At 38.2% G+C, this 60313-nt stretch overlaps 1 protein-coding gene across 1 annotated transcript; it reads left to right on the forward strand.

Moving 5' to 3' along the window:
• Positions 1 to 10967: 10967 nt before the first annotated feature.
• Positions 10968 to 44050, forward strand: LOC114477007 (inactive pancreatic lipase-related protein 1-like). Its single transcript, XM_028469032.1, has 12 exons — positions 10968 to 11078; positions 12055 to 12206; positions 16301 to 16417; positions 16975 to 17109; positions 31820 to 31928; positions 32372 to 32491; positions 33458 to 33574; positions 36116 to 36234; positions 41361 to 41493; positions 41561 to 41675; positions 42819 to 42986; positions 43933 to 44050. Exons 1-12 carry the CDS (start codon positions 10994 to 10996, stop codon positions 44000 to 44002), a joined length of 1440 nt encoding a protein of 479 aa, XP_028324833.1. The 5' UTR covers positions 10968 to 10993; the 3' UTR covers positions 44003 to 44050.
• The last annotated feature ends 16263 nt before the right edge of the window (positions 44051 to 60313 follow it).

The following is a 60313-nucleotide window of genomic DNA, read 5'->3' on the forward strand; positions in this document are numbered from 1 at the left end:
TGCTGTTTTAGTCTTGTTATATATATTTTTAAATTGTGATTTATGTTTGAATATTTTGTTAGACTGAAAAAAACAAATAAACAAACAAAAATAAATATACAAAACACCACAAAAATGATTCCAAAAAACAAAAACATAACAAAAATACCAAAATGACTAAAATACCAAAATGACTAACACCCAATTCAACAAAACGACAGAAAAACAGAAAAGCACAACCAACAATTCACAAACGCACTCCAAAAACACACAAGAGAACAAAAACAACCTGCAGAAAGAGACACAAAACAACAAAAACACAAACATTTAAAAATATAATCAGAAAACACACAAGACAAACCTTATAGATACACAATACATACACAATAATAACTTATTACACTCATTACAGAAAAACACACAAAAAAATACAGGAATTAACAACAGAAACATGCAAAATGACTTTAACACGTAATACAACAAAATTACACAAAAACACAACAGGGAAGCAAAAATGCACAAAAAATTTACTCCAAAAACACACATGACAACAGAAATATACAAAAACAAAAATTGACACAAACTACTCCCAAAACACAAAATGGTAAAAATTAAACAAAAGCAAAAATACACTGAATTAATCAGAAAACACACAAGGTAACTTCATGAATACATAAACAATTTACAAAACAACAGAAACACAAAAATGACTGAAAAAACTTAAAATGAAAACAAAAATACACACTCATGACTCATTACAATAATTACATAAAAAAAACACTAAAGGACAACAAAAATACACAAACTTATTTAAAAAGCACACATAACGACAAAAAAGCCCACAAACATGATTAAAAAAGCTAAAATAGTGAAAAGGATACAAAACGACATCACAGATACACAGAAAGGAAGTCTTTGATGTTTCCTGTGTTAACGTTCTGCTTTGATCAAACCCAACTCAGGGTTAAGTCCAGGTTTAACCTGAGGGAAACCGGGTTTCATCAAAGAGAAAACACCTTAGTTACCATAGTAACACAGTCTGAGCAGGTTTAATCTGCTGAGTCACTCATATAAAAACCACCTCATTAATTTGAAAGAAGTCATTTAGTGATGCTTTAAAACAAATATCTACAAAAGGAAAAAGACTTCTTTAATAACGCTTTAACATGGTATTTTAAAAGGAAATCAAACAGAATATTATGGTAAATGATTAAATAAGATTTTAAATCTATACAATGTGTACTGCGTTTTTATTGAGATGATCACAGTCTACATGTGTTTAAACCATCAGTAGTAATACATCTATACTGTAGAAGGATACGTGCGTATCCATTACCTCTGTTCACCACATGGTATATGATCCATTTATTGATCAGAGATTAATAATGAGAAAGCTGTGAATAAACAGAGGGGGAGGGGCTTCAGGGACAGTGACAGGGCAGAGTGGACAGGGGCGTAGCCCTACATTTAGGCCCTGGGTACAAACCATTTTGTTGGTCCCCCCCCACTGTAAGTTATGTAACTATACTAGTATTCTTTCATAATTATATAAGCTTTCTTTTTTCGTCTCATTAACCCAGAACTTTCCAACCTTTTTCAGGTTGTGACCACATTTTAATATCACATGTCCAGTGGGAGTGTGACGATATCTCGATATGGCAATATATCACAATATTTTTTGGCACGATCAATTATCGATATGCTCGCGCTAGTATAGATTTTAAAAAAAATAAAAAATAAATAAATACATATAATTATTTATTTATTTATTTATTTAAATGTATTTTTTTTTTTCAAATTCTTTTCTGTTTTTTCACTAAAATGTACGTCTTCACAGAAATGTTGTCACTGTTGAAGGAACCAATATATTGTTTACTGTAATATTTCACTATAATGATGTCACTGGTAATAAAAACCATATTTATTGTTTACATAAAGCACTATTAGAGATACTTATTAGTTTACATTGGTATGTTGACACTTATTTACAGAAATGTTGCACTAAAATAGTGTCACTGTTCATAGAACACTTTTTATATTATTGTCTTTCAGAGATATAAAATAAAAATTGTATTTTTTCACTTAATCTTTTTTTTTTGTTATGTCAGATTATCGTAGATTGATTTCTGACCAATATATCGATAATCGCAGTATCGTCATATCGTGAGCTTTGTATCGCGCATCGTATCGTATCGTGAGGAACCCTAGAATTAGTTTTTGATGACGTTTATTAAAGTGTGTTACAATAAATACAGTAGTTACAGGATTAGTGACAAAGTTACAAGTGCATCACCTCAGATATTTATACACTGCATTTTATTTGAACTAGATTTATATTTATGAAAGTTTAGGATAAAGTTATTTGATATTTATTGAGTTTGATGTGTATTTGAAATGTTATTTAAAAAATGTAATAAAACCCGAAATAATGATGCGACAAGATTCACATTTATGCAAACGCAGTTGTGTCTAATACTACTCTGTAAATTTAACCCATAAATCATTGACTCACTCTATGATGTAATAACATTAATGCCTGCCCCATAATGTCATAACAAATGCAAAGTTTGTGTATTTCAGGCTCAGCATCTTGTTACATTATTGAGCATTTATTACAGATTTTATTGCATTTCTTTCTGTAACGTGTCAGGTGACGTGTCAGGTGACGTACGGTGAACTCAGCCGTTAGAAATCTTAGAACCTTGTGTTTTTAATCATATAAACTATTACAGTAAACACACTCAATTATTTTGTCAAACTTGGAGAAAAAAATAATGACATAAACAATCCAGAACTGCTCACCTTTAACGTGATGTCATGTCTTATTGAATTCATATATTCCATCAAAAGTGGTTTTAAAATCTTCCTAAAACATTCAAAAATCCAATTAATCTCAGCATTTATTCCAAAACACAGTAAAACTGTTGTAAAATAACTAAAATGTAACGTCTTATTTACAAGAAAAAAGAAGCTCCGCCCTGATTTCTTCTTCTATTTTTTTTCTTTACATCTGTGAGGCTGAATCATGTTATTTAAAATCATTTTTAATTCTTACATTAATGTTGGAAATTCATGATAAAATCTTTCGCTTCATCATTTACATTGTGAAGAAGAGTCACATGACTCGGATTCCAAACAATAACTTGTATTTTTAAAAGAACAACAATGAATTCAAACATTCTTTGTACAGTCACTGTGTTTTATGGCACTTAAAGAATTTGTATATTAAAAAAGATAAACAATCATGAACCCAATTACTGTATATATTTTTATATTTATTGAAAAAGCATTATAATTTGTATTAAATCTAATGTAAATTAACCAACAGATCAATTTAAAAGATATTTCCACTTTTTTCTCCACTTTGGTTTGAAGGATATTCTGTTATTTTCCTCTTTGATTAAAATGTCTTTTCATCTATTGTAGCTTTTACAGCTAAAGAGTCAGAAGTTTGGCAGTTTTTTTAGTTTTTTGTTGCAAACAAAACGCCCAAACCCTCAGAGATGGTGTTTGCCATGTGCATGAGCAGGTGTTAGCACCCAAACAATGAAGCCTCGCCTGCAGCTCAAGGCCTTCAATGAAACACCTGCTGTGACCTGCTGTGGTGGAGGGAGTCGCCTAGTTTGAGGTTGAAACCCGTTTGATGTGTGACGCTGTGGCAGTGGTGATGTTTCCGGAGCGTTGGTGTCGTGTGTGTTTCCAATGGGAAGTTTTACAGCTGCTGCTAAACCTGGAGGTCAAAGGTCAGGGAGGAGCTTTAAGGTTTACCTTTACATTATCTATCTATACACCTCAGACATAGGCAGAAAATGCATTAAAATGACTCCAAAAACACAGAATGAGAGACAAATACACAGAATGATCTCTCTCTCTATAAAAGCAAAGAAGTTCTGCATGTGTTTGTTTCTCCCTGACGCCGTGTCGGTTTGACCACAGAGTGTGTGTGCATCTGTTATTTTGGAGTAATTTGGTGGAGCAAATGTTCATTTTAATTTTATTTTGAGATTACGACTCCTTCTTGGTATTGAGCGCGGTAAGTCCGGTTTTGGTTCATGACGTTCATGATGCTATCGTTAGCGTTTCAAACACGGAGCTCTCTGAATAGATCATTTGAAACCATCAGCCACTGGTGAGTCTTTTACAGACACGTTTCCCATTGTATAAACCATAGAACTGTCTGTGTAATTGTTCACTAACGCTGTTTCACTAGAGTTAGTATTGAACTCAACCCGTTCAATACTTCATCTGGAAAACTGCAGATTCTATGTGGTGCCGTGTATGGAAGCTAAACTCTGACCACTCGGTTTGAAGGTAAAACAATGATTTTTGTTTTAAAAAAAGACAGTGGAATATTAGATAATACTTTATTTTACTTATTCACTCATGTAGTTTGGAGCTTTACATTTTGTTTTAAGCAGTTTTGTTACTTTGCGCTACAATGGTTATGGAGTTTTCTTAGTATTGACATATTGATGAACACGTACGTATTGAATTAATTAATTTAGCGCAATTATTGAAACACTTGAGTCTTACTCTGGTTGAGTACTTTGAAGTTGAAAAGTTGCACTTTGACTTTGACTGTGAATATTAACATGGTACTGGTGTGTCTTGGTTACTATTGTAATTTTGATTTATTAAATAATGAATTAATGTTTTTGTATGTAGCATGTATGTTTATGCATACATTGATTTTCTTTTTTTACTGACTTGGTTATTTCAAACGCAATACTTATGTGTATTTGTGGATTTTTAGGTCTGTTTTTTTCTTTTTTTGACCAACTTTAAAGTTTCTTTTCATGGATTTTGCTCCATGCATCTCAACTCCCATGGTGAGCTGGTTGAACATAGTCTCACACCTACCACTGTGGACAAACCTTTCTTTGGATTAAAAGCATAGGAACTGAACGTTTACACTGAACTGAGCCTTTTAGTTATTGTGGGGAATTCATATGTTTTTTTCTGGAATAGAGTATTGTTTGTATTGGTTGTCCTTTTTGTAAACAATTCTGTTAATACACACACTCAAACTGCACTACTGCCTCATGTATTCATTGACAATCCTTTAAAGAACAGTCTTCTGGCTAGACACAATGTGTTACAACAGCATTATAAACGCTGATATTTTCACCATGTGTTTATAACCTAATGCACACCTTAGATGTACATACCGCACGCAAACGAAGCCGTTTAGAGAAATAGTTGCAACAACGGAAGTTCCAAATTGACTTAAATAGGAAGTTATTGTCGTGCAAGCGGCAGCGGCTGTGCACAAAGTGAACAGCGACACATGCACATTTCTCCTTAAACACGTCATTATAAACGCTGATATTTTCACCACGTGTTTATAACCTAATGCACACCTTAGATGTACATGATATGTTTGTGTGTAATTCATTTTCCCACTGAGTTTTTCCTTTCCAAAGGATCAAAGGACAGAGGATGCTCAAAACACAAAAAAAATGTAGTAAATAGAATTGCCATAGGTTTCAGACCTTTGTCTGAGACGCTCTAGTTGGCTGAGAGCAGTGAGCAGCGTGCACGAGAGCAGTGAGCAGCGTGCCGAAGGGTGAGCAAGCGTGCACGGAGGGTGAGAGCAGGTGCACGGAGGGTGAGCAGGCATGCACGGAGGGTGAGCAGCATGCACGGAGGGTGAGCAGCGCTGCACGAGAGGACTGTTTTCACATGGGGATTAACTCAGGATAACATCTAAACACAGAGATATAAAAAGCTGATTTATGACCAGAGTAATAAAAAACTACTGATATACAGTATCTGCTCAAATAAAAGTACTGTTACTGATTAAGTAAGTCATACATAAAATACTCAAGTAAAAAGTAGCTCAATTAAATATACTCAAAGTAAAAGTTACTAGTTACTTTCACCCCCACGTTTATGTTGGTAATAAATCTTGGTACGGGTCCCCTTACGTACAGTAAACATCTCATGTAAAAACTTAAAAAGGCAGAAACGTAATCTAGCACTATAAGCCTTTTCACACTCTGGAGCTGTGCATGGAGGTCAAAGGTCAGAGAGATATAAACATAAACAAGCTGGTTCACTCTGTTCATATTTCCAGTCTAACAGTGTTTCTAATGTTATTCCAGAGATCTTTCGTGTTTATATTATTATTATATTCAGACTGGAGGAGGGACCAGGCTTTTCCACTATGAAAAAAAGGCAGCCCTCTCGCTTCCACACAGGTGACCCCTGGTTGATGAATTCAGACTCTACCTGGGAATGATGCACATGTCTGAGCACTTTGTAGAACCAATGAGAGAAACAGTATCAAAGCCACAGACCTCTGTTAACTTATGTATTTTATTCTGTATTTACCTTTTTTATTGTTAGTTTATTTTTTGATTTGTGTAATAGTTTTAACAACTGTAAAGTGTCTTCAAATTTTTGAAAAGTGCTTATAAGTAAAATGTATTATTATTAATGTTGATGATGATAAAGCGATATTTCCGAGTCTGAAAAGCACAGTATGAGTTCTGACTTTGAAAAGGTAAATTTACTACAAATTCAGATACAAGTTCTAATTTTTGCCAGTTTTTTTAAATTTTTAATTGCCAAATACAGATTTGTCTTGTGAATACAAGTCTAGCCTAGTTTCTATTGTTTAAGATCAACTGTGTGTCCATGCATTCACATGTAAAACATCTCATTCATTCTTATCATAAAATTGTTGTGTACGTGTTTTAATTCCCATCAGATATTAATGTAACAGAACCAGATGATTGTTTGTGAGACACATCATCAGTGTGTGAATCTGCTGCTGCTCATAGTGAACAGAACATGATACAAAACAGTCAGAGTGTCAGACCAGTTTCTGTGAAATAACCATGAAATACACATGTAACAACCTGTCACTGAGAATGTTCATATACATAATATTTCATTTAAATGCACTATTACCTCATTATTATTATTATTATTATTATTATTATTATTATTATTATTATCTTATCTTATCTTGTTATTGTTATTTTATTTAGTTTTGCACATTATAGTCTAACTACTGTTTATATTTATGTTTATGTATATTTTTTATTATTTAATGTTTACACTATTAGAGAGAGCACAGTTCACCAAGTCAAATTCCTTGTGTGTATAACATACATTATATGATGAATAAAGTTGATTCTATTCTATTCAGAACATGATACAATGATGAAAACATCCTCTACCGCCCTCTACTGGTCACAAACAGCAACTTCTCCAGGATCTGGATTTGGTTTGAAACAACAATTTAAACGTGATTCTTGTATTTTTAGAAACATGGTTAGTTTACCTTTAGTCAGTCAGACAAAACTACAGACACATTGGTTTCTATTCATCTCTCGCTTTTCATATATCTGTATTTTTAACAATTCATCTAGTTAAAATAAAATTTGAGACATAATGAAACATAAAGCTGCTTTATTCTTGAAAATATCACCTGATGACACTGGGTATGAGTCATGGCATAGTTTGGTTTCATTAAAAAAAAAGTCTAAAATCATTGCAAAATTCTACAATAACGGTACAGAAAAGTGTTGGAGGATGTTGGTGTGAAGTGTGTCATACTACATATGAAAACTTGATATTAATGTAATTACTTATTATTGTAATGAAAAGCTAAAATGAATTCATTTTCAATTAGAGTATTTTAAAGACTAAATTGTAAGTTGCCTTAGAACACGCTCACTTTTAAAATGGCTGCTCTACCTCTGATTAGAGGCATGATCATAAATCAAATTTAAAAAAACAAAACCTATCTCCCCCTTCTTCTTTGTGGTGGGGGATAATAACAACATCATTTTATTCATTAATTAACAACTATTGTTACATGTTTATGAAATTGAAATGTGACTTTATAACTCTATATGAGCATTTCAAAGTTCAAACTGAATTAAAAAAAAATATGTCCTTGAATAGAGACCTTCCCTTTGGGAAAGTGGTACTGTTTTTACATATGGATGTTCCTGCATGTACTAATAATAGACAGTGTTGTACAGTGTAGCAAACTTAGCATATATTTAGTAACTTTTCACATCCTTTAGCAAAACGTTTTTTATTTTTATTTTATTTTTTAAAGAAGCAACTAGTGACTAACCAACTGTCTCTTTACTCTACTGTGAGCCTATGTCTGGTACTGCCCCCCCCCCCCCCTTTAGCGTATTCAACCACAGGCAGTCGCCCCGCCTTAAAGACCCATGACGTCATTTAGCGACTTCCTGGACCGTCAAAGACTGTTTTAATTTTGCTCCTATCTTAACGTAACAGGTCAGACATGAGCAAGGAAGTGCTCGTTACCCAAGTGGCAGTACCGGGGCCCCACCCACGAGCTAGGCCTGGAGTTGGGACTCGAAGGCAAGCGCATGGTGACCGGGTCTCTGTCAACATGACCCCGCCGAACAAAGCCGGAAAAGATGACGTGGGTCCGCCCTCCCGTAGACTCACCACACGAAGGGATCATGGACCGGTGCATTATGGATTGGACAATAGTCCAAGGTGGTAGCCAGGCAATCCGATCCCCAGCTACAGAAGCTAGCTTTAGGGAACATTACTTCTCTGGTGGGGTAGGAGCCCAAGCTGGTGGGTGAGGTTGAGAAGTTCCGACTATATACAGTGTAGTCGGCCTCATAGCAAGGGCTCTGGAACCAGTCTTCTCCAGAAGGGTTGGTCTCTCTCTAGACTTTGTCCTGGTCATGGAACTGTGGACCAGCTCTAAACCCTCAACAGGTCCTTAAGGGTTTAAGGGAGTTTGCCCAACTAGTGCACATGTGCTTTGTGGAATTATAAAATTCATTCGGGGAGTTCTGGGGGAGGTTCTCTAAATGTATGTGGTATCGGACTCCATTATTCGGGCTGTCCATTCCCTGTATGACCAGTCAGAGCTTGGTCCACTTCCAGCAGTAAGTCAAACTGGTTTCCAGTGAGGGTTGGACTTGTCCAGGGCTGCCCTTTGTTTTCATTCTGTTCATAACCTTTATGGACAGAATTTCTAGACACAGCTAGGACTGTGAGGGGGTCTAGTTTGGTGGCCACAGGAATAAATCACTGCTTTTTTGCAGATTATGTGGTCCTTGTTTGAGCACAAGCTCACAGGTGTGAAGAGGCCAGGATGAGAATTAACACCTCCACATCTGAGTCCGTGAATCTTGGGTTCTCCCTCACCACCCCGGAAGCCATGTGAGGTGTTCAGGGCACGTCCCACTGGTAGGAGACCCTAAGGAACACCCAGGACATGCTGGAGAGACTATGTCTCTCAGCTGGTCTGGAAAGACCTTATGATTCCATGGGAAGCTGGATAAAGTGACCAGAGAGAGGGAAGTTACTAAGGCTGCTCCCCCGTGACCCGACTATGGATACACATGTTACTGCCCCGTCCATAACTCCACATTCACACACCATTCCGTTCTCTGTACACAGAAGCTCCAGCTGTTGTAAAGGTTTGTATTTGCTTTGATTTGAGAAGTTACTACTAGTGATGCACTGAAATTTCTGCCACTGAAAATGACCCAAAAGTGCATTTTTGGCTGAAACACTTTTCTCATTGACCGAAAGAAAAAGATGGTCTGGAAAGGGGTCAGCTTGTCCGTAGATTCACAGAGCGTCTGTGTTTCAACACATGTGAACACTAAAGAGTTTTCTGAGTAGAGATGACAGGGCACGTCAGTGTGTTTTATGTTTCCGTCACCGTTGGTCAACACGCACCACATGCTGAGCATCAGCAGCAGAATCTGGTTCAGTCTGTGCACGTTTCACAGAAATCCTCTTTATTACATCACAACAGTAGTTGGTCTGCGTCATAAACATCATTACTGGGATGGATTCAAGCAGCGCACAATCAATAATGTAACATTTATTAATCATTGTAGTGAATGAAAGCACAGTAGCTCAGTCAGTTATAGGTCAGAGTGGGGAAACATTTTTTTATTTTATATTGTGCATTGTTGTGCATATTTTGCATAGATTTTTTTTGAAGCATTAATATTAATTTATACAATTGCAATGTTGTAATTTTAGTGGTTACAGGATTCTTACAACTTTAGTCAAATTCAATTCAACACTTTAAGACTTTTTATTGCCATTTGAATTTAAATTTAAGACCAACTTCACAGTAAACATATTTGGGAGGAAAAATGCACCATATCATTACATAGAGTTAGGGTACAGGTGCATTTGTTAGCCCCCAAAATAAACACACAAAAATACACAAAATGACAGACAAAAATAATCTAAATCACTCCAAAAACACAAATAGACTAAAAAAACAACAATACAAAAAATAAAAACCATTAAGAAAAACATTTGTTGGACAAGCAATTTTCACTATATTAACATTTTTCCATGTTGTTTATACATTAAAAAAATAATAATAATGTTACCATTTATTTTTAAATGTGAGACTAATTACAACCATAAAATCATAACTATTATGTGTTAAAATGTAAGACTTGAAACATTGATTTAAGACATTTTAATGACATTTAAGGCCTTTTTTTTAGATGTATGAATTTAACGCCTTTTAAGACTTTTTAAGGATCCGTGGGAACGCTGGGTTAGTAAATATTCAGAACCATAAATGCAACTGCATTAATCATTTGCATGTTCATTTATTTTGGTGTTTCTGTGTTCGGCCTTGGTTTTCTCATTTTTGGTTTTCCATTTCGTGCTTCCCTAGTTAAACAAAAAGCATCATGTACAGACGTTCCTATAGGAGTGGTGGAGTCAGGTGCAGTCCACCCCACGGCCCACTGTCACACTATGGAACATGTGCAGATACACAGGTCCATGATGTAAGACATGATATGATACACACTCTGAAACACACACTTTTACCAAACATGTTGCTGCTGATATCCTGCGTGTGACCTTCCTCTGAGTCCTGGGTCTAATCAGTGTGTGTCACCTGTACATTTACCCACTCCCACGTGGACAGACGTGGCCTATTTAGAGACGACTTGACTTCACGGCCCTTTGGTCCAAGGTGAGTACACGACCTCATGGTCACAATAATCTCTGCTTCATGTACATGGATTTTAACCACTTTCTACAGATGCAGGTGATGTGGAGCTTGGTTCTCTTCGGTTTCTTCTTTGGTTCATCATATGGTAAGATGACATTAATGTTGGATGATTTTTATTTCTTAACATCAGGAGTCTGTAAACATTCTGACATCCAGTAGTCACAGTGACCTCCACCCTGGGTTGCAAAAATTCTACGAATACTTAATCTGGGAATTACTCAAAACCATACATTTTTATGGATTTATTTATTGGAATTAATCAGAAAATGGGAGTCATTTTAAATGACTGCATTCTATTGAAATATAAATATTAGCATCCATACAAAATAATACAATAAAAAGGCATTATATTTTCATAGGGTTGTACAATACCAGAAATGTTCAAACTTTCCCTCAGAATTAACGTGAAAATTCAAAATTGACCTTAAATAGGGACGTTAAATAAATGTAGGATTTTTTTTAATGTTGGCACTATTACCCAGGGACAACAGTCAAGAATTAGCGCTGTAGCTAATGCCGACACATTTACAGACATGTTCATTAATGTGTACAGTCCCTGTCGAATAAAAAAACAATAATAATAAAGTTAGAATTTTTGTTTGTTTCTTTCTTTTTCAGCTTCTTTTTATTGAGGTTCCAACATTCAACGTCACAATTCAGATCAATATCAACAAACTACTTTTCCCTAAACAACAGAACAAGGCACAGCAGGGCAGACCATAAACACCATCATCTAAAATACCATCATTACTTAAAATTACTCCCAATAATTCCTGTGCACAGTTGATATTTTTCAACATCCCTTAATTTCCGGAGCTCAAAATCTTGTGGAAATTTCCTGGAACTGTTCTTTGTACTTTCACTTTAGTTTTCCTGATTCACACAAGATGTGAAACGAGGTTCAAACATTCACCAGAATATCTGAGCACAAACTTTCTTTTCACCTTTAACACAGAAATATCTGCATTTTCCATATTTCTGCTGAGAAAGAACATAAACGTACTGATTGAGAACAGACAGTGTACCTGAAGAAGTGTGTGTGTGTGTGTGTGTGTGTGTAGCACTGGAGGTGTGCTATGATGAGCTGGGCTGTTTTAATGACCTCCCCCCCTGGGGGGGCACCACCCAGAGACCAAGTCCGGCCCTGCCCTGGAACCCTAAGGAGTTGGGAACCCGTTTCCTCCTGTTCACTCAGAGCAACCGTTACTATCAGGTCAGATGGACTTTTATTTTCCCATGAGTTATGATATATTAATAAAGTGTGGTGTTTAACCCCCATCACAGAGATTATTATCTGATCTAAGAGTCATGTCAGTATTTAACACATCTAATATTTAAAGTTAGAATCTAACCAATTTGAACATTATTATTAGTAATTTATGTTGTTGTTTTGTGCTTTTGGAATCATGTAGTGTTTTTTTTTGCCATTCATCTTGTTTTTCTATTATTCATGTGGCTTTTTCTATTTAATTTGTGTATTCTTCTGTAATTTTGTGTATTTCTTCTGTCATCTGTGTGCTTTTCTTGACTGTTTGTATATTTGTTATTTCTGATTATATTTTCTGTTATGTTTGTGTATTTTTTCTAGTTATTTTGTGTGTACTTTGTCATTTTGTGTGATTTTGGAGTCATTTAATGTTTTTCTTGTCATTTGTGTTTTTTGGTCTGTCTATATACATTTCTGTAATTTTTTATATTCTATTGTCATTTTGTGTATTTTTTTTGTTTATTTTTATAATAATTTTGTGCATTACTTTTGGCATTTTGTGTCTTTTTGGAGTCATTTAGTGTGTTTTTCTCCTTATTTGTGTGTTTTTCTTATTCATTTGTATAATTTTCTATTTCTACTTAAAGTCAAAGTCAAAGTCAAAGTCAGCTTTATTGTCATTTCCTTTACATGCACAAACATACAAGGGAATTGAGAAGACGTTTCTCACTTCCCACAGTGAACAGATAAAGTGCTCAGGCACAACAGAAAAGACATTCCTATACTAAAGGTAGACATACAATTTTATAACAGATAAAACATTTACTAATACTAAATACTAAAACTAATACTAATATATAAATACTAAAACTAATACTAATATATAAATACTAAAACTAATACTAATATATAAATACTAAAACTAATACTAATATATAAATACTAAAACTAATACTAATATATAAATACTAAATACTAATACTAATATATAAATACTAAAACTAATACTAATATATAAATACTAAATACTAATACTAATATATAAATACTAAAACTAATACTAATATATAAATACTAAATACTAAAACTAATACTAATATATAAATACTAAATACTAAAACTAATACTAATATATAAATACTAAATACTAAAACTAATACTAATATATAAATACTAAAACTAATACTAATATATAAATACTAAATACTAAAACTAATACTAATATATAAATACTAAAACTAATACTAATATATAAATACTAAATACTAAAACTAATACTAATATATAAATACTAAATACTAAAACTAATACTAATATATAAATACTAAAACTAATACTAATATATAAATACTAAAACTAATATATAAATACTAAATACTAAAACTAATACTAATATATAAATACCAAATACTAAAACTAATACTAATATATAAATACTAAATACTAAAACTAATACTAATATATAAATACTAAAACTAATACTAATATATAAACTAATACTAAAACTAATACTAATATAAAATACAAATACTAAAACTAATACTAATATATAAATACTAAACTAATACTAATATATAAATACTAAATACTAAAACTAATACTAATATATAAATACTAAATACTAAAACTAATACTAATATATAAATACTAAAACTAATACATAAATACTAAAACTAATACTAATATATAAATACTAAATACTAATACTAATACTAATATATAAATACTAAATACTAAAACTAATACTAATATATAAATACTAAAACTAATACTAATATATAAACACTAAAACTAATACTAATATATAAACACTAAAACTAATACTAATATGTAAATACTAAAACTAATACTGATATGTAAATACTAAAACTAATACTAATATATAAATACTAAATACTAAAACTAATACTAATATATAAATACTAAACTAATCTAATATATAATACTAAATACTAAAAACTAATACTAATATATAAATACTAAATACTAAAACGAGACTAATATATAAATACTAAATACTAATAACTAATACTAATATATAAATACTAAATACTAAAACTAATACTAATATATAAATACTAAAACTAATACTAATATATAAATACTAAATACTAAAACTAATACTAATATATAAATACTAAAACTAATACTAATATATAAATACTAAAACTAATACTAATATGTAAATACTAAAACTAATACTAATATGTAAATACTAAAACTAATACTAATATAAATACTAAAACTAATACTAATATAAATACTAAAACTAATACTAATATATAAATACTAAATACTAAAACTAATACTAATTATAAATACTAAATACTAAACTAATACTAATATATAAATACTAAATACTAAACTAATACTAATATATAAATACTAAATACTAAAACTAAACTAATATCTAAATACTAAATACTAAAACTAATACTAATATAAATACTAAAACTAATACTAATATATAAATACTAAATACTAAAACTAATACTAATATATAAAACTAAATACTAAAACTAATACTAATATATAAATACTACTAATACAATAAATACTAAAACTAATACTAATAAAATACTAAATACTAATACTAATCTAATATATAAATACTAAAATACTAAAACTAATACTAATATATAAATACTAAATACTAAAACTAATACTAATATATAAATACTAAATACTAAAACTAATACTAATATAAATACTAAAACTAATACATAAATACTAAACTAATACTAATATACTAATACTAATACTAATACTAATATATAAATACTAAATACTAATACTAATATATAAATACTAAATACTAATACTAATACTAATATATAAATACTAAATACTAAAACTAATACTAATATATAAATACTAAATACTAAAACTAATACTAATATATAAATACTAAATACTAAAACTAATACATAAATACTAAAACTAATACTAATATATAAATACTAAATACTAATATATAAATACTAAAACTAATACTAATATATAAATACTAAATACTAAAACTAATACTAATATATAAATACTAAATACTAAAACTAATACTAATATATAAATACTAAATACTAATACTAATACTAATATATAAATACTAAAAACTAAAACTAATACTAATATATAAATACTAAATACTAAAACTAATACTAATATATAAATACTAAAACTAATACTAATATATAAATACTAAATACTAAAACTAATACTAATATATAAATACTAAATACTAAATACTAAAACTAATACTAATATATAAATACTAAATAATAATAAAATCATATTAAATGTCTGATGAAAACCTGAAAGGGTTCATTCACTGTTTTATATTATTTTTTAATTTATTTATGTCAGGATTGAGGTCAATTATAATTGTAATCGTGTAATTAATTATGACGTAATTTATTATGTATATTAAAACATCTGTTGCTGTTGTAATCATAATTTAATTGTAAGTGGTCTGGAAATACTATAAAAATCTATAATTTAATTAAACACAAAACTGGAGAACCATGTTACAGTTCTATGTTTTATACAGTTAAAAATCTATTTAATATGTTTCAGATCAACTTTTCCCACAGACTGTCACTTCTCGTCAGGATCATTTGATCATTTTTTAAAAATATAAATATAAATCAATGGATATAGTGACATAAAAAAGGCTCAGACACCCACACATAAATATTAATAGCAATATATTCAATGATTATGAAGCCTAACAAGGTAATCAATAGATGATCAACTAATTAGATGATAGATAATATTTATTAGTGTATTTTACAGCTGATTATAGACATGGGTCAAACTGAGCCGTTAGCATTAGAGATGCTAACAGAAAGCTAACACAAGAGGAAGGTTAGGTTATTTATTAAAGGATCAGTAATTGGGATTAATTGTAATTAAACTTTAATAATTGAGAATGTAATTGTAATTTACTTTTAGGGGAAAATAATAATTGTATTTTTAATTAATATTGAAAAAAATGTTTGTCATTGTAATCATAATTGAGTTGTAATGGAACATGGATAATTGAAGACATAATTGCAATTGAAAAATGTAATTGACCCAAACCCTGACTTATGTCAAATCAGGAAATCACGCCCGACTCATCCATCAAAGCATCCAACTACAAGAAGAGACGCACTCGCTTTGTCATTCCTGGTTATTTAGTGAATGGAGACGAGGACTGGCCTCAGGAAATGTGTAAGGTATGAGCACACACACACACACACACACACACACACACACACACACACACACACACACACACACACACACACACACACACACACACACACACACACACACACACACACACACACACACACACACACACACACACACACACACACACATACACATACACATACACATACACACACACACACACACACACACACACACACACACACACCAGATAGGATGTATAGCAGATCTGTTTCTATATTCTGAGAGAGTGGGTGGAGCTTATTACTATACCATATTTATCTTTCCCATGTGCTGGAGTTATTGACATATTGGAAGATGAACATGGAAGAAAAAAGCATTAATCAGATCAAACTGAACATTTACAGTGTGAATACTGAATAATTAAGAAATTCTGAATTTTTTGAGACGAAATGACCCTGGTTGTGAAACAAAGCTGAACATTATATAACTTATCAGGACTTTTTCCCTCTGGCTTGTTTGGAACATGTTCCGTCTGTTGATCACCAGGGCAGATGTGGAACCTCTGCTGATCTGAACTGATGAGTGTGAGTTACAGGTGATGGTTCGCTGGGAGAACGTGAACTGTGTCGCTGTGGAATGGAAGAAAGGAGTGAAGGCCCAGTACGCTCAGGCAGCCAATAACGTGCGAGTACTGGGGGCACAGGTGGCTCACATGGTCACATTTCTCATGGTGAGTTCAACACTCGTATACGTGATAGATTTCTGTCGTTATGGCAACAAGGTTTTAACATTCCAGCATCTGATGAACAAGGATGTGATACAGTAGCATTACTCACTGAGTAAAGTTACAGGGACACGACTATCTGCTCACTACTGAACCTCACATTTCACTTCCACACAATGTCACCTCAGATCAATAAACAATAATAATAAAAAGATGTAAAAGGTTGAAATTGCCACTTGAAAGTTAGTTTTCATCCCCAAAAACTGACAAAGTGACTTTACAAAAGAGAACAAACCAATCACTGTTTATTTCTGTGGCTTATTCTATTTATTTTGTGCATTCTTCTGTCCAGTTCTGTATTTCTTTTGTGATTATTTTTTTGGTAGTCATTTAGTGTTTTTCTTGTCATTTGTGTGTTTTTCATGTCTGTACATTTTTCTATGATTTCTGTGGATTTTGTTATTTCTGTGTGTTTCTTTTGTCATTTTGTTTGTGTTTGTAATCATTTATAATGTGTTCTTCTTGTATGTTTATTCATTTTTTAATTATTTCTGTGGATTTTTCCATTTATTTTGTGTATTCTTCTGTTATTTTGTACTTTTACTTTTGGGGACCAAACTACTCATGCTAACGTACTACTCAGATTAATGTACTACTCATGCTAACAAACTGATCATGCTAACTCGTATTAACGTACTACTCATACTAACATACTACTCATGCTAACAAAATACTCACACTAACGTACTACTCACACTAACGTACTACTCGTACAAACGTACTACTAATACAAACGTACTACTCACACTATCGTACTACTCACACTAACGTACTACTCGTACAAACGTACTACTAATACAAACGTACTACTCACACTATCGTACTACTCACACTAACGTACTACTCACACAAACGTACTAGTCATACTAACGTACTACTCACACTAACGTACTACTCAAACAAACGTACTACTCACACTAACGTACTACTCACACTAACGTACTACTCACACTAATATACTACTCACGCTAATGTACTACTCATACTAACGTCCTACTCATACTAACATGCTACTCGTACTAACGTATTAACGTACTAACGTAATAACGTACTACTCACACTAACGTACAACTCACACTCACGTAACACTCACACTGACGTACTACTCATCCGAACTTACTACTCATGCTAACATACTACTCACACGAACGTACTACTCATCCTAACGTACTACTCATCCTAACGTACTACTAATACAAACGTACTACTCATCCTAATGTACTACTAATACTAACATACTACTCATTCTAACGTACTGCTAATACTAACATACTACTCATGCTAACGTACAACTCACACTAACGTACTACTCACACTAACGTATTACTCATCCTAATGTACTACTATTACCAACGTACTACTTATACTAACATACTACTCACACTAACGTACTACTCACACATTAACGTACGACTCACATTAACGTACGACTCACACTAACGTACTACTAATACTAACGTACTACTCACACTAACGTACTACTCACACTAACGTACTACTCATGCTAACATACTACTCACGCTAACGTACTACTCACACGAACAAATTACTCACACGAACGTACTACTCACACGAACGTACTACTCACACGAACGTACTACTCACACGAACGTACTACTCATCCTAAAGTACTACTCATCCTAACGTACTACTAATACTAACGTACTGCTCATCCTAATGTACTACTAATACTAACATACTACTCATTCTAACGTACTGCTAATACTAACGTACTACTCATGCTAACGTACTACTCATGCTAACGTACTACTCATGCTAACGTACTACTCACACTAACGTACTACTCATCCTAATGTACTACTAATACCAACGTACTACTCGTACTAACGTATTAACGTACTACTCATGCAAACATGCTACTCAATCTAACGTACTACTCTTTATAATGTACTACTCATTCGAACGTACTACTAATACTAACGTATTAACATACTACTCATGCTAACAAACTACTAATACTGACGTACTACTAATACTAATGTAATACTCATACTAATATACTACTCATACTAAAGTGCTATTCATACTAACGTACTACTCATACTAACGTACTACTCACACTAATGTACTACTCACACTAACGTACTACTCGTACTAACGTACTACTAATACAAACGTACTACTCACACTATCGTACTACTCACACTAACGTACTACTCACACAAACGTACTAGTCATACTAACATACTACTCACACTAACGTATTACTCATCCTAATGTACTACTATTACCAACGTACTACTTATACTAACATACTACTCACACTAACGTACTACTCACACATTAACGTACGACTCACATTAACGTACGATTCACACTAACGTACTACTAATACTAACGTACTACTCACACTAACGCACTACTAATACTAACGTACTACTCACACTAACGTACTACTCACACTAACGTACTACTCACACTAACGTACTACTCACACTAACATACTACTCACACTAACATACTACTCACACTAACGTACCACTCATACTAACGTACTACTCACACTAACGTACTACTCACACTAACGTACTACTCACGCTAACATACTACTCATACTAACGTACTACTAATACTAACGTACTACTCGTATTAAAGTACTATTCACACTAACGTACTACTCATGCTAACATACTACTTGTATCAACGTACTACTTACACTTAAGTACTACTCATACTAACGTACTACTTACACTTAAGTACTACTCATACTAACGTACTACTAATACTGACGTACTACTCACACTAACGTACTACTCACACTAATGTACTGCTAATACTAACGTACTACTCATGCCAACGTACTACTAATACTAACATACTACTCACACTAACGTACTACTCACACTAACGTACTACTCACACATACGTACTTCTCACATTAACGTACGACTCACACTAACGTACTACTAATACTAACGTACTACTCACACTAACGTACTACTCACACGAACGTACTACTCACACTAACGTACTACTCACACTAACGTACTACTCATACTAACGTACTACTCATACTAACGTACTACTCACAATAACGTACTATTCATACTAACGTACTACTCATCTTAATGTACTACTAATACTAACGTACTACTCGTACTAACGTACTACTATTTCTAACGTACTACTCGCGCTAACATACTACTAATACTAACGTACTACTCGTATTAATGTACTATTCACACTAACGTACTACTCATGCTAACATACTACTCACGCAAACGTACTACTAATACTAACGTACTACTCGTATTAACGTACCATTCACACTAACGTACTACTAATACTAACGTACTACTCACGCGAACATACTACTCACACTAACGTACTACTCACAATAACGTACCATTCATACTAACGTACTACTCATCTTAATGTACTACTAATACTAACGTACTACTCGTACTAACGTACTACTCATACAAACGTACTACTCATACTAACATACTACTCGTAATAACGTATTAATGTATTAATGTACTACTCACACTCACGTAACACTCACACTGACGTACTACTCATCCTAACTTACTACTCATGCAAACATACTACTCATCTTAACGTACTAGTCATCCTAACGTACTACTCATCCTAACGTACTACTCATCCAAACATACTACTCATTCTAACATACTACTAATACTAACGTACTACTCACGCTAACATACTACTAATACTAACGTACTACTCATATGAACATACAACTCACACTAACGTACTACTCATGCTAACATACTACTCACGCTAATGTACTACTAAAACAAACACTACTTGTATTAACGTACTACTCACACTAACGTACAACTCATGATAACATACTACTTATACTAACGTACTACTCATGCTAAAGTACTACTCACGCTAACATACTACTAACACTAACGAACTACTCCTATTAACGTACTGCTCACACTAACGTACTACTCATGCTAACGTACTACTCATGCTAACATACTATTCATGCTAATGTACTACTAATACTAACATACTACACATGCTAACGTACTACTCATCCTAATGTACTACTAATACTAACCTACTACTCACATGAATGTACTACTCACACGAACGTACTACTCATCCTAACGTACTACTCATCCTAACATACTACTCAATCTAACGTACTTTTAATACTAACGTACTACTCATGCTAACGTACTACTCACACTAACGTACTACTCATCCTAATGTACTACTAATACCAACGTACTACTCGTACTAACGTATCAACGTACTACTCATGCTAACATGTTACTCAATCTAACGTACTACTCATACTAATGTACTACTCATCCTAACATACTACTCATGCTAACAAACTACTAATATTGACGTACTACTAATACTAATGTAATACTCATACTAATATACTACTCATACTAACGTGCTACTCATACTAACGTACTACTCATGCTAATGTACTATTCATGCTAATGTATTACTCATCCTAACATACTACTAATACTAACGAACTACTCATGCTAACGAACTACTCATGCAAACGTACTACTCATGCTAACATACTACTCATGCTAACGTACTACTCGCATTAATGTACTATTCACACTAACGTACTACTCATGCTAACATACTACTCACGCTAACGTACTACTAATACTAACGTACTACTCGTATTAACGTACGATTCACACTAACGTATTACTAATGCTAACATACTACTCACGCTAACGTAATACTAATACTAACGTACTACTCACGCTAACATACTACTCACACTAACGTACTACTCACAATCACGTACTATTCATACTAACGTACTACTCATCTTAATGTACTACTAATACTAACGTACTACTCGTACTAACGTACTACTCGTACTAACTTACTACTCATACTAACATACTACTCGTACTAACGTATTAATGTATTAATGTACTACTCACACTAACGTACTACTCACACTCACGTAACACTCACACTGACATACTACTCATCCTAACTTACTACTCATGCTAACATACTACTCAGGCTAACGTACTACTCACACGAACGTACTACTCACACGAACGTACTACTCATCCTAACGTACTAGTCATCCTAGCGTACTACTCATCCTAACGTACTACTCATCCTAATGTACTACTAATACTAACGTACTACTCACATGAATGTACTACTCACAAGAACGTACTACTCATCCTAACGTACTACTCATACTAACATACTACTCATTCTTACGTACTTTTAATACAAACGTACTACTCATGCTAACGTACTACTTACACTAACGTACTACTCATCCTAATGTACTACTAATACCAACTTACTACTCGTACTAACGTATTAACGTACTACTCATGCTAACATGTTACTCAATCTAACGTACTATTCATACTAATGTACTACTCATCCTAACATACTACTAATACTAACGTATTAACATACTACTCATGCTAACAAACTACTAATACTGACGTACTACTAATACTAATGTAATACTCATACTAATATACTACTCATACTAACGTGCTACTCATACTAACGTACTACTCATCCTAACGTACTACTCATCCTAACGTACTACTAATACTAACGTATCAACTTACTACTCATGCTAACAAACTACTAATATTGACGTACTACTAATACTAATGTAATACTCATACTAATATACTACTCATACTAACGTACTACTCATGCTAATGTACTATTCATGCTAATGTATTACTCATCCTAACATACTACTAATACTAACGAACTACTCATGCTAACGAACTACTCATGCTAACGAACTACTCATGCTAACGTACTACTCATGCTAACATACTACTCATGCTAACATACTACTCATGCTAACGTACTACTAATACTAACGTGCTACTCACACTAACATACTACTCATCCTAACGTACTACTAACGTACTATTCATACTAATGTACTACTTATACTAAGTGTGACGTCTAAATGAGTATGTAGTGCGTTCACATTAGATAGTATGAATAGATTGTGTTTGTGAGAAATACCAGGATGTATATTATATGAGAACATTTGTGCACGGTGGGAACACTAGTCATATTCAACTGTCCCATGATGCATTGGGAGCTGAATGTAAAAGGCTTCAAACTAAAGAATAAAATATCCCCCTTTCAAAATAAAAGCATCTTTTCTTGTCTACCATCAGTTTTTTTTACTCTTTTGTAAAAAGACTTTTTAATGCTGGAGGTTCCAGATGCATCTTGGGAAACTTTAGGTTATGTATATAACCCCGGTTTTATGAGTAATATGAGTGAGATGTCTCACTATGGGATCCAACCTCTGTCTACATTCCTCAGAAGCATTTGTTTCAATCTGCCAATCCTGATTGGCCGGTGAAGCGCGTCTGTCCGCTAGGGGAAGACCCACCTCACCTTGTGAGGCAGAAAAGGCCAAAAGGTCAATGGGAGAACACAAGCCCATCTCAGGATGATCCTCACATCACCTGGGAAAAGCCGAGCGCACGATGGATGAACCGAGAGCGCTTGGATGTCACAGACACTCTTGGCTGAAGCCAGAGCTCGTAACAAGACAGTCTTAAGAGAGGCGACCTTCAGTCCCATCTCCTCCAGTGGTTCGAAAAGAGGATGTTTAAGACCCTCCAAAACCACCGCCAGACCCCATGGTGGCACCAGTGATCTGGACACGGGGAGGAGCCTACGCACTCTCTTCATAAACCGGCAGATCAGCAAGTGCTGACTGGCCGATTTGTCCCCAAAGCCAACGTGACAGGCAGCGGTCGCTGCCAAATACACCTTCACAGTGGAAAAGGCTTTGTGTTTGTCAATCAGGTCCTGCAAAAATGACAAAATCACTCCCAACAGGCACTGAAAAGGGATGTGGTTCCTCTGGAGGCACCACTCCTAAAAAAGCCTCCACCTAGAGTCATAAAGAGACCTAGTGGAGGGGGCTTGAGCACTCTGTATGGTGGAGATCACACTGTGTGATAATCCAATGGCTGAGAGATTGAGCCACTCAGGGGCCGAGCCCACAGCGCCAGACGGTCTGGACATGGATGGAAAACTGTGACAGCAGGTCCCCATGCAGCAGGAACTGCCAGGAACGTGCACACAGCAGCTGGTTAATCTCCGCCAGTCTGCGTGACAGTGACAGCAACTGAAGCGAGCGCAGCTCGCCCTGACGGTTCATGTACGCCACCGCCGTGGTTTTGGCCATTCTCACCAGGACACGATGTCTCCTGAGAGATGGAAGGAAGTGGATCAGCGGGAGGAACACCGCTGACAGTTCCAAGTAATGCATGTGATCCCACCGACCCCTCCTAGCCCTGCCCCCATGGGTCCCATCCCAGTCTGTCAGGCTGGCGTCCGTGGAGACCACCTTCTTGGACGTAACGATACCCATAGGCACCCCGTCCGTCAGGAAGCCCAGGGCACGACAGTGGCGCAGAGCCGCGCCGCACTCTGGCATAACCAAAAACCTCTGTGCGCCATGACACACAGGATCGAGCTCATGCGAGGCAACCCACAGTTGGAAATTCCTCATGTGAAGGGACAGACCCAGGAAAATTATTGAAGGGGATATAATGGAACGTGGTAATATGCGTCTTTGAGGTCGACAGACGTGAACCAATCACCCCATTGTACCAGACGCAGTAGGGAGGAATGCATGAGCATCCTGAAGGTGTATTTCCTGAGGTACTCGTTCACAAAGTACCTGGAGAAGAAACCCTCCCAAGCAGGTGGGACCACTGAGATCACTGCCCTGCGCTGAGATCACAGCCTGCACTGAGCAGCGTTGTGTGCGGAGACACACGTTGGCTACTGTGAATATTTCCTCCATCAGGGTCCTGAGACAGTGCGAAATCCTCACAGAGTTCAGCCTGATAGGCAGTGAGGAGAGAGAGGACATACAGCGCCCTGACTGAGAGGGCAGCGGCCGCATACGTCATAGCGGAGAGGTCCGACTGGAGACGGTCCGCTCTGGACGGTAACACGGGTCTCCGAGGGGGCACAGCAAGCTGTCGCTGGAGCAGCTGCAACGAGAGGCTCCACCAGCGGCAAACAAAGCAGTCCGAGGCTCTCCATCACCTCACAGTTGAGGGATGAGGTACCTGACACGGGGGTTTTCCTGGTGAATGGATGATCCTTCCAGGGACGAGCTACTTCCACAAGCAGCTCAGGAAAGACGGGAAGTCTTGCAGCGCCCTTTGAAAGGGGGAGTTTATTCCCTTCGTAGTGGGACCTGGTGGTTTCCACAGCGGGCCACGGAATGGCTAGCCGAGCCGCAGTGCGTTTACACACTTCCACCGTGTCCAGGCTGGGAGGATAGGAGACGGGCATGGAGCCCTCCAATTCCTCCTGTGAGGCTACAGAGGCGGCATGAAGCCTACCTCCTCATCCACACCCAAGCCGAGAGGGTCAAATGAGTCTTCATCAAACTCTCCACAGTCAATCATGAGGACATCCTCGTGAAGCGGGAAGGAAGATGCCAGTTTCCTGTAGAGGCTTCGTGCGTTAAACACGGCGCAGTGCTACACGAGCCCGGAATTTTCGACCGCCGTGTTTCAGACCCAGGCAATTGGGGCAGATTTTACCCCCACATGGACAGAAGTGAGCCCCAGAGCATCCCGCTCCCTCGGTGAGAGAGTCCTTAGCTTCCATCACCGCGAGACGCAGTTACGAGAGGAGGTGGCTAGCTTATGCTACCGTGAGGCAGCTAGCACAGGTGCTAGCAGGGATGTAGGCCAACATGTGCTAGACCATCTGAGACGTCAAGGACAGCGTTGGATTTCCCCGAGGCGGCAGCTTTCGCTTTCGTCCGAAGCCCGGATACCGTAGTATTTGGAGCTGGAGCCGGGCAACACACTTTCACGACAGCCCAGAGGGAGGACCGACGTGCGCACAGGCCCGTAGGCGCCGAGGGTAGTGGGACCAAGACGACAGCGAGGTGTGCTAAGGTCAATGCACCGGCCTTGCGGCAAGGAGCGTGCAACGGGGCTAACACCGGAGTGAAAGATCCGCTGGGGACCAACGTGTCCCGGAGCAACAGCGTTGGAAGGAGCCGTCAGCCGGAGCCGAGACTCGGAGGTTCACTACCTTTCGGCAGCAAAGGACAGCACATACCAAGCAAAGCAAGGTAAGAGCTGTATTTTACCCACTTCTCAACTAGTTGTGGTCTAGAGCAGGCGCTAGTTCTGCCAGCGTCCGGCGACTGGAATATAGAGAATTTGCCTGTGGACAGTTAAGCTGGCTAAAAAAAAAACAAGATAGCTGAGAGGAGAAGAGGTGTTTGAATGGTGCGCGTCTGACCGTGTCCTCCTTTTATAGGAGGTGGGTCACCTCCTAGAGGATGAACATTCTTCACCGGCCAATCAGGATTGGCAGATTGAAATAAATGCTTCTGAGGAATGCAGACAGAGGTTGCATCTCATAGTGAGACATCTCACGAAATATTATGAAATAGAACTTGGAAGTATACTTCAGTGGGAACGCTCACCATCCTAATCACACTATAGTACAGTAGTTTCAAAACTTTCCACAGTCCCTTACCCCTTCAGACATTTAACCTGAAGTCTTGTACCACCAATTGTTGTAAAAACATAAACACGTAAAAACATAATGTCTGGAATTCAAAAGAGATCCCCTGAAATGTCTAGTAAGTTATAATGAATTACTCGACAAATAAATACAGATAAAAATGTATTTGAAAAATGTTTGAATTATTATTCTTTTTCAAATTATAACACCACACACACAAAATAATCTTAAATAACTGTATTCTGTACTTACTACTCTATACAATTTCTTATGTCAAAATGTAGTTCAAATAAAATGCAAATGTCACTTTGTGCACTAATCCTGGTAACAACAAACATTATCTAAAGCTAATTCTAGAAAAAAAACAAAAAAGTTTCTGGAAATGCCAAAAATGTGTGACATTAAAATGTGGTTACGGCCCAAAAAAGGTTGGGAACCACTGATGCAATGTCACATACAATGTAACTTTACAGTAAAATGTGTCTCTGAATTTTACCAATCCTGTTCATTAACAGTAATGTATAATAAATTTTTTTTTTAAAAATCTGTAAGGAATGTAAATTTGTAAAGCAAAGTAGCTCTTATCATTTTTGCACTTTTTAAATGAGATTTGTTTCTCCGTCACCATAGGTCGTTTTACATCGGCTAATGTGGAATTTGTGGAAATGCATGGAGGCTCCTGACTGCTGGTCCATTTATATTCTAGTTTACAATTTCTGTGTGTGTGTGGATATGACATTGTAACGCAGGTTTAAAATGTAAAGAAATTATAGCAGGACTGACTTCCTGTTAAATTTAAATTAACTCTTTATGTTAAAGCTGATATCCGGAGTTCGTGAGAAATCTATGTTTATGTATAATTCTTTTGAAATTCATTAAAATCCCAAACAAGTCTTACTATGATCTACTGCTGGTGGTCATTCATATAGATTAATGTATATAAGTCCCTCCTTCTTCTTATAGACCCCCATACAAATAGAAAGGATCGCCCAGCCAATAGGCTTCCACTTCCTGTTTTTGAGACTGTCAATCAAAGTGAATGTGGAACTGTGCACGGAAACAAGGCCGCACATCACAACAGCAAACCGGTAAATATGATATTTGCTCTTACCTGACCCATAGACATATATTAATGTTCCGCGATGCGTCCAGAAAAGTAGAGGTGTGGTTTCTGGTAGACTGGGAGAGGCAGTGGAAGGAAGTGGAGCTGTTTAGGGCGGGACATCGAGACGTTTCACAGAAACTCTGGATATCAGCTTTAATTTATTATTTCTACAAAAAGTACACCAAGAAAAATACAATATATCAGCTTCATCAAGCATTAGTATTTAATACAGACAATAATCAACACAACATGTGAATAAACTTCAAATTAAATAAACAACACAATCTTAGATTTAGTGTCACACAGAGGAACGGCTGATTGGTTCAGTTCATAGAAAAAGTAAATCACTTTTATGAATATGTGTGTGTGGTAGAGGGACTTGAGAACCTGTAAAATGCAGGTGTATTACCTTATTTTGTAAAGCTCCTCCTACTTTAGTTTATTCTCTGGACTCATCAGCAGCTTTGTGTTGATCTAATGTTGTTCTCTTTAAACATTTTAGTCCAGGAACTTTAACAGCTGCTTTAACACTCTCCCTCACACTCTGGCTGCTCTTCTTTGGTTTGTTTTTCCCGCCTCCAGCTCACAGGTGTGCTCTGATTAACTATGGACCCACCCGCTCCATACCTACTTTTTCTTCTTCTTCTTGCGGTTTATTGGCAGTTTGCACTCAGTTATAGGCATTACCGCCATCCACTGGTTACAAACCTGACCAGGAGTCATATAATTACTTCAGCATTTGTTTTTCAACCTAAAAGTTTGGCAGTGGCTATCCGTACAGTTGCCGTATCAATATACCAACATTCTATCCGTATGCAGCGCCCCTATTTGGCCAGTTTAGGTCACGTGATAGGTCAGTCATTGGCCAGTTTAGGTCGTGTACACTGAACCTAACCCTAACCTTAAAAATTGTTGCGATATTAGGTTATAGCCTAACCCTAAGACGCTACGTACTTGTACTTTGGTAACTGTACTAATAGCACCAGGGGTTGTCCTCTTTCTAAAAGGTATTACTATCCAGTGTTCTCAGACCAAAAATAAAAAACGAAATAAAAAACCATCTAATTAACTATTGCGACTGAACGGAGTGTTCTCCAGCCTCTGACTGAGACTAACACATATCCTTGATGTAACAAATGTCCAACTTCATTCCAACCCAGATCTGTGATCCCCAGGAACTTTTCTGCCAATTTCATGATTATTTATTTTTTTGTTTTTTTTGACAGCTTGAGTCGAACAGTTTATGACATCTACCATAAAGAGAACAACGCTTTTCTTGTCCACAAATTGTCCTTTTTAATCTGGTTACAACCTTTACAAGTATTAACGGAACTGATTCTTTCCACCTTTGGACTTTCTGCATTGTGCCGTGGCACACTCTTTTCACTGCTTCAGCGTAGTTTAAGCCCTCAGTTTGTTTCACTCTTTGTATTTTTACACTTTTCTTACTCTCCTCACATCCATGAAATGCTGAGCTATGCTCTCCACCACAGTTAGCATAAGAGTTTAGCACCATACTCATGTTCTCCAGCACATCTCCCACACACTGCTGCAATGTTCCAGTACCTTTGACAGTTAAAGCACCAACATACAGCCTCACGTTATAACTCAGATACCCCATGAACGCTTTAGATGGCACGGCCTCTCCTTTAAATGCAGCAGCACTGACAAACTGTCACACCTATCTCTGAAACGCGGAGTTTTCGATTGTTTAACCCCCACTATCTGCGCTGCAAACATTGTATCAGATTCAGAATCAGAATCAGAATCAACTTTATTGACCAAGAGTGTATGAATACACACAAGGAATTTGTCTTGGTGACCTGTGCTCTCTCAGATAGAGTAACATTAAATAATAACAATCAACTAGAATAAATAAAAATAAATAAAAAAAGAAGTATAAACATAAATATAAATATATAAGTATAAGAGTAGTTAGACTAATATGTGCAAACTAAATAAAATAGCAAGATAGTAATAATAATAGTAATAATAATAATAATAATAATAACGAAATAAAATAAAAATACAATAATAATAATAAGATAATAGTGCAGTAGTGCAGGTGAACATTTAAATGAAAATATTATGTCCATGAACATTCACAGTGACAGGTTGATCCAGGGTTGATATGTTTAGTTCCAGGTTATTTCACAGAAACATGTCTGACACTCTATGACTGTTTAGTGTTGATCAGAGTGACAGCCTGGGGGAAGAAACTGTTTTTATGGCGGGTTGTTTTGGCGTACAGTGATCTGTAGCGTCTGCTGGAGGGGAGGAGTTTAAACAGGTTGTGTACAGGGTGGGAGGGGTCTGCAGTGATGCTACCTGCCCGTTTCCTGACCCTGGACAGGTATAAGTCTTGGATGGAGGGCAGATCAACACCAATGATCTTTTCTACAGTCCTGACTATCCGTTGTAGTCTGTGTCTGTCTAGTTTGGTTGAAGATCCACACTTCTGAAGGGACTTTGTTTGAGAAGCTTTGTTTTAGCTTCTCCGTGTAGCACCTCTTGGCTACTCTGATCTCCTTGGTTAGTGTGTACTTAGCCTGCTTAAACAGGACCCAGTCCCCACTCCTGTAGGCTTCCTCCTTAGCCTGACGCAGCATCCTGAGTTGAGGTGTGAACCAGGGTTTGTTGTTGTTGTATGTGCAGAAAGTCTTGGTCTGCACACACAGATGTAAGATATCACAGTGTCAGTCAGTTCATCTAGGTTGTCTGATGCAGCTTCAAAAACACTCCAATCAGTGCAGTCAAAGCAGTCCTGTAACTCCTCCCCCTCTGTCCACCTCTTTACAGTCCTTACTACAGGTTTAGCAGATTTAAACTTCTGCCTGTAGGTGGGGATGAGGTGAATCAGACAGTGATCAGAGAGCCCCAAAGCTGCACGGGGAACAGAGTGATATGAATCCCTTATTGCAGTGTAGCAGTGGTCCAGTGTGTTAGCACCCCTGGTGGGGCACTTTATATGCTGTCTGTATTTAGGGAGTTCGTATCCATTATCACTTCCTCTGAGACACTTGTTCGGGTTCCATAAACCACTAGCAACGAACCACTGCACACTATTTTAGCTGTTTTTACTTCTCCTATTGCTTTATTCAAACACTGTGTCAACAAAATTGGACTACAGTCAGTAAAACTACCCTCGTGTTTCAGCTTGAAAAATACTTTAAGCTCCTCCCTACTTTTACCCTGGCTTCCCTGTCCTGGTTCACTGTCACTTACAGAGGAAACGCTCTAAACTCTTTCTTACGTTTCCTTCTGCTCCTATTCTGATCCACAGTCCCGGGTTCATTTCACCACAAACTTCCATCCCTACTCCCTCACGTCCTGAATCACTTTGTTATGGCAATTATTATATTAATCATCATATCATCAAATGTGTGTTTATGTGTACAATTTGTCATGTGTTTATACACAATGACTGCATTATATAGTTGTACTTTTGAACAGAGACGTTGCTTCTTTGCTGAGTCATGTTAGATTAGATTACTCGCAGCAACAAACAGTCTCTGCTCAAGGTCTCATACCAAAAGTCCGATAAGCAGAGCTCTGTAACAGTGATTTTCCACTCCTTCCTCCCTTCACCCTCTCTTTTCCTCTCTCATCTTAGGGTGGGGCTTCCTATCTGTAAAAGTTTAAGCTGTGGAACTTTCCAGTTTGTTGCTGGCCGCATGCCCTTCCTACAGGATGGAAGACCTTTTTTTGTACTCCTTTTCATTTAGTTTATAATAAATCCTTTTTTTATAAAGTCATCATGCTTTGACTGGACTTCATTATTCAACCAGAACACAAATCATGTTTCCAAAGAGGACGACTGTAAATTTGCCGTGACAACTTCCTCATTATGACATCTCCACCCCCGTCCTTACCTATAGAGGATTGTTTTATAAACCTTTATGTTTATTTGTCTCTCCATGACTCACATCAGTGTGAACATAAACACTTCCTCATCTATTTAACGCTCACACTGTGTGGTACATGAGTGTAAATACAGTCTCTTTGTTGTTATTTATTATAAATATGTCTCTGACTCAGGGCTACTATAAACAAACCTCTGACTCCTTCCACATCATTGGACACGGACTGGGAGCTCACGCTGCTGGAGAGGCTGGAAGTAGAATCACTGGACTGGCACGTATCACAGGTGGCACACACGCACGCACACACACACAGGAAACAATAAAGGCTTTGTGTGTTTTTGGATTTATTTTGTGTATTTTTGTCATTTTGTGATTATGGAGCAGTTTTTGTGTAAATTTCTCTCTCATTTTGTGTTTTTATTGGTTTATGATCGTAGGGTCATTTTGTGTATATATGTTTTTGTTTTGTGTCTTTTCTTTGCGTATTTTTGTTGTTATTTTGTGTGTCTTTCTATTGTTTTGTGTATTTTTGTTGTCGATTGTAATTTTGTTTGTTGTGTTTATTACTCAGTTTGGGAGTTTACTTTTGGGCCCTTCCAACATTAGATTGCGGGCTGCATGTGGCCCCTGGACCGTCAGTTGTCCATGTGGATTGATGTCTATATGAAGTCATTGTGTGTGTTTGCTCCCTTTGTGCTGAGTCATGTTTTCCTCCTCCTGTGGTCAGGACTGGACCCATCTGAACCGTACTTTGAGGAGACCAACGCCTCCGTCCGTCTGGACATCAGCGATGCTTCCTTTGTGGATGTGATCCACACTGATGCTCTGCCCTTTAACTCTAAACTAGGTACCTGCCTACATGTTAGAGCATGAGTCCCATAGATGGCCCGGGGGCCAAATTCGGTCGTTTGAAGCTTCCAATTCAGCCCACAGGAAAAAGTAAAAATTACATGAATCTTCAATCAAAGATGTGTAAATAAAATGTAACAATATTTCAGGGGCTCTATGTCTTCCTATTAATTATTATTCACATTTGTCCCATTTTTGCCCCTTTTCAAAAAGTTCTGCCACTTTTTTCAGATTTTTGCTCCTTTTGCCAATAAAGATCTTTTCTTTTTTGTCATTTTTTGCCAGTTCTTTTTGGCACTTTAATCCAATTTTTGTCCTTTCTTGATTTTTTATTTGGCCACTTTTTATTTAAATAAGCTAGCTTTTGCCCAATAAATACCACTTCTTGTTTTTGGCCCATTTTAGTCAGTTTACACTCTTTCCTTGCCAGGTTTTTTCCTCTGTTTTTGGTTACCTGTTACCATGTCTGCCTCCACTCATTAGTCAAAAAAAAGAAGAAAAAAACAGGTAGCGGACGGACCGGCCCACTTCAGGTCAACGGCTCATTGGGACGATACCCGGTATACCAGATGACCAGTCCACCCCTGCGTGTTAAACAAATGAAAAAACTTTTTACAAAATCCTTCAATTTTCCTCAAATTATGACATAATATTTCTCTTAATTAAATATAAATTGGTCCCAAAATCTACTAAATGTAAATTGTAGATCCTGTTGGGACTGATATCTGACACCTATTGCTTGGATATTGTCCTTTCTTACATATTTTGTATTTTATGTATACGTAGAATACTAATCTAGGGAACAATAATGTTAAAATTACTAGTTTTCCCGCAAAAAAAAACTGTGGCCCACTTGAGATGAAATTGCTTCGTATTTGGCCCCTGAACCAAAATGTGTTTGACACCCCTGTTAAAGCTCGTGAAACATCAGGGCAGATGTTGACGTCCTCTGTCCTTCCCTCAGGTCTGGGAATGACGCTATCTATTGGTCACATTGACTTCTACCCTAACGGAGGGGATCTGATGCCTGGCTGCTCCGCTAACAAAGGAAACCCTAAGGATCTGGACGCCATTTGGGACGGTGATGTCATCTCTTTACTAAGCACCTGATTGGTTCACAGCTGTTTTGTGTCATTTCCCTGCATGCTTGAGTGTCTGACATTATCGTACATTCAAAAACTGCAATATTAAAAACAAACTACTTTGTTAACAGGAATTCAAAAGCAGTAGTTCTTAAACTGGGGTCCAAGGAACCTCAGGGGTCAATTTAAAAACTTCAATTCAGTCAGGATCACTTTAGTCAAACTGTTTTATTTAGCATTCACTTTAAATTTGCAGCAGCTGGATGGAAAGCCCGAAGCGAGGGGAGCTCCCCCTCGCTCTTTCATTAGCTACATAGAGAGGCATAAGCAGAGAGAGCGGTCAGCAGGACTCCTTGGAACTGAACCACAGATGTTAGATGGCAACAGGAGACACTGTTTAATTAGACAGAAGAAGAGGGGCTGGGGTGGGGGGTGTATAGGTATAGGAACATAACACAAAATAAATATTTTGGGTCATAGACTATGGAGAGCCACCATTTTGGACAGGATATGACGCATGTTGTTTGATTCCTGTTAGCTGTTGCTCTGCAACAGTCTTCCATAGGTCTACATTTTCTGAACAATGGTGGAGTGTAAAGCCAATGGTTGCTTGGCAATGAGAGAAAAACCCCACAGAATAATTTCTTTAACATCTCTGAGCCAAATAGCGACACTAAGTCAGAGTTATCCAGACGTTGGCTCCATAATACTGGTACACGATACACACGTAAACATTTACATTCACACCACATTGGATGGAATGAGTGGGATCTGTGGGCTAAGCTAATGGACTAAGCTAATGGGCTAAGCTAATGGGCTAAGCTAATGGGCTAAACTAATGGACAGAATTTCTTCCCAGAAAGTGGTTGAATGTTTGTAAACGTACTTGTACAGAGCACTACTACGTTTCTGCTAACGGGATACTATGGGGGTGTCATGGCACTAACCACACCCCCACCACATTGTTCCCTCTTATTTCCTTGTGGCTAAATGATGAAATCTATCAGGAGAACTTACCTGTAGGTTCAGGTGCTGATTATCATTCAATCAATGAACACATACCCTTTCATCACAGTTTCTAACCATATTTGTGCACGTCCAACATCTAACTACTCAGCCATGGCTCCTTTCTGCTGCTAACAACAGCTCTGTTAGCCCTTTAGGCTAATTCTGATGCTGAGTGGGTGCAGGGAGGTTCACAAGAAGCAGGAAGTTGGTGAAAAAGGTTATATTTAATCCTCTCCTAACATACAACCTTTATCACTGAGGGAGGGGTTACACACAACTGCTGAAAAACTACACTTCCTGTTACACCTCTACCTCCCACAATGCACCAGTTATTTAAAGGCACAGGCTGCGACCAGGGCTGGACTGGCACCAAAAAATGGCATCATCTCTGTTCTAAGTTGTTTCCGGGTTTGTTGCCGCTGTCAGCACTAATCTTGTGAAAACTGCCACTCAGGCCATTTCAGGTGGAAGTTCTCACGAGGGTAATGACGACGTTCAGTTTAGATTCAGTTTATCTTTTAATTAATACTCATTAAAATACGAGATATTTACGGGAAAATACTAATTTGGGACAATGGCAGGAAAGAGGGGTAAAATACGGCCGTTTCCCGGCCAAAAAGGATACTTGACAGGTATGGTCTGATGGGTCATGTCAAAATAATCATTAAAAAAAACGTAGCGCACCAGACCGGCCCACTTCGGGTCGACGCCATGCCTGGCCGCAACCATTAACGAACGTGTGTCATATCCTGATTAAAATGGAGACTCTCCATAGTTTATGCCCCAAGGTATAAAATCAATCTAAAAAGTCCTTTTAATGTTTGGTTTTTTAATCAAAAGGTGCACATAATTTGTTTATTGATAATACATTAGACACATTTTTTGTTATTTACATTTACTACAGGTAAACCTTCTCCTCATTAAGGAGTCCCTGGATCTGAATGGTTTGAGACCCCTGAGTTAGAGAGCGTTAAAGACACGAGTCCATTAGTAGTGACTGTAAGCATTTGTTCCCCAGTGTTCCCAGTGAGCAGCTGACCCCTGAGCACAGTGTTGAAGTTATCGCTGTCATTCTCAGTCAGCGTTTTAACAATCGAGTGCCCCACCCCACCACACCCCCACCCCCACCTATGGAATATTGGAGTCGTCCCAATGGAAGAATCGTAAATAAAAGCCGTAGCTGAGTTATTCACAGCAGATCTACAGAAAGGGAAGGTGACGGCGCCTTTTGAAATGTGCCGCTGAGCAACTCAGGCTCAAGTGGCAGCATTAGTACCATGCCTGTGTGGGGGGTGGTGGGGGGTCACAGCTGAATCTGCCACTTTTGATCCTGTAGATAAGTGAGGGGGGGCTGCATAGCTGGAGGTCCTGGAGTGTCTGCTGTTGGCTTCAAACTAAACCTCCTCTTTGCTCCCACTAATCCACTAATCCACATCTTAAAACACAGCAGAACGATTTATTGTTGAAATAAAAATGCTTTTTGTTTGTGTGATGATGTCAGCTGATTGTTCACTCATTCAATCCTTCATCAGGTTCCAAAAAGTTTGACTTCTGTAACCACGCCAGGGCCTACCAGTACTACCAGGAGAGCATTGTCAAGTCCCAGGGCTTCGTAGGATATCCCTGCTCTGACTACAAGAACTTTGTAGATGTAAGTTAGCTTCCTCTGTGTGTGTGTGTGTGTGTGTTGTGTGACACTAGAGACATCTAGTGGTGTGTCATTTCACTTCATCAATGTAACCACGTGCCTTTAAAGCAGTGGTTCTCAACATTTTCAGGTCAGGACCCTCCAAAATAAAGGTCCCAGAGAGAATAATATCCACTGTTATCCAGAAATGTTTATGAGGCCCGAGCGCCACGAGCTGGCAAAGGGTGTCTTGCTCTTGTAGTAGGCGGAGCCTATGGGAACACTGCGTGCCCGTCAGTGACCAGGCACTTTCCGAAAATGTATAGTTCATGGTACTCAAAAAGGAGGAAACATTGTTATTGGGTTGGATTATTATTCTTTATTTCTTTCTTTCTTTCCATGTCTCAGAATCAATTCACCTACTTTTCACCCACTGAATCATTATGTAGAGTCTCAAAAATTCTAACAAGACACGTAAAACATATTATCATCATGCCAAAAAATACACAGGATGTCTAGTATTTTGAATTTAAAATTTAAAATTGCTATTTCTCCTAGAGCGTTTCACTGATGCTGGAGATCATCTAGAGAAGTGGGACACTGAAAGTAATCCATGAATTTTTGTGTTTGCAGGGCGGAGCCGATCATTTTGGCCTATTATTTTTCTCTTTTTTTCCTTTTAAATGTTCCCATTTACACATACGAGGTTGGATTTGCATCAAATGTAACTCACTTGTTAAACTCTCGTCCCTAAACCAGCTCAATGTGGAAATACGGACACTGGTGCGTTAGCGCCCCCTACAGAGTGAAGACAATTTAATATGGGGGAAAAAAATATAAATGTTTGGAATTTTTCACTAACTTCTGTTTTGGTCTCTCGATCAAAAAAGTCAATAAGACGCATTTTTTTTATTTTTTATTGTGTTATTTTGTATCGAGATTCTCTCCATTTTGTGTTTATAGGAAACTGGCCAAATCTGGAAAATAGTCAGCTCAAATTTTAACACACTGGAGCTACTATTACTACTGTTAATACTACTGTTATTACTATTACTACTGTTAATACTACTGTTACTACTATTACTACTATTAATACTACTGTTACTACTACTGATATTACTACTATTACTACTATTAATACTACTGTTACTACTACTACTATTACTACTATTAATACTACTGTTACTACTATTATTACTATTAATACTACTGTTACTACTATTACTACTATTAATACTACTGTTACTACTACTGCTATTACTACTATTACTACTATTACTACTATTAATACTACTGTTACTACTACTATTATTACTACTATTAATACTACTGTTACTACTATTATTACTATTAATACTACTGTTACTACTATTACTACTATTATTACTACTGTTACTACTATTATTACTATTAATACTACTGTTACTACTATTACTACTATTATTACTACTGTTACTACTATTACTACTATTAATACTACTGTTACTACTATTACTACTATTAATACTACTATTACTACTATTAATACTACTGTTACTACTACTGCTATTACTGCTATTACTACTATTACTACTATTACTACTATTAATACTACTGTTACTACTATTACTACTATTAATACTACTGTTACTACTATTACTACTATTATTACTACTGTTACTACTATTAATACTACTGTTACTACTATTAATACTATTAATACTACTGTTACTACTATTACTACTATTAATACTACTGTTACTACTATACTACATTTAATACTACGTTACTACTACTGATTTACTGCTATTACTACTATTACTACTATTACTACTATTAATACTACTGTTACTATTGTTACTACTATTACTACTATTATTACTATTGTTACTACTATTACTACTACTGTTACTACTATTACTACTATTAATACTACTGTTACTACTATTACTACTATTATTACTACTGTTACTACTATTACTACTATTATTACTACTGTTACTACTATTACTACTATTAATACTACTGTTACTACTATTACTACTATTAATACTACTGTTACTACTATTAATACTACTGTTACTACTATTACTACTATTAATACTACTGTTACTACTATTAATACTACTGTTACTACTATTACTACTATTAATACTACTGTTACTACTATTACTACTATTAATACTACTGTTACTACTATTAATACTACTGTTACTACTATTACTACTATTATTACTACTGTTACTACTATTACTACTATTAATACTACTGTTACTACTTTTACTACTATTAATACTACTGTTACTACTATTACTACATTAATATACTATGTTACTACTATTAATACTACTGTTACTACTATTAATACTACTGTTACTACTATTACTACTATTAATACTACTGTTACTACTACTGCTATTACTACTACTGTTACTACTACTACTATTACTACTATTAATACTACTGTTACTACTGTTACTGTTATGCTTCTCTCGTCTCCTTTTTCGGCATGTAAAAAAAAAAAGTGAATGTAACCATGTCGGAAATAAACTGAATTAAAAAAATAAATAAAAAAAATAATAAATAACTACTATACTACTACTACTACTACTACTACTACTACTACTACTATACTACTACTACGACTATTACTACTACTATACTACTACTATTACGACTACTACTATTACTACTACTACTACTACTATTACTACTACTACTACTATTACTACTACTACTAGTACTACTACTACTACTATTTCTACTACTGCTATTACTACTACTACTATTACTACTACTACTACTATTTCTACTACTGCTATTACTACTACTACTACTACTACTACTATTACTACTACAACAACTACTACTACTACTACTACTACTACTACTTAAACTACTGGCTATCATACTAACTACTACTACGTCTATTACTACTACTACTACTACCTACTACTAACTACTGCTATTATACTACTAACGCACTACTGCGAATATTACTACTGACTGAACGATAACTTACTACACTATTACTACTACTAATGACTACTACTACTACTACTACTACGACTACTACTACTGACTACTAGCCTATTTTCTATTACTACTACATACTACTACTACTACTAAACTACACTAACTGCTAATTATACACTACATAACTACTTCTGATTACTACACTACTACGAACTACTACTACTTACCTACTAACTAGCTACACTACCAACTACTACTCAGCTTATTATACTACTACTACTACTTCTATTACTACTCTACTACTAACTATTAATACTACTACTACTCCTACTACTACTACTACTACTGCTATTACTACTACTACTACTACTACTACTACTACTACTCCTACTACTACTACTACTACTGCTATTATACTACTACTACTACTTCTATTACTACTACTACTACTACTACTACTACTACTACTACTGCTATTATACTACTACTACTTCTATTACTACTACTACTACTACTACTACTACTACTGCTATTATACTACTACTACTACTTCTATTACTACTACTACTACTACTACTATACTACTACTACTACTACTTCTATTACTACTACTACTACTACTACTTCTATTACTACTACTACTACTACTACTACTACTACTACTACTACTACTACTACTGCTATTATACTACTACTACTCCTTCTATTACTACTACTACTACTACTACTACTACTACTACTATTTTACTATTACTACTACTACTACTACTATTACAACTACAACTCCAGCAATGTTCTCGGATGTGTTAGTACAACAACAAAAATCATAAATATGTCTAAGTTTATATCTCAATAGTACATTTATGTCTAAACAAATCAATAATAATGCATTGATTGTATAACATTCACAACATGTCTTTGTATGAACTTGAGGCAGAGCATTGAAAACAGTGCAGATTGTCGAAGGCGGTGCAATTTGGCAAAGGCAGCATAGAAAAGACATTGAAATGTGATGTAGAAGTGTCAGAAATGGGAGAAATGAAGCAAAAATGGATTAAAAGGAAGAAAAATATGGTATGAAAAAGTGACAAAAATAGGTTAAATGTGGTGAGTTTGGTGTAGTTGCAGAGAAATGATAAAAATGAGCAAAAATTGGCTCAAATTGTTGAAAAAATATTCTTGGTTTCCTAAAGCCGTCTGGCGACCCCCTCCCAGTGTCTCATGAATTAACAATACTATGACATTTTTGTGAAGAAACTAATGAAAATTCTCTGAAAGTGGCAAATCAGTGACTCAGCAAATTAGTGTGATAGGTCAGTCATGATGAAGTATATGTAATAATAATAATAATAATAATAATAATAATAATAATAATAATAATAATAATAATAATAATACATTTAGAAGTAATTCTTTACCTATTTAGTTTTTAAGTCAGTTATCTATTTTTTAAATAAAAAAGAAAATTAATTGAATAATAATAATAATAATAATAATAATAATAATAAATCAATTCAATAATAAAATAATCAAAATGTTTTAAATAAATAATAGTAATAAAATTATTTATAGAATTAATTAAATATGAAACAATTAAAATAATAAAAATAATTAAGTAAATAATATTTATAAAAATCATCTAATTTTTAAAAAATAACAAAATTAAATACATAAAAGTAATACAAATAATTTAAAGAATTAAGTAAATAATAATAATAAAATAATTAAAATAATTAGGTTAATAAAATTATGTAAATAATACAAATAATTCATAAAATTAAGTAAATAATAAAATAATTTCAATAACATTATGTAAATAATAATACAAATCATTTAAAAATAAGTAAATAGTAATAATGAAAACAATTTGGAAACAATTAAATAAAAACTCAATATTAGTATAGTACTGCATATAATTAATACAATGTATAATACAGTGGCATGTCACAGCCTTCCTGTGGGAGTGAAGCTAAAACGTAGCGTTGGATCCTTTTTATTATTTATTTGTGTGTGTGTGTGTGTGTTTCATCCCTGCTTTCTCCATCATGTCTCCATCAAAGGAGGCGCTGAGTCATCACTCAGCACCTCATGTGGTTCATATTAAAGATGGCGGCGTGGATGTGAGCTGCGTGTGCTGACAGGATGAAGGCAGCTCCTCCTCTTCCTCACACCCCACCATGTCCTTGTTGTTGCAGGGGAAGTGTTTCCCATGTGCAGAGGGGAAGTGTCCAATGATGGGTCACCTCGCTGACAGGGTCACCACCATGACTGATGGGGTTCTAAAGTCCAGCTACATGCTCAGCACGGGCAGTGAGGCTCCGTTTGGCCGTAAGCGTCTCACCGTCACACACACCTACCTCCATAATGTGACCTTGACCTTCTGCTCTCTGTGAAGGTTACAGCTACAAGGTCACGCTAAACTTGGACGGCCCCGTCTGGCCCAACCCGGGCTTCATGTATGTGGCTCTGTCTGGAGACGATGACAGCACCAAGGAGTACACAATCCACGTGTGAGAGCCTGACACCATAAAGCCCCAGCAAACACCATAAAACACATAAAAACATCATAAAACACAAGCAAACACCATAAAACACCTCAACACACCAGAAAAAAAACATAAAACTCTTTAAAACACCTTAAAACTCCAGAAAATATCATAAAACACCTTAAAATGCCACAAAACACTATAAAAGAAACCATAAAAGACAAAAAACATCATAAAACACCAGCAAACACCATAAAACACCTTAAAACCCCAAAAAACAATGTAAAACACCATTAAAACAACATAAAACTCCTTAAAAACCTTAAAACTCCAGAAAATATCATAAAACACCTTAAAATGCCATAAAACACTATTAAAGAAACCATAAAACACTATAAACACCATAAAACACAAAAAACACCATAAAACACCAGCAAACATCATAAAACACCAGCAAACACCAAAAAGCAATGTAAAACACCATTAAACACAATAAAACATCATAAAACACTAGCAAACACCAGAAAATATCATAAAACACCATAAAACAATGTAAAACACCATTAAAACAACATAAAACTCCTTAAAAACCTTAAAAGACCAGAAAATATCATAAAACAACATTAAAACATCTTAAAACACTAGAAAACACTAGAAAACATGCTCACCTTTCACCGCCTCACGCCACGTGAAGGTGTTTGAGCATAAATGTGATATCAGAAATATTAACCAATATTAAGCTCTACAAGTGATTAACTTTGGTTTAATTGAGCACGAGTAGATTTTATGAGTGAACCAAAAATCCACTAGTACTAGTAGACCTAATGAAGTAGGAGGGATTAGCACCAAATCCAGCTCCCTGATTGGTTGGAATACTTTCACAAGTCAATGGCAGGCATGAATGTTTTTTCCACCCCTTTATTAGCATATGATGCTAACTAGTGACATTTTTTACTTCACTAGTAAAGTCTACTTGCGTACTAGTAAACCTACACTGAGCACTAGGAGAGCTTAATGATGGTTGCTCTGGTCCTGCTGCTGCATGGTTAGCCTTAGCGTTTGTCAAACAGTAGGTGTGCTAACGCCAACGCTAGCTAAGGCTTAAAACAAAGAGGTGTTACATACAGGGCGTGTGAAGACCAACCATCATTGTTCCATGTGTTCCAGAGGAACGATGGTTCCTGGGAGAACGTACCAGGAGATAATAGACGCTGAGGTGGACGTGGGCGAGGTGACCCACGTCAGCTTTCGCTGGAACAACCACATCTTTAACCCTCTGAGGCCCAAGTACGGAGCATCTAAGGTGGAGCTGCTCAGAGCCAAAGATGGGAAGACGTAAGTCGTTCACCAACATTAGTCACTATAATAAGTACAATTACATTTTTTCAATTACAATTACGTCTTCAATTATCCATGTTCAAATACAACTCAGTTACGATTACGGTGACCAATATATTTTCCAATTAGTCTACAATTAAAATTAAAATTATTTCCTCCCTGAAATTCAATTACAACTACATTCTCAAATACTTATTACAATTACAATTATGTCTTCATGTTCAATTACAACTCAATTACGATTACGTTGACCCGCATTTTTTCCAATTGTATTTAAAATTACAATTATTATTTTCCCCTGAAAGTCAATTACAATTACTTTCTCAATTACTAATTACAATTTACTTCTTCAGTTTCCCATGTTTAATTACAACTCAATTATGATTACACTGACTGGAATTTTTTCTAATTACAAATTTAAAAAAAAAATAATTTAAAATTACAAATATCAGTTTCCCCTGAAAGTTAATTACAATTACATTCTCAATTACTAATTACAATTACAACATTTAATAATTATTTACTACGTATGCGTAAGACATAGAGCTGTAACATGGTTCACCAGGTTTGCATTTAGTTAAATTGTAATTGACAGTTTTTATAGAATTTTCATTTCTAATTACATTTACAAAGTAATTTATCTGAACTCAATTACAATTAAAGTATTATTACAACAGCAACAGATTATTTCAATTACAATTAGAACTATATCATATTCATAATGGTTTATACATTGTTTTTGACCCCAACCCATACTTCACAATTCACATGCTTTTATTTTGAAAAGTCAACGTTTGCTGCGCTGGCATCTGCCAACTCTACAGTTTACAAACGTTGCAAAAGTCACAATTAACCCACATTGAATGGAAAATAATGATTAATGAAACAACATAAACGATCAACGAACATTGCTGAGTCAGAGGTTCTGTTTTCTCCACTACAGCACCTTGTTCTGTGGGACTGAGAACGTGGTGGAGAACGCCGTCCAGTCGGTGCTTCCATGTCAGGCCTGAAGTCCTCCACCTGCTACAGTCCGTCAATAAACACCTTTTCATCCTGAGGAATTATTGATTTCTTCTTTCCACTTTTATTATGATAGTAGTGATATATTCTACTCAAGTAGAAGTACAAGTAAGTCATATATAAAATACACAAGTACAAGTAAAAAGTAGCTTAATTAAAATGTACTTGTTGTGTCTCACAGAATTGTGGGGATGCAATACCTCTCATTTTAAATCAGACAACACATACACACTGGATGCAACATTATTCTTCTGATGAACCAAAACGTGGTGTGCTGGCAGTATTTTCCAGAGCTCTGTCATGTTCCTCACACAATGTCAGTTTCCTCAGTATCATCATCTGGAGATGTTTTCCAGCTCCCGTCAGTGTTTGTGACAGTCTGTTCAGCAGTAATGTCCTTTCTCTTTGTATCACGTGTTTGATTCACATGTCCTTTTACACGTGTTCTTCATACATTTACTAAATACATAACAGGACCCATAACATCTGTTATCACACCATCCAGCCACTTATCCCCTCCCCTGTAGTTTTTTACAAGCACAGCTTGACCCACAGAGAAAGACCTAAGTCTCCTCCCACTGTGTGACTGTCAGGAAACCTCCACTAGCTGGAAAAATGATGACCCTCTGGTTTGACGAAGGACAACCTGGTACGGACCTGTCATTTCAGAAAAAGCTCTGCTGGTGTTTCCTTGGTGGTTGTATGCAGCATGTTCCTGGAACTAAACAAGAAGTTAGCAATACAATGCTGCATCGACATGCCACCAACCGCCCAGTTCTTAGCCAAAGACTTTTTGAAGTTTTGGACCAGGCGTTCTGCTAAACCATTTGAGGCGGGGTGATAAGCTGGAGATTTAATGTGTTTGACTGCATTTAGCTCAAGAAATTATTAAAATTGTCCTGAAGTAAACTGAGGACCATTATCCATTACAACCTGTTTTGGTAACAAATAGGAGGCAAAAAGCTTTCTGAAAACCTCAGTAGTTTTGTTAGCTGTGGTCATCTGCATGTGTACTATCTCAGGCCAGCGAGCATATGCATCCATAACAACTACAAACATTTCATTTTTCACTTCTGCAAAATCCAGGTGTATTCTCTCCCATGGACCTGGAGCCCATTTCTATGTATGTACAGGTGCTGTAGCAGGCATGCTACGTTGCTGTTTACAGATATCACATCAATTCACCTCACTTTTAATGTCCTCATCAAGTGTTGACCACCAAAACAAACTTCTAGAAAAAGACTTCATTTTTACCATACCCCAATGGCTGTCATGTAACTCTGACAATAACCTGCCTCGTAGTGAGTCCGGAACGACCACCCTGAAACCCCAGAGAACACAGTCATCTTCTAATGTGAGGTCAAACTTCCTTTTCACATATGGTTGTAGCCAGTGATGTGCTGTGACCACTAGGGTTGGGTAGGCACATTGCAAATGGAGACCACCAATGACAATTTCATATGTTTCTGCTGGGAAGTGTTAATTCAATTCAAATCAATTTTATTTGTATAGCACAATTTCTAACAAAGTCATCTCAATGTGCTTATCAAAATATAAAATTCATAATAAGAAAGAAAAAACCCAACAAGATCCATATGAACAAGTATTTATCATCTAACAAAATCAACATCATAAACACTATTAAACAAACATAAACAATTATTTAATATATCCTCCATACTCTCCAACAACATATATCTCATGACACGGCAGCACATCTGTTGTTTGTGTTGGAAACACAGAAACATGGAGAAAATAACAATAACAACAACTCAGAACATCCTCAGTGAGGAGCATCCACAAAGTCAATCCTTCCTTTTGTTCCATTCACTGTAGAAAGTACCAACAATGTTCTGACCTTACCTTTGCTGAAGCTCTGGTAGCTCAGGTGTTGGTCTCCATCTTTTAAAAGATGGTTTCAAAAAAAAGTTTCTCTATTGTCTCTAGCGCTGTCATCCACACTGTAGTGTTATCCCACCCACTAGCTAGAGAACGTAGCAGCAGTGGTCACATGGGATCAATTCACTAATGCACTGTGAACTTACGTATAGCATTTAGCATAGCGCGATTACGTCCAAAGGCAGCGTAGAGAGCTGCCTTTGGACATAAATGGTTTTCATCTTGGGGAACTGACTGCACATGTGCAAACACGGAAAAACACGCAATGGAAACGGAGGTAGAGCAGCAACGTGCTTTTGGGAGGGGGCGTGGCCTCCTCCTGCCTTACAGCGGAGTGAGTCGGTAGCCGTTCCAGGAAATAGCGATGTTTGGTTATTTTTTGGCTACGAAACTCATAAAATGCTGACACTTTCAAACTTATAGGTACTGTAGGCTATTGGAAATGGAAAAATAAATCATTTACAATTATATTATTATTAAAACAAATAATCAAAAAATATCAATTCACCGTTGGGTAGGCACTGCCTTGCCTTAGTCAGCCTCCTAGAAGCAAAGGCTATAGGTTTCTCATTACCATCAGGCATTTTGTGTGATATAACAGCACCTACCCCCACTGGTGAAGCATCACAAGCTAGTATGAGCGCTAGGTCTGGGTTGTAATGGACAAGAACTTTGTTAGACAGTAGTTGCTTCTTAGCATCCTCAAAAGCTTTCTGGCGTGTCTCTGACCACTCCCACTTAACATCTTTCTGTAATAACCCTGTCATAGGAGCCACCAGGGTTGAGAGAATAAGAATGAACTTCTCGTAGTAACTCAACAGAGATAAGAAAGACTTTAGATGAGTAGTATTAGTAGGAACGACTGCTTTAGCAATAGCCTCACATTTAGCTTGCATGGGGTGTATTCCCTCTGCATCAATGACATGTCCCAAATAAGACACACTGTGCTGAAAGAAATCACACTTTTCTTTGTTAACCCTAAGGTTGTAGTTGTTAAGTCTTTTTTAACACTTTCTCATGTGTTTTTCTGTATCTAGCCTCATGATTAAAATGTCATCTAAGTAGTAAATAACACCATCGAGGCCCTGAAGGACTTGATCCATAAGTTTTTGAAATATTGCAGGTGCACTTGCGACACTGTAAGGAAGTCTGTGTACGTTATACGGTCCCTTGTGTGTGTTTCTGGTCAAGTACTGTTTAGAGCTCTCCTCTAGCTCCACTTGTTGATAAGCTTGTGACAGACGGTACTGATCTACCTATATTTTATAGTCCCCACAGATCCTCACTGTGTCATCTAACTTTGGAATGTTTACAGTAGGTGCAGCCCATTCACTATAGTTAACAGGTGTAATTACTCCATTTTGTTTAGCTGAGCGTCTACCGCCTCCTGAAGTGCAGAAAGCACTGAGTGAGGTTTGCAAAACTTAGGAATGGCCCCTGATACAACATGGAGCTTAGTTTCTGAGGCTTGGCTGAAACACACCTGGGTATGTCTCAGTTAACTTCTCCAAACTCTCAGGTTGTTCTCTGTTTACAGAGGACCAATCCAGTTTCAGCCTCCTGATCCAGTCTCTCCCCAGTAATGCTGGACCATCTCCTTCCACCGCTAACACATTAAGTGTTCGACTGATTCCATTGCACTTTACATTTACTGAAATGCTTCCTCTCAGTCTAAGTGAATGCTTGCTGTAGGTTTTCAACACACAGTTTGTAGACATTAGTTTTAGCTTCTTAAACCTACATTTGTACACAGACACAGCAGCTCCTGTGTCCACTTTCATTTTTAGTCGTTTCTCGTTGACCCTCACATATACATAGTAAGGTTTTTCAATCTGTCATCACTCTCAGAACAGGAGTTCTCACCTGTTGTCTCTAATGAAAACAGATCAACATCTGCCTGGTACTCCGTAACAAAGCCCAGTGCTGGTGTTGAGTGAGTCTTTGCTGTCCCTGCTTTCTTTCGTCTTGGCTGCACGGCCCGAGTTGCAGGCTCTGTGGGCGGTGAGTCGACCTCCTTCTGTGGATCCTCATTAGAGTTGTGCTCCTCCAGCGGCGTTGCAGGTACTTTACTCCGATCACGGTCATTCCCTTGAGCTGAAACGTCCAGGTGCTTGGTCCATTTGGTCTGTCTATCTTTTCTTCCTTCAGGTCGGGAACAGCAGGCCTTGGCAATGTGCCCTCTTTTCTTACAGGCGTGGCATTCCGCGTCTTTAAAACGACATTCATCTGGTCTGTGCCCTTTCTCAGCACGTTGATAACAAGGTTTCCCGCCTGCGTCCTTCTTTGGCGTGGCTGCCTTAGTAATGGCGTTAGTCCTGAACGGTTTTTGTGCCAACTGTTGTGCATTTTGTTTATTCACTTTGTGTGCCAGTCCCATATCATACACGGCTGCCAGTGTTAAATCTTTTGTGTTGGTGGCATTCAACATGCGGCCACGCAGTTCTGCACTTTTAACCCCACATACAAATCTATCTCTGAGAGCATCGTCTAAAAATGTGGACGCCAACCTCCCTAAACTAGCCATGTACTCAGTATGGCCCACTCATCACTGAACACCAGCACGTTTGCAACAAAGAACTGCTCCAACCTTTCTATATAGGCTTCAAATCCTTCTTCATTTTCATCAAAGTGAAAATCCTCACTTTTCTCGAATGCCGCCGCCATAACCAATGTGCTTTCTCCGGTCTCAACGGAGTTTTACTTCCAATATAAAACTCTTTTCATCTGTAAAAGATAAATCCCATCCTTGTTGCCAAAAGTCTGTTGTGTCTCACAGAATTGTAGGGATGCAATACCTCTTAGGTGAAAGACGACGAAGAGAAACGTGGTGGAGAGATGATTCTGTCTCCTTTTTAATCAGACAACTACACGTACACACAGGATGCAGCATTATTCTTCTAATGAACCGCTGCACAACTCCTAATACAGCTCTTTGTTGCCCCTACAGGCAGAACAGATACCACAGCACTCTATACTTGTATAGATATTCTTATGTTTCTTTTAAGATTAACACATTTTCTGGTTTAAACACCACAGTACTCAAAGACAAAGTAAGAGTTACTTTCACCCCCATGTTTATTGTTGGTAATAAATCTTGGTACGGGTCCCTTACATACAGTAAACATCTCATGTAGAAACTTAACAAAGAGACACAATCTATCACAATTAGAACCTCATTTCTTTTCCACAAAGTCATCTGTAGAAAATCTACAATTATTTTCCAAAATTAATTCAATTCAAAATAAAAGAAAATTCTGTGCGATACATTACGTTTAATCTGATTAGTCAGCTATGATGTGATAATGTACATTACGTTTAATCTGAATGGTCGGCTATGATGTGATACATTACGTTTAATCTGATTGGTCGGCTATGATGTGATACTGTACATTACGTTTAATCTGAATGGTCGGCTATGATGTGATACATTACGTTTAATCTGATTGGTCGGCTATGATGTGATACATTTGATTGTTTTCTGGTCATTTAAGTTTTTCTAGTTTCACAATGTCTGTTGATCATTTTAAAACAAAAAATATAATTTACTCAGTAATGGTTGGGTGTAGAAATGTAATGAATTACTTTACCTTTTTAAAAACATACTTAAGTACAAGTAAAATTACTGATTTAGAAATATACTAAAAAAAGAACAAGTACCCATAAAAGCAACTCAATTACAGTAATGTAGTACATCTGTTACTTTCACTTCTGCATACGCGACATGGCCGAATATGTTTAATATTAAAGATAAAAGAGTGAATCAAGCCTGCGCTGGACACGGTGTGTGTGTGTGTGTGTGTGTGTGTGTGTGTGTGTGTGTGTGTGTGTGTGTGTGTGTGTGTGTGTGTGTGTATAAAGCCCTCATTAATCTGTCCGTGGCCTTTTCTCATCTTATGAAGTCTTGATTGTGTGTCATTGTTTTGGCTTCATGTATTTGAGCGCTCACCCCATAATCACGCTGGTTTAAATAGGCCAGCTGCCATTTTCATCACGCCAGGCGTAACAGAACGCGTTTGAAATCACTCTGACTTCTTTGGAGCTCAACACAATACCAATCAGAGGCAGAGTGTGGCTGCAGCGCTTCAAACTTGACTACATTAATAATATTATTAAAACAGCAGTGATTGGACGAGGGGGGGAGCGGGTCTTAAAATCCTCTAAAAACATCCCGTCTTTGTCTCTGACTCTTGTTTCTCTTTTCATTATTGGCTCATTTAAAGTGAAGTCTAATGACAAAATAGCGCCTAATTCCTGTAATTACGTGTGTTTGTCAGAGGGAATTTGCAAAATGACAGCACATATGTTTAAGTCAGAGGCTTAAGGGGAGGCATAGCATCCAGCAACGCATTGTAAAGGCCCATCATTGTTTAGCGAGGGATGAATGGAGGCGCTCACACACAGAGAAACACATTACACATCAGAGGAGATCAACACTAAAGGTAATGATCATTAAAAATATAAGAAACAGAAAGCCAAAGACTGTCATATTCTCCTTTAGAGGAATTATTTTTCCTTCAGAAGCTGAAACAGTGAATGGAACAGGGTCAACATTCATCGTCAGAATTCTGTATCTATTCTGCATCTGTTCTGTATCTATTCTGCATCTATATTCAGCATCTATACTGCATCTGTTCAGCATCAAATCTGCATCTGTTCAGCATCTAATCTGCATCTGTTCAACATCTAATCTGCATCTATTCTGAATCTATTCCGTATCTATTCCGCATCTGTTCCGCATCTATTCTGAATATATTCTGGATCTATTCTGTATCTATTCTGCATCTATTCTGGATCTATTCTGCATCTATTCTGCATCTATTCCGCATCTATTCTGCATCTATTCTGGATCTATTCTGTATCTATTTTGTATATATTCTGCATCTATTTCTGCATCTATTCTGGATCTATTCAGCATCTATTCTGCATCTATTCTGTATCTATTCTTCATCTATTCTGGATCTATTCAGCATCTATTCTGCATATATTCTGTATATATTCAGCATCTATTCTGCATCTATTCTGGATCTATTCGGGATCTATTCTGCATCTATTCTGTATCTATTCTGCATCTATTCTGGATCTATTCAGCATCTATTCTGCATCTATTCTGCATCTATTCTGGATCTATTCAGCATCTATTCTGCATATATTCTGTATATATTCAGCATCTATTCTGGATCTATTCAGCATCTATTCTGCATATATTCTGTATATATTCTGCATCTATTCTGGATCTATTCTGCATCTATTCTGCATATATTCTGTATATATTCAGCATCTATTCTGGATCTATTCTGCATCTATTCTGGATCTATTCCGTATCTATTCCGCATCTGTTCCACATCTATTCTGTATATATTCTGGATCTATTCTGTATCTATTCTGCATCTATTCTGGATCTATTCTGCATCTATTCTGCATCTATTCTGCATCTATTCCGCATCTATTCAGCATCTATTCTGCATCTATTCTGGATCTATTCAGTATCTATTTTGTATATATTCTGCATCTATTCTGCATCTATTCTGGATCTATTCAGCATCTATTCTGCATCTATTCTGTATCTATTCTTCATCTATTCTGGATCTATTCAGCATCTATTCTGCATATATTCTGTATATATTCAGCATCTATTCTGCATCTATTCTGGATCTATTCTGGATCTATTCTGCATCTATTCTGCATCTATTCTGTATCTATTCTGAATCTATTCTGGATCTATTCAGCATCTATTCTGCATCTATTCTGCATCTATTCTGCATCTATTCTGGATCTATTCAGCATCTATTCTGTATATATTCTGTATATATTCAGCATCTATTCTGGATCTATTCTGGATCTATTCTGCATCTATTCTGGATCTATTCAGCATCTATTCTGCATCTATTCTGTATCTATTCTTCATCTATTCTGGATCTATTCAGCATCTATTCTGCATATATTCTGTATATATTCTGGATCTATTCTGTATCTATTCTGGATCTATTTTGTATATATTCTGCATCTATTCTGCATCTATTCTGTATCTATTCTTCATCTATTCTGGATCTATTCAGCATCTATTCTGCATATATTCTGTATATATTCAGCATCTATTCTGCATCTATTCTGGATCTATTCTGGATCTATTCTGTATCTATTTTGTATATATTCTGCATCTATTCTGCATCTATTCTGGATCTATTCTGGATCTATTCTGCATCTATTCTGCATCTATTCTGGATCTATTCTGCATCTATTCTGGATCTATTCAGCATCTATTCTGCATCTATTCTGCATCTATTCTGCATCTATTCCGCATCTATTCAGCATCTATTTTGCATATTTTCTGTATCTATTCTGCATCTGTTCAGCATCTATTCTGCATATATTATGTATCTATTCTGTATCTAATCTGTATCTCAGTGAAGCACGACATTGAGAAGACGTTTCTGGCGGGTGCAAAGCAGGGTTTTACATTTTTCAGTTACAATTACTTTTTCAATTGCCCATGTTCAATTACAATTCAATTACAATTACAGTGACTGGCATTTTTCCAATTACAATTAAATGATGATTTTTTTTTTCATCCCCTGAAAGTCAATTACAATTATGTTCTCAATTACTATAGTTCAATTACAATCAATAACAATGACTGAGTATAGGATAAATTACCCTAGAAACTTAACCTTCCCATTGGGTTAGCGTTCTGTTAGCATCTCTAATCATAATGGGTTGGTTTTGACTCGTGCCTCAAAATCATCTAATTTGTTTTTTATCCCGAGTTTTGCATTAAATTAAATTATAATTTACAGATTTTTTAGGGAGAGGTGGTGTGGCTGGTGCCGTGCCCCGTGGGGCCGACGCGGTCTGTGGGGTGCCGCGGGGTGGGTCTCCGGCCGTGCTGCTCGGCGTGTCCCTGGGGTCCGCTGTGCCGCGTGCCCATCCGCGTCGTCTACCCTTTCCGGTGGCCGCCATGTGGACGGGCCGGGCTCGCACCAGACAGGCCTCCTAAAATGAACACCTCACTTCACTCCCAGCTGGTCTGGCTCCCTCACTTGGTGCACCACACACCCATACCCAACCCTTGGGGGGCTGGATGGTGGGGCTGAGGGTGGAGGGTGCCGCCGTCTGTGCTACTAAGTAGTGGCACGGGGGCGGCATTCCCACCTCAAATTGCCCTACCAATCCCTCCAATTTTAATCGCATCTCAACACACCACCACCCGGAGGGTGCGACTACCACTTCCACCCTCCGGGTCTATTTGTATCTCATACACATATATTGCACCTCATACATTCACTAAACACGCACATTCACACAGGGGATAGGGAAGGTAGGTAGGAAGGTGGGTAGGATCACATATTCGGGCCTGTCGGGTGGGGGCCTGATCCCTCTGTTGATGGCTGGGCCACTGTGTAGAATGCAAATACATCAGGATGGTGCGGTCGGGCATGGTGGAGCGGTGGGTCTTGGGGGGCGTGGGGGGGTGCTGCTGGGGGCTCTCTTTGCGGGGTCTCTCCGGGCGGTGTCGGCCCGGCGGGGAGTGGGGGTGCCTCTTCCCTATGGGTGTGGCTTGGTCCTTGTCTCGTCGCCTTGGGGGCTGTGCTCGGTGTGTGCGGGCCCGGGGCGGCCCGCCTCGCCGGTGTGGGGGGTGGGCGAGTTTGGGGGTGCTGGCGTTTGTAGCGGGGTTGGGGCGGGGTTGCTTGGCGCTTCGAGATGATGCTGTTTGCTGGGGGGCGGCGCTAGCTGTTCCGGTGGTTGCGGTTGCCGTCGGCTGCCTGGTAGGTCTGTCCTGCTATCTGCGGATCAGAGGGTGGGTCTGGGGCGCCCTTGGTTGGGGACTGCTGTTCCACACTGGGTGGGTGCCATTGGAGTGCCTCCCTCCTGCGGTGGCTCGCGCGCCGGTGGGTGGCATTGCCTTGTGGCTTGCACTGTCCAGTGAGCGGCGGGGCCTGGGCTACTGTCCTTGTGCCGTCTGGGGCTGTGCGGTCCTGCTTGACTGTGGCTGGTTTGTGGGCTGGGTTGGGGGGGGTTTGCTCCTCGGGGGGCTTCGCCCGGGGTCTTGCCCTTGGGGGTTCCCGGTCCCGGGGGGGTACTCTTGGGGACTGGCGGGCTTGGCCGGTCATGGCGGGGGTCTTCCGGGGTGGGTGGTGCGGGCCGCGCTCTTGCATACCAGTGGGTGCGGCGTGGGGTGGCTCCTGCTTGGGCGGTACCCAAAGTACCGTCTCTGCTGGTGTGGAGATCTGGCTGGGCCCTTGGGGGTGGGTGGGGTGGTGAGGGGACTTTAGCAATAACTGAGGCGCATCACGCTGGCGGTGTCAAAAAATGGTGACCTGGGGTGCTTTGGGGGGCTGGGTTGGTGTGCCTGGGGGCTGGCGGTGCGGCGTCCCCTCGTTGTCAAGGGCGGCCGGGGGTGTGGTCGTTGTCCTCGGGCGTGCTGCTTCTATTCCGGGTCCTTCTGGCCTGGGGTCCGGTCCTTGCTGGCTCTGGGCCCACTGACGGGTGCCCGCCGGCTGCCTGTTTGTCGCGGCTCTGGCCGTCTGCTGGGCGTGGGCCTTGGCTCCTCTGCTGGGGTCTCGGGCGGGGGGCTCTCTGGGCCCTCCCCTCGGGGGATTGGGTGCAGGGATGGGGGTGGTGCGGGTGTATGTTGGTGAGGGGTGTTGGGGTTAGGGGTTGGGGGCGGTGGCGGGGTGCGCCGGCTCCTCGGCTCCTAGGTGCTTTCTCGGGTGTGTATGTGGTGGGCGGTAGCTGCCTCTCGGCTTGGTGTCTTGGGGGCATCTGGGGGGCTGCTCGGCCGGGGGGGGTTGCCTGGGCTCCCTGGCCCCCACTCTTCCTGTTATTCTGACTGCGTCCTCCAGTTCGGGGCAGCGCTTGGGTTTACAGTGGCAGTTTCTTGCACATACATCGGTCTACGATGCACTAGCATGCCTTGGACTGTGGGATAAAACTTGTAGTGGGCTTAACTTTAGACACGTTGATCCCAAATACCTGTTTCAGGTATTACCACTCACTCCTTCCCTCTGCCCACAGCCACCACCATTATAGTTAAGCCCCACGCCTACAACTTCACATCTCACTCTCACTTTACAGCAATCAACCCCTCCCCACCCTTCCATTTCTCTACCTTGAATTGCTCCTCCCTGCTCTCTTCCCCCTCCACTCCCCCCCCACCCCCTCACCTAGGTGTAACACTGCCCTCTTTTTTTATATTTTCCCTTTAATAAAGTGTTTCTTACCCTTCCTTAGGGAGGGATGGTGATGGTCACAATTATGCAATAAAATAATGCAATTTATTTAATTGCAATAACAAAAAAAATGCATTGCTGTCTAAAAAAGATTGCACTTCTTGTAGTGTTGACCTTTGACAGCATGTGCAGACAAAAAAAAAAAAAAAGAGGTGATGGACTCTGACAGTTAAGCTTGGCCTTGGCTTTGTTCTCAGTACGTCCAACAGAAGGCGCACTAACACCAGAGAAAAGAGGGCCAAGCACAGAGTTGTACAAATCAACAATACTCTGTTCCTCAGCTAACTTTTTAGTCTGCGAACGGGTCAAAACGCTCATAGAAAACACTTCAGGATGTTTTTCAGCCAATTCATCTTTTCCTGAGTCAAGAATAGGGTGAGCAACCACCTCAGGGGAGGGATACACTTTTCCACCTGCAATATTATTCCCCATGATAAACTCCACCGCATCAATAGGAAACTGGTCTCAAACAGCAACAGGAAAAACCCCACTAACCAATTTTGACTCAACATGGACATTATGCAGCAGTGTTGGGACATAACTAAGGCCTATAAACTTCACTGTACTGCTTCAGTGACAGTCAGTACTCAAGCCCAAGGGTAGGACACCAGAGAGAATAAATGACTGTGAGCCACCCATGTCACGTAAGATTTTAACAGGGCGCTTGACTTCTCCTGGGACTGACACAAAAGCCTAAAATATAAACGGCTTAAAACAGTCATCACACTCAGAAACAGGTGAACAGGCAGGCGTTACGTTAGCAAGACAGACAGGGACAGTTTTAATAAGCGCTACGCCTTTTGGCTTTGGCACGGGTTGTCTGCGCTTTAAAACATCACACTCTGCTACCAGATGGCCATTTTTGTGATAAAAGCACTGTTTTGGCTTCTCAGGCTTTGAATTATTACAGAAATTTACAGGTGTTTTTCCTCAGTCTTTGAAAAGGGCTCACGCTTAAACACAGCCTTGTGCATAAGAGAAGACCAATCTGATGATGCGCTCGGGAAGACTGTTTTTAAACTCTTCAATAATGGGCAGCTCACGCAGAGACGCGAAAGTACTGGCTTTACTCGCAAAACACCATCTGTAAATAACAGGTTTTTTTCATGAGCAAAATTCACAAAACTCTGGGTAAACAATTTACTGAGACCCCTAAAACGTTGCCTATAAACTTCGGGCACAAGATCATATGCAAGCAAAATAGCACTCTTCAATATATCCTAATTGGCTCAATGCCAATTGTACTGCGCTCCGCTGCTTGTTGTTCCAGTTGTTTAATTTTAAATGCAGCATCAGCCACTAGCCTTATAAACTCCACTTCACAAGCAGTAGCAGCCTCCAACTCAATGTGCTTTAACGCCACTTCATGTCTAAGCTGGAAGTTGCGCTCCTTCTCCTCCCTCTCATTTTTTGAGCCGAGCCACGAGCACATCCACCCGCACATCTCTGGGAGAATGAACCGTACTCAAACCTGGTGACGAGGCATGACTTTCCTTCAGTCTCATCAGACAGAATTCCTGGAAAGCCCAGCAGCGGCTGCTGCATAACTGCCCTCTCCACACTAAGACGCACGGGGGACGCCACCATCTCTCCCTCTTCACCCTTGTTTGGATCTGGCAAGACCAAAATTGCCTTACTGACCAAAACGGCAAATATAGTCTCCCTTAACTTCGTTGGATTAACGACAAACGCTTCTAAATCAAATGTCGCCATCACTCACCAGCCGAAGCACACTACCACGGATCCGGATTACAACTGATCACACTCACAGCTGCCAATTACCCCACTCCAAGGAATGTGTCGCATGCGCTCCTGCACACTGCTGCTGCGCTACGGCTGCTTACACCTGGTTCCTGTTTTCTCCTTCTCGCTGTTCGTCGCTGCTGCTCCACAGCGTTGGAGGAAGGCACTCGCTCCTGAGGATGCGCAAGGTTTGCTGTCCGGTTGGAAGCTTGTTTGACGGACTCTGACCGTTACTCAAGTGTTATATAAATAGTTACCCAAAAAAAAGTAAATTAAATTGAATTAGAAGAAAACAATATAATAAATAATTAGGGTTGTAACTGTTAAAAATTGTTTGAAATATCCTGGCTGGACATTTCATATATATATATATATATATATATATATATATGTAAACGGGTTGATGAGCTCCTGATTGACATTGAGTGTTTGGTGGACTGACCCACATTTGTTTTTATTTCAGCTTTGCATAACTTTTTATTTGTTTATCCCTTATAAGTGATTAATTTGAATGCGCATTTTAGTTACATTTTAGGGGATTGAGTGCATTTTGTTTGTGCTGCGTTCATACTGTTGAATTATGCATAACTGTGACTGTGTGCCTTAAACTCTAAGTGTTTATTGTGATTTTTTTTTTTGCTAATATTGCACGTATACTGCTCTTTTTGTGGTGTTATTTTTTATTAATTTTTTTTAGTTTTGAAAAGATGGATGAACATTTGCATAATGTCACATTTGGGAGGGGTAGGGGCCGACAGGTTGCGGGTAGAGATTGGATGATGTCCCCCAATGTTCCCAAATACACAGCTGATCAGACAGTAATCCCACCTTTGACCCCCACCGCTAGTTCCACGGCAATTAGCCGGTCAGACTCCAAGTCCACACAAGTCATATCTGTTGATGATTTCAGAGACATGATTGCAGATTGAAGCTGCTTCTTTGTCCCAACTTCCTTCTGCCGCCTCTAACCTGGCTTATATTGCTGTTGACTCCGCTACCACTGATTCTGGTGTTTAGCAGGTTATGGCAATGTTTGACAAAGTGCTGTCCTTGTGCAATGCCTCTCTTGTAGCAAACCAAAGGCCAGTCAGCCGTCAACCAGGCCATCATTAATCAGCTCACTGTCAGAGTAGTCAACCCTGTAACCCACAGGCTTCTGAGCCCTTTGGATGTAGAGTCTGTGGTTCCCAGGACCATTCTACCCATGCACACTGCAGGCTTTACAGATTGTGCCACAACTGCTTCAGTCCGGTCACATAAGAAGTCAGTGCCCGCAGTCTTCTCTTTCCCCAGCCGTGCCACCACCTTCTCCCTCCCCTGCTAATTTAAACTAGCCCGCCTGTGTAGAGAGAGGGATAACACGGGCGGTACTGGTGACACCCTCAGTGAAGAAAAACATCAATCTATGTGAGCTGCTGTAGTATTGTTTCTAGTGACAAAACAGATATTGCAGTGGGTTCACATAGAGTGGTAGGAGCTAGTGAACTGTTTTATGCTCCAGTGTCTGTCGGGGGTCAGCCTACTTTGAAGGGGATGCTTGATTCAGGGAGCATGTCATGCAAGCTCAGTGTGGAGGCAGAGTCCAAGCTTAGAGCCACTTGTGTTCTCCCGAGCCCTCAGCCTGTGCCTGTGAACTTTATGGGTCCAAATTCATTGTACCTACTTTTCTTGTCCCAGGGCAGAGAGATGAGCTTATCATTGGGTGCAATGTCATAAGGCCTATGATTCAGACAATGAAGTCTGATGAGAAGTGCTAGGAGCTCATCCACTCCAACACCTCAGACCCAGACTGTGAGCAGTTCCTTCAGTTACTCAGCTGCATTACTCGTTGTTCTGGTCCTGAATTGCCTGACAAAGTTGACACAGTCAGGCTCCGGCAAGCTATCACTCTTGACCCACAAGGGGAGTATCTGGTGTGGGGAAAGCTGCCCGTTAGTGCTACTGTGTCACCTGCGAGCGCCATCATTGTGGAACCCACCTCTTCCCGTTCAACTCCTAAAGACATCATTGTTGGACGGGTTGTGGCTGCGTCCCAATGAAGATCCTTAACCTAACACTGAGACCAGTGACAATATGTCGCAATGCTAAAGTGGCAGATGTGCTTCTTTGTGTAGCGGTGGAGGACCTCCCACTCTTTCAGGGTGTGAGTAGACCACAGACTGGCTGGTTAACAGAAACTATTCCCAACTCAGATGTCACTTCTACCCCATTTCAACGGCTTAACGACTGTGGATTGGCAGACATCAATCTTGAAGGCTATGAAGTGTTTGATGAATGGAAACAGTGGCTAGGTGAACTTGTGTTAACTTACCAAGATACTGTATCTTCTCCAAAGACAAGCTGGACTGTGTGGAGGCGAAGGAGTTTGTCCACCAAATCCACCTCACTGATGATCGCCCCTTCAGGCTTCCCTATTGTCGTGTCCCTCCGGCACACTATCACAAACTCAGAGAGGTGCTGTCTGAGATGGAGTTGAAAGGCATCATCAGTAAGTCAGTCAGCGAATATGCTTCTCCGCTGGTTGTTGTCTGGAAGAAATCAGGAGAATTGAGGATATGCACTGACTTTCGCTGGCTTAATGCCAAGAACACCAAGGATGCCCACCCGTTACCTCACCAAGCCGACTGTCTTGCTGCCCTTGCTGGTAACGCCTTTTTCAGCACCATGGATCTCACATCAGGTTTCTACAACAGTACACGGTACACAGCCTTCACGACACCCTTGGGCCTGTACGAGTACAACAGACTTCCCTAGGGCCTTTGCAACAGTCCAGCGTCATTCATGCGGATGATGATCAGTGTTTTCGGTGACTTAAACTTCTCCAGCCTCTGTTATCTGGATGACCTACTCGTCTTTGCTCCATCTGAGGAGTTCGCCTTGAAACGGCTGGGGGCCGTCTTCTCACGTCTCAGAGCCAACAACCTGAAGTGCTATTTCCTGCGGAAGTCTGTGAGGTTTCTTGGTCATGTGGTGTTTTGGTCGATGAGGAGAAAGTGAAGACCATCTCAGCTTTCATGAAGGAAGACCTCATGAATGATGACGGCCGCACCCCATCTCAGCGGATGATAAAATCTTTCCTTGGGATGGTGCTCTATTATCAACATTTCATTCCCGGCTGTTCTTCCATCGCAAAGCCACTCTACACCTTGACTGCAGGACAGAAGAAGAGGAATAAAGGCCCCTTTAGTCGGAGACGGGCCGGCACCTTCCGAGAACTGACTCCTCAGGATTGGACTCCCGCCTGTGAGAAAGCATTTGGAGATCTGAAAAGCGTGCTCCTTAACAGTGTGGTGTTTAATACTTTGATAAGCCCTTCATTCTTTCCACCGATTCTTCACTTGATGGTCTGGGTGCTGTACTGTCGCAAGTGCCTGCCGGTGAGGAGAAGGCAAGACTCATCGCCTTTGCAAGCAAAATGCTCAGCCGCAGTCA

This window comes from Gouania willdenowi, chromosome 15 (genome assembly GCF_900634775.1).
Source record: "Gouania willdenowi chromosome 15, fGouWil2.1, whole genome shotgun sequence".
Classification (NCBI taxonomy): Eukaryota; Metazoa; Chordata; class Actinopteri; order Blenniiformes; family Gobiesocidae; genus Gouania; species Gouania willdenowi.

Excerpts from the sequence above, each read along its gene's own strand:
- LOC114477007 (XM_028469032.1), top strand. The coding sequence starts at position 10,994 with ATGTACATGGATTTTAACCACTTTCTACAGATGCAGGTGATGTGGAGC. Across the intron at positions 31,929-32,371 it reads TGGACTGGCACGTATCACAG|GACTGGACCCATCTGAACCG; the intron begins GTGGCACACACG and ends TCCTGTGGTCAG. Across the intron at positions 41,494-41,560 it reads CAGTGAGGCTCCGTTTGGCC|GTTACAGCTACAAGGTCACG; the intron begins GTAAGCGTCTCA and ends CTCTCTGTGAAG.